At 44.1% G+C, this 60,948-nt stretch overlaps 3 protein-coding genes across 3 annotated transcripts; all 3 read right to left on the bottom strand.

Annotated features, from left to right (window-relative positions):
• Window positions 1-517: 517 nt before the first annotated feature.
• LOC127689513 (F-box/WD repeat-containing protein 15-like) lies at window positions 518-13,140 on the bottom strand. Its single transcript, XM_052189217.1, has 10 exons — window positions 13,051-13,140; window positions 11,977-12,014; window positions 11,613-11,776; window positions 10,148-10,266; window positions 9,083-9,292; window positions 7,532-7,690; window positions 6,461-6,671; window positions 4,869-5,047; window positions 4,445-4,569; window positions 518-629 (listed from the first exon to the last, which is right to left on the bottom strand). The coding sequence occupies exons 1-10, from the start codon at window positions 13,138-13,140 to the stop codon at window positions 518-520; spliced, it is 1,407 nt and encodes a 468-aa protein (XP_052045177.1).
• Window positions 13,141-16,601: 3,461 nt separating this feature from the next.
• LOC127689589 (F-box/WD repeat-containing protein 15-like) lies at window positions 16,602-29,353 on the bottom strand. Its single transcript, XM_052189279.1, has 10 exons — window positions 29,264-29,353; window positions 28,414-28,451; window positions 28,050-28,213; window positions 26,647-26,765; window positions 25,553-25,762; window positions 23,918-24,076; window positions 22,868-23,078; window positions 21,284-21,459; window positions 20,866-20,990; window positions 16,602-16,713 (listed from the first exon to the last, which is right to left on the bottom strand). Exons 1-10 carry the CDS (start codon window positions 29,351-29,353, stop codon window positions 16,602-16,604), a joined length of 1,404 nt encoding a protein of 467 aa, XP_052045239.1.
• A 3,364-nt stretch (window positions 29,354-32,717) lies between these two features.
• On the bottom strand, window positions 32,718-56,590 carry LOC127689588 (F-box/WD repeat-containing protein 15-like). Its single transcript, XM_052189278.1, has 10 exons — window positions 56,475-56,590; window positions 55,630-55,667; window positions 55,241-55,404; window positions 53,974-54,092; window positions 47,106-47,315; window positions 45,491-45,649; window positions 44,418-44,628; window positions 42,830-43,008; window positions 42,446-42,570; window positions 32,718-32,829 (listed from the first exon to the last, which is right to left on the bottom strand). The coding sequence occupies exons 1-10, from the start codon at window positions 56,562-56,564 to the stop codon at window positions 32,718-32,720; spliced, it is 1,407 nt and encodes a 468-aa protein (XP_052045238.1). The 5' UTR covers window positions 56,565-56,590.
• Between the last annotated feature and the right edge of the window lie 4,358 nt (window positions 56,591-60,948).

Genomic DNA, 60,948 nt, shown 5'->3' with positions numbered 1-60,948 from the left:
TCCAACCCATATGCCCTGGATTTACAAAAGTGCTTTGAGGGAAAACAAAAGAGATCAAGAATTCAAAGGAGAACAGCGAGGAGAGGTATATGGGAAGGTTTAATGGAGGAAGGGGGAGGGATAATTATAGGCTCAAAAAAGGTTGTTGTTGTTTTTTTGTTTTTTTGTTTTTGGTACATATCTTCTGCTGTGATAAGCTGCCCACATGGCCTGGTCATCAGACTGAACCCTATAGCAATGAAATGACAGACGTCACAGCCAAATTGGTTGTATATCTAGCCACGAACTTAGTTTCAGGGATGGGTTCTCATGAAGTACCCCTGATTGGTCTGAACTAGCTCTGTAGACCAGGCTGGCCTCAGAACTCAGATCTTCCCCCTGCCTCTGCCTCCCAAAGTCAGGATTAAAAGTGTGCAGGGCTACATTTAGCCTCTTCAGTTCTTAGCAACACTGAAATCACCAGCCCAGGCTTGAAATATACCTTTATTATCATTGAGGAAGAAGACATACAACACACTCAGTTTTCAAAATCAGAATTCAAGGAATGTGCCATTATCAAACTGTGGACAGAACTATTTGTTATCACTTGAATTATGCTCACATTGTCACATGCTGTTTTCTCAATGGAGCTGCCAAAGGAAAACAAAAAAACAAAGATGTCAGTACTCAAATGGGAGTGAGGTTTATCAAGTGATGAAGAAATGACTGTCTTTTCATCACCATCCTGTATCAGATTAAACCTTTAAATATTTAGTTGTTGGAGGCTGTAGAGATAGCACTGTGGTTTAGAACACTGACTGCTCTGCTAGAGGTCCTGAGTTCAATTCCCAGCAACCACACATTGGCTCACAACTATCTGTCATGGGATTCGATGCCCTCTTCTGCTGCTCGTGTGTCTGAAAACAGAGACAGTGTACACCTATACATGAGATAAATAAAAATACTTATTAGTCACGTGTGTATGTGTATATGTGCACTTGTGGGGGAAGTGCTGGTGTGTGTGTGTCTGTGCCTATGTGTGCATGCCTGTGTGATTATGTGTGACTGCATTCATGGGTGTGTGTGGCTGTATGTGCCTGTGTGTGTGTCCTGAGTGCATGCATATGCTCCTATGCATGGAGTGGGTAGATAATAACTTGTGGGACCTAGTTCTCTCCTTTCACCAAGCAGGTTCCAGAGACTGAACTTGTCAGACTTGGTGGCAGTTGCCTAAACTGCTGAGCCATCTCAGGTTAATTCTGAGTAACTGTGCACATTGGCAAAGGAAGACTGTCATTCATAGCATGAGTTCCAATCCCAGCCTTCTGCAGTAGACGTCTGCCACATTTCTCAGTTCTCTGTTGGTCAGTACATTACAGAACAGAGAGAGCAGCCACTGTGATGCCACATACCTATAAATCACTTCAACTCAGGAGGCTGAGGCCAGAGAATTGACAGAGTTTGAAGCAGTTTGAGGTTAGTTTAGGCTAGATAGTGAGACCTTGTCCCCCCCCCCAAAAAAAACAAAGATGTTAATGTATAAATTTAATTTTTTTTTTAATTGAGTTGTGTACCCTTAGCCAAACTTGGTCTACTCAGAGTGCATACAGCAATGCATCCCCTCCCCACCAGGGGGCGTGGAGATGGTGGGGCACATGTCAATCATTCTGTTCCTTACTACTGAACAAAACCTCTATTAGATCATTCAGGGCCTCATAAGTGTCAGGCCTGCCCTGGGCAAGTACACAGCCCTCTGCCTGTGGCTGTGCAGACCCTAGCCAAAACCTGTCGACCACACCCATATTCTCCTTTGCACTGAGGTGGTGAAAATGGCCCCTCTATCTCCCTCCACCTGGCATGTAGATAACACATCAAAACTCCCTGAAATTTTGGGGTAAAGTTCATTATGAGAGTTTATCCTTTACGTGTGCAAGACCCTGGATTTACTCCCCCAGCACAGGAAAATCAAAATACCTTCCCCAAATTGGTAAGTCTACCAGATAGTCTATAGAGTCAAAAGCAGATCAAGGACAAATATATTAAACTCCAACACATTAAACTAGAGTCACCGAGAACAAGTTTATAAAAATTAAACAAAAAACTTGAAATCACCAGGGCAGTGGTGGCACATGCCTTTAATCCCAGCACTTGGGAGGCAGAGGCAGGTAGATTTCTGAGTTCGAGGTCTTCAGAGTGAATTCCAGGACAGTCAGGGCCACAAAGAGAAAACCTGTCTCAAAAAAAACCAAAAAACAAAAAACAAAACAAAAAATAAAACAAAACCTTGAATTCAGAGGGACATTACACCTGATCATCTATAGAGTGACAGACCCCAATGGCAGTAGATCTTTCAGCACATCATAGAGACCAGGAGGACACGCTAGAGCCATTTCCAAATCCTGAAGGAGAAGAAACTAATACCTATGAGAACAGCCAAGACTGAGGGAGAGGGGGGAAGGTTCTGGAGTTCAAGGCAAGCCTGGGATACATAAAGTTTTAGGCTATCCTTAACTATGTAGCAAGTTTGAGGCCAGTCTGGAGGTACACAAGATGTCTCAAAACAACTGCATACACACACGTGCTCAAACACACACAAACACACACTCACACACAGAGACTTTACATAGCCAAGGCTTTCTTGTGCAAAACAAGAAAAATGAACCTATCACAAGATCAGATTTTAAAATACATCACAGCAAGCTGCTGTGATCTAAGCAGTATGAATAATTCCATCAAACAGATGCATCAGAGCCTAGGAGATGACCTGCACTATTATTGTTTCTTCATTTTTTTTTAAGGACATGGAATAGGATCTCCTATAAATGATGTCAGGAAGATTCAAAAGTCACCACATTCTATTACCTCCCACTACTGAATAATTCAATAATCAATTCATAGCACATAGAAGGAAAGACTAGATCTGAGATGGGAAAAATGACTAAGAGAATCTGTAGGAAAAGCTCCATGACTCTCGTCTAGGCAGGAGTTCTTGGCTGGAGACTCCCAAGTACCAGCAACCTAAGCAACAAGGGAGAAATGTAACACAATCAAACTACAAAGTCTCTCCACAGCACAGTGGAAGAAACAAACAAGACACCAAAACCAAACAAACAACAAAAAAAATATCAAAAGAATGAATAGAAATTTCATAGAGTGAGGGGAAAAATTGAAATAAGGTTTCATTGTACAGCCCACATTAGCATTGAATTTGAATGTGGCATAGGCTAGCCTCAAACTTGAGGTAATTCTTCTGCCTTAGTTTCCTGCATATTGGAATTATACCCGTGTGCCTCTATGTACACAGGGGGAAATATCGGTAAGTCACACATGTAATATAAATTATATAGGTAAATTGTAGTGTACTGTTGACTCTTGTTGAAAAGGGACTCTAGATGAACACCTTTACTCCCAGCACTCGGGAGGCAGAGACAGGTGGATCTCTAGGTGGAGTTCAAGGTGAGCTTGTGCCCAAGACTGATGAGGCTACACAGAAAAGCCTGTAAGACGGGGGAACCCAACTTTTTGCTTTTGATTTCTTTTTTATGGAAACAGGGTCAGGCTGTTTTGCTAAATGTCAAGCAACATGAGCTTCAGCAGCCTGGGTGCAGGGATTGGGGCCTGTGCCACCACACCATGATCACTGAAAATAACTGGGATGAAGGCAAGTAAAACTCCAAGGAAAATTAGCCAAGTGGAGATAATGACAGCTCACTGATGAAGCAACCAAATGGGGGCCACACTCGAGAACCAATCCTGACACTAAAGACAAGCTATGAGGACACAATTCCCACACTTCTCCTGTGGGACTGAGACTGTCGACATGACTGTGTGTGCTGAGGTCCCAAGAAGTAGCAATTCTTTCTTTTCCCTCCCTCCCTTCATTCCTAATACATAATCTCTCTATAGCCGTGGCTGTGCTGGGACTCACTATGTAGACCAGGCTGGCCTAGAACTGACAAGATAGCCACTTGACTCTGCCTCCCGAATACTGGAATTAAGGCCTGTGCTATGCTTGGCCAGTTCCTAATTTGTTTGTGATGCTTTTGCAATGAAGCCAATTGGCTGCCAAACTTCCTAAACAGCAGAGGTGACCTTGAACTTCTGGGTCCTCCTGTTTCTACTTCTTAAATATTACACATACACAGCACCATGTCTGTTCTGTGTGATGCTAGAGATCATAAATTTGGTCATGTCTTTTTATAGAAAGTTCATTTCTCTTTTAGAAATGCCGTTTTACAAAGAACTTTTTAATATGTTTAACTTTCCTTTAAATGCATTGGTGTGAAGGAGTCAGTCAGATCCCCTGGAACTGGTGTCACAGACAGTTGTGAGTCACCATGTGGATGCTGGGGATTGAAGCCAAGTCCTCTGGAAGAGCAGCCAGTGCTCTTAACTGATGGCCATCTCTCCAGACCATAAATGTTTGAAAATTAATGTGCAGTTGAAGTCAAGAAGCAGAGCTCACCTTTGTGGTGGCAGACATCTCCTGTTTTGCAGCCGATAACACCTCCTGAGCCGCTGGGTTCTCTCCTCCCACGCGTACACATCCAAAGAGCCATCATAAAAGGTGACAATGACATGAATGGGGTCCTACAAAGAACGCCCAACTGTGAGCAGGCTGAAGTCAATGTCAGATCAAAAGACAGGGAGAGGACCTAGGAGATGGCTCATCAGGTAGAGGCACCTGCTGAGCGAGCCTGGTGCTCTGAGCCCATGTGAAGGTGGTGGAAAGAGAGAGACTAATGCCAGGAAGTCGGCCTCTGGCCTCTGCAAGTGCTCTCCTAAGTACAAGTGCACATGCGCACACACCAACAGTATGCAGTTTCAAAATATGTAAATCTATTTTATTTTTTAAAAAACCCACTACAGAGCAAACATTCTAAACATACCACCCACAGGCTCAAGATCTCTTCTGAGTAGTACTGAAATGCCTGCAGACGAAGACCATTCATGCTGAAGAGCAGGAGAGTGGACAGAGTTGAACAAACAATCACATCCTTATCACTGACTCCCATACATTTGGGGTTCTCCTTATATTCTGGCAATGAGAAGGTTGAAAACAAATGTCCTGTTCCAAACAAATACAAAATGCAGAGGCAATTTTTTTCAATCGTTGAAGCAAGAGCAAAATCCTTAATGCTCAGTGCAAAGCAAATCCCTACTTCCATAGCATGTTAATCTCGTAGACAAAACAAACACAGTCCACTGGTCTGACAAGCCCATGTCCTTGGCCACAGGAAGGCAGGCTATGACACAGGAATGGTGTGGACAGTCAATAGCTCAAACATTGGAAAGATGACTGTACTGAGAAAGGACAGTAGAGCCCAGTATCTAGTACAAGACAGAAATGGAAACATGTCTGCCCAAGAGAACCATAGTTCGCTAGTGCAGGGACCATCAAACAGGCCTGAGTTCACATCTGGCCAAGGAGCCTCCTGCTCCCTTTACAGAAACATCATGTGCAGCAGCATCGTGTGGAGATCCACAATCCCTCCACAGGCCAGGGATCTCCAAGGTCAAGGCCAGCCTGGTCTACAGAGCAAGATCCAGGTTAGCCATGGCTACACAGAGAAACCCTGTCTTCAGAGACTAAAACTGAAAAACAATGACAAGTATTTACAGCTTACTATCAGCACTTTCAAGAGACAGAGGAGAAATCAGGATTTCTTTGAAAAATTGCTTTCACAGCATTATGTTTATGTAGGTATTCATGCCACAGCACAAATGGGAGGGTCAGGGGACAACTTGAGGGATTTGGATCACTCCTCCATCATGTGGTTCCCCAGGAATTGAACTAGGTTGCCAGGGTTGGTAGTTAAGTGTCTCTCTCTCCTCTCCACCTTCCTAATGCTGCCTACTGAACTTTAACACAGTTTTCATGTGGCCTTGGGGAGTCACCCTGGTCCTAAAGTTACCTTCTTTGCTAGGTCATAATGTAAGTTTGCTACTGTTATCAATTGTGATTAAAGTATTTTTGAAGACAATAGTTTGCCATGGGGGTCACGACCCATAGGTGGAGAACCAGGGCCCTAAGGTATTTTGCCACCCCATAATATAGTTTGTTATTGCTTCTCATTTGAGCTTTTCTGTTATTGAGACAATGTCTCACTGTGCATCCCTGGCCAACCTGGTACCCACTTCATAGATCAGGCTGGCCTGGAACACAGAAAGATAGATATATGTGTCTCTGCTCCTGAATGCTGGCATTAAAGGTGTGCACTACCAGGGATAGTCTTTTGTTTTTATTTTTTAACATTATAAGTGTGCGTGTGTGTGTGTGTGTGTGTGTGTGTGTGTGTGTGTGTTTTGAATTGTGTACATGTCTTCATGTATGTATGTAACATGTATACATGCTACACCATCTTGTCAGCCTCATCGTTTTTGTTTGTGAGTCAGCACCCTCTATGAAGCTCTCCTGACTCAGTCTCCTGATTTTGGGCATGAGCCATCTTGTCTGCCTTGAGAGTTTTCTAAGGTTTACCTTTAACAGTTGTTTTTGTCCCAGTGTTTTCCAGCTCCATATCAAATGTGATAAACTTTGTGAATTTTTGGGGGCCAATTCTGGACATCAGGGTTATCCTGTCCTCCCTTCTTGGGGTCCAGAAGGCTCTTTGGCATAAAGAAAACTGGAGGATGGTACACACAGGGGCAGGAAATTCAGATGTCCTCAGTAAACTGCTCATGTAGAACACCTGCAGAGAGGATTGCCCAGTGGAATCAATGAAGAGTAGATCTCTGCAGTCTTGCACATGCGCACTCCTGACAAGGAGCTTTATAAAGAAACCCAGGACTGGCCCCATCTGTTCCCCACCCAAGGACAGGGAGGAGCAGCCATTGCTCCCACTCAAGATCAGAATAACTCACAGTCTTCCTGACCATCTCATCACATTCAGGGACAGTATGGAATCCCTGACCCAGGTCTTAGGTCACCACCATCATCCTACCACAATGGATGCAACACACAGACCTTGGTTAAGTAGAGGACTAGTCCAGGGCTGTTCTGAACATTGTCTGTAAATGAGGCATTGAGACTGTCATACTGTAATCTAGGCTGTTTTGAAGGTATATCGATGTATAAAACTAAATAAATATGTTTGGGCCCTGAGGAGTACTTGGCCTCTGAGTGGACCATCTCTCTCATGGTACCTAAGAACCAAGCACCAGAGAGCTGGCAGTGAAGGGAGAAGGCACTATATAGAGTCCTGGGTGTGGCAGCACTTCTCTGAAATATGTCACCTCTGGTGGTCATGTCTGCCAGTGATAGAAAATTGCTTTGAGTTCAGAGCCAGCAAAGATTCCTGAGGACTGTTATTTCACCTGCCGTCATCCTTTGGCTGTGCACAATTCAAGAACAGTTCACTTCACTACTAGACATCTGCCATTGTGACTGGTCACCTGACTGCTTCCAAGACATTATTCTTCCCTGACTGTAGAAATGGCTTTCCTTATGATAGGGCTTAGGAGAGGGGGAGGGGTCTCCCTGGACCTCTCTGAGGGCTGGACCTTCCCACTGTCTCCCACCTTCACCCTGGAGTTGCTAAAACAGACCTACCTTTGGCAAGATAGGTGAATATTTCTTCCTCAGAAAGACCCATTTCTTCTGAGGAGAGCAGTAGATTTCATCAATACCGTATGGGAATACATTGACTCTGGAAATGAGGTGTAAGTCGGGAATCCTAAAGACAGAGAGGTTACCCGAGGTATCTCCTGCCTGAAATCAGAGCACCGGCACCTGGTCAGCAGGAAAAGGTTAAGCATGGAGGAAACAGTGCTACCTGCTCTGAGATACACCACTGAGTCTTCAAGTCCAGTGATGAGATCCAAAGCTCTGACCAGCCTGCCTCACAGAGTGTCTGGGCTGATCCCATGGAATAAGACTCTCTAGACTTGGGGAGAATGACTCAGTGAGGGAGAGGGAGAGAGAGAGAGGGAGAGAGAGAGAAAGAGAGAGAGAGAGAGAGAGAGAGAGAGAGAGAGAGAGAGACAAAGACAGAATGTTCCAGGGGCTCCAATGACTTTTTCCAGCACCCAAGCATGCTCAAAATACATAGACACACATGCAGGCAAAATATTCACACTCAAAATAATTTTTTGGCTTTTTGGTTTTTCTGACAGAATTTCTGTAGCCCTGGCTGTATTAGAACTCACTCTTACAGCAGGCTGACATCAAACTCAAGAGATTCACCTGTCTGTGCCATGCACCAGCATGCCCTGCAGGAGGTTTTTAAAGAAACATTTGTAGGGCATGATTATCTTTAATCCCAACACTCTATGGGCAGCACAGTCTGATCTCTGTGAGTTACAACCCCAGTCTACACAGTGAGATCTAGGCCAGGCAGGACTACATCATGCGACTCTGTCTCAAACACATGAGGTATGGTATGTGTAAAGATATTCCAAGCCATAAAACACTCTTCTGCAGGACTCACTGGGATATAATCATTATCCTTTTCTCTCAATACCTGATAAAATTCACATTTTTCTCTATTGTCCCTACCCGATTTCATGGATTCAGCAATAATAAACATGTAAAGAGAAGAAGCTGTAAAATCACTTTAAAAAAATTGGGTGTGTGTGCTGGTATATGTATTTTTATGTATGCACATGTACATACATGGAAACCAGGGAAGGATGCCAGGTATCCTGTTAGATCACTCTTCTCTCATTTCCTGACAGAGTCTCTTATTGAACATAGAGCTAGGCTGCTTGGCTAGCAGCAGTCTAGTCCCAGTAACCCTTGTGTTTCCATCCCCACCAGTACTGGGGTTACAGGCACATTTAGCCATATCACACTTTTTATGTGAGTGTCAGGAATTTGAACTTGAGCATTCATGCTTGCACAGCAAAGACTGCTACCCACTGAGCCATCTATCCCCAGATCCCAGAAAGGAATTTTGAAATCATATTTTTAAGAGAATGGCTTAAGGAAATGCACATGAAATAGGTCAAAGGCTAAGGGATGGCCATCTTTGTGGTTTACTGTGATTGACTCTCAGGGTTTGCAGAGACTTCAAGAAGGCAAATTGAGATTTGATATTAATGAGACCTCAAACTGGCAAGTGTTTTGTTCTGTGTGACTACTCCAGATTCGGGGGTCACTTACCAAGACAATTGCGCCATCCTGGGTATCAACAGCTTCCAGTGATTGGCATGGAGAGAACAGGTTGTTTGTCGCCAGAGCATCCCTGTTCTGACAGTCCCACAGTTTGATAGTTGATTCTGTATCTACAGTCACCGCAATGTGCATCTCAGGGAGGGTAGTCAAATGCTGGATAACAGCGGGATGTCCTGAGCTTACCCAGGTCAAAACGCCCTGGGGAACAAGAGCATCATCATGTCTGAGCACTGATAATTCCAACTGCTTTCACCCACCAGCTTGATTTGGAAGCCCCGTCCAGACTGGAACACCTTCTTCCTTACATGCAAAGAATATGAACGATCTAAGCATCCCTCAGTTGGTAGCACATTCCTAGAATCCCAGCCCAGAAAGGCAGAGGCAGGAAAGTCACTCGCAGGTTGAGGCCAGTCTAGTCTACAACAATCAAGTTATAGGCCCGTTCGGATTACAAGACTATCTCAAAAAAACAGAAAGAAAGGAAGGAAGGAAGAAAGAAGAAAGAAAGAAAGAAAGAAAGAAAGAAAGAAAGAAAGAAAGAAAGAAAGAAAGAAAGAAAGAAAGAAAGAAAGAAAGAAGGAAGGAAGGAAGGAAGGAAGGAAGGAAGGAAGGAAGGAAGGAAGGAAGGAAGGAAGGAAGGAAGGAAGGAAGGAAGAAAGAAAGAAAGAAAGAAAGAAAGAAAGAAAGAAAGAAAGAAAGAAAGAAAGAAAGAAAGAAAGAAAGAAAGAGGAAGAGGAAGAGGGAGGGAGAAAAGGAGGGAGGGAGAGAGAAACAGAAAGAAAGACAGAAAGACAGAAACATTGGGCTGGAGAGATGGCTCAGCAGTTAAGACCACCAGTTGTTCTTAACCTAAGGACCTGGGTTCAACTCCAAGCACCCACATGGCAGCTCACAACTGTCTCTAATTCCAATTCCAGGGTACCTGACACCTTCACACAAACATTCATGAAAACAGAATTCCTATAGATATAAAAAATAAAATGGTACTACTGCCCCCCCAATCCATCTCTTAGGGCATCCAGGTAACTTTTGCTACTCATTGGCCAAACTCACCTTATGAATATCCCAAGTGGAAATCTTGGTCATGGAAGTCACAATACAGACAGCCGACTTGCCTTGTCCTTTTCTTGTTAAGCCACACCCTGAGATATAACATGCATATGCCCAAAATCCTGCAAGGAAACCACAACAATGTTTAGACTCCAGACAGTTGACGGGGCACTCAAACCGAAGGAGCTATGTTTCCTTTCCCTCTGCCATGTTGAAGGCTTGAATAAAAGCTGTGGAAAGGATGAAGTGAGAGGCAGCCAAGCAAGCTGCAGGCTGGTCATTTGTTCAGAGACATTTCCTCTTTAATCTGTTTCTATAAATTCAAAATGGGGGCTGGGGGCTGGGGCTGTAACTCAGTGGGCAGGGTGCTCAGTTCTGTTCCTAGAGGCCTATAGACTGTGACCCAGTACTCATGTGGAGGCAGAAGGAGCCAGTGTTCAGGTCATTGAGTTTGTTACATGAAGGGTTTGAGGTCAGCATGTGGTGCATGAGATCTGTCTTAAGAAAGAAAAGAAAGAGCTAAGGAAGTGTTGTGCATGCCTTTGATCTCAAGCAATTGGGAGGCAGAGGCAGGTGAATTTCTGAGTTGGAGTCCCATCTGGTCTACAGGGTGAGTTCCAGGAAAACCGGGGTTACACAGAAGAGCCCTGTATCAAAAAAACAAAGAGAAAAAAAGAATGAGAGAGAGAGAGACAGAGACAGAGACAGAGAGACAGAGAGAGACAGAGAGAGAACAAAAAAGAAAGAACAGAAAAGAAAAGAAAGGAAAAGGAAAAGGAAAAGGAAAAGGAAAAGGAAAAGGAAAAGGAAAGGAAAGGAAAGGAAAGGAAAGGAAAGGAAAGGAAAGGAAAAAAAGGTGGAAAGATAGCGCAGTCCCAGAGAAGACAAGCAGGAGCTCCTGAGTTTGAGGCCAGCCTAGTCTACAGAGCAAGTTCCAGGCTGACCATGGCTATATAGTAAGGCCTTATCTCAAAACAAACAGAAAAGATAACAGATTCCACAAAGTTGTCTTCACACACACACACACACACACACACACACACACACATACACAGTACATCATGTATACACATCACATAACACAACTGTGTATACGCCATGTACACAAATCACATATACATACTAAAAATAATAAATATAAAAAATTTAAAAGTATCTCTCCATCAGAAAACTGTTCAGAAGTAGATTGTTGAAAAAGATAAATACTAAAGTCAATTTAGTAATTTTCCCACTAAATTCTCTCTGCACAATGGGAAGGGTTTGAACCTTCAGGGAAAGGGAGGGATAGGGCAGGTTTTACAATGTGGAGCAACAACTCAGCAGATCACAGATTGGTTCCATGGCTAGGCTAGCACAGCAGCCGCATATGGTTAAGCTACAATGCCCTGCCTGTTATTAAATGAGAGTGTAGGACTGCAAAGAATGGGGGAAAAAGTGGGCATCTCTTCTGGGGTACCCAAGCCCATACCAAACTCTGAAGGAATTTCTCTGTAAATAAAATATTCTGGCCTTGCCCGGGACTTGGCATGTTCTTGCCATGTTCGAGAAGTGAAGAACTGCTTCCATGTCTCTGTGCCCAGGAGCTGTAGGTTGACCTTGTCACAGAAGAGCCATCTCTTCCGACAGAACTTCCTGCAATGCACAGTTGCAATCCCATCAGGCCGTACCCAGTCACCCACCTTAGAGCCACAGTTACAGTGTGTGAAACTTTTATTCACTAACCATCCTTGCACAGTGGAGGTCCAGGTACACAATCAGGAGGCCTCTTCTTCCCTTCCTGTTGTCCCCTCTTGTTGTCCCCTCTTCCCACCACACCCTGCCCCTCTCCTTACCTCCACAGGACATCACAGCTTGCAACTGCATTCCAGCTCTATGGGAGAGAAAAGAATCCTTAAACCAACAACCACCTCCCTCTCCTGCTCTCAATTTGTTCTTTGCTGGGCTTACACAGGTTAATCAAACACAATCATAGATCTCCAGGAGCACCCAGACTGGAGAGACCTACCCCAGCAAACACAAGTCACCTTCTGAGGGCTCAGAGGAAGGAGGTTCAGCCTCCAAAAGTCTGACAGGAATCTCAAGGATTCATGTCAGCAGCACATCTCCACAGGGCAGCTGGTTCTTCTCGTTTAGCAGAATTTTGTTATCACTGTTACTGTTCTGAGATAGGGTGTCTAGTAGCCTGGGCTGGGTTTAAGTTCATGTGATTGAGTCTGACCCACACTCCTGATCATCTTGCTGCCACCTCCCAAGTGCTTCAATTGCAGATGTGAGTCACCGCTCCTGCCTCATTGAACCAGATTTGAGGTCTTCAGAATGGATAAAGCTAACCCACCAGCCTTAGATATATCCGTTTGCTATTCTGTAGGCTGGTGCGCCTGTTGGTCAAGAGAAGCAGCTGAGCTGAGTAGACAGGTCTGAATAAGGTAAGTTTAAGGAGGGAGGGAAGGAAGGAAGGAAGGAAGGAAGGAAGGAAGGAAGGAAGGAAGGAAGGAAGGAAAGAAGGAAAGAAGGAAAGAAGGAAGGAAAGAAGGAAGGAAGGAAGGAAAGAAGGAAAGAAGGAAGGAAGGAAGGAAGGAAGGAAGGAAGGAAGGAAGGAAGGAAAGAAGGAAAGAAGGAAAGAAGGAAAGAAGGAAAGAAGGAAAGAAGGAAAGAAGAAGGAAAGAAGGAAAGAAGGAAAGAAGGAAAGAAGGAAAGAAGAAAAGACGGAAAGACAGAAAGACGGAAAGACGGAAAGAAGGAAAGAAGGAAAGAAGGAAAGAAAGAAGGAAGGTAGGTACGCAGGCAGCCAGGCAGGCTGTGTGAGGGTGATGCTGGGGTAGCTGAGACTCCATGTTGAGCAGGAAAGGTCAAAGCGGCCTTATGTAGGATGCACCCCATGGAGGACTCAGCCCAGGAGCTTTTACCTTGTTCACTTGGGCAACCTGTAGCAAACTGAAGGCATCCAGATAGGAGAGGATTTCCACCATTTGCTCAGGAGGCAAATGGATATCCATCTTCTGTGGCCTACGTCCACACTGACCCTTCTTTCTCCTCCCCAGCTTGCTCACATTTTAAAGGCTTGGCCAAAGGGTCAGCAGGATGGCCACCCACAGCTCATCAGGCTTTGATTGGAGCAAGCTGCAGGTGTGTAGACTCTCAGCCTGCCCCTGCCCCCACTCACTGGAGACAGATACACTCAGCTGAGAGTGCTCACACCTAAACTCACTCCACAGTGTCTTTCATTGCATAGATGAGCTCATCAACCCCTTCCTGGCACTATGGAGACCAAAAGTCCATGATCTGGGGCAACCCCGATTGATGATGTACTTGTCAGAACTTTCTAGAAAATACCGAGTTACATACTAATTGTTTAGGTGAAGCCCATTAGGTTGTTCCAAATTACTGGTGTAGGGAATCTGGTTTCCATGTTTATGTCTACCTTGAGAAGTGAATTAGATCAACACCTCTCCATGCCCCCACAGCCTCTAAGAGTATTTGGTTGAGTACTTAGATTTCTAGAGAAATGGCTGGTCAGAGAAGACACCTGATGTTTGCTGCTGATCGCTGCCCATACACACGCATATGCACTCATGCAGGTAGGCACTTTTACATGTACTGTACATAAATTCTGTGCCAGCCTAGGCTAAAGAATGAGACAGTGTTTCAGAAAAGAGTAATCGGGTCATGTTGCATTTATTCATGCTGATTATATTACTAACTAGAAATCGAATTGTATTTTTTATTCTAAAATTACCTTCTCCTCAGAATCCACAGGGTACAGCTTATGTTCGGAACACTTCGTAACTGTGCTTCTTTGTACTTTAAGACAATAACTCAAGGAACCCAGCACTATGTAGAGTGCACAAAGACATACACCATGGACGTGTGCATGTATACATACGTAAACACACGCATACAAAATGGATGTGCTTCTATATACACATAGAGACACACTTTTTAAACTATGCTCTCTACTGATTCAGACTGAAAATATTTTGAGGACTGCAGATCCCACCATTGGCATCACTACCACAGAGTTGGAGGTTTAACATCGCTACCACAGAGTTGGAGGTTGGAATGTAAAGCGATCAGCAAAACCAAAGCAGCCTGAGGAGAGGATGACAGACACAGTGCAGGCCCTGAAAGAGCCAGAGGCCTCCCTGGGCTACACTTCCTCAGTTTTCTACTTTCTTTCCTTCTCTCTCTTTCTTCCTTTCTTCCTTTATTTCGGTCTTTCTTCTTTCTTTCTTTCATTTTCTTTCTTTCTTTTTATTTTTCTTTCCTTTATTTGACTTTGAGACAGGGTCTCACTCTCTAGCCCTGACTGCCTAGCCTGGATCATGATATTTATACCCCATGTCTCAAACTTAGAGTTCTGTCTGCCTCTGCCTCCCAAGTGCTGGGATGAAAGATGTGTGCCACAATGCCTGGATTTGTACTTTCTGTTTGCATGTTTGCTGAGGCAGAGGATGGCCCTGGCTTCTTTCTGTAAGTGACTGATTAGATGTTCAAATGTAGAGCTTTTGTAGCTCCTTATAACAGACATGAGATGTTGCTACCCCAGAGACCTCAACAATGTATGTTTTCCATTCATGATGGAGGTCAGATTATTTTAACAAGGTGTAATTGTTTAAGGTGACTGTGTGTGTGTGTGTGTGTGTGTGTGTGTGTGTGTGTGACTGAATGAGAGTGAATATCATCCTTTGATCCAGGCTGCCCTAAAATTTACTGTAGAGTTAATGTTGGCCTCAAACATGAAACCTCTTGCCTGCAGAAGCTAGAAAAGGGCATTTGACCTCCTGGTTCTGAGGTTACAGGCAGTTGTGATCCACCATGTGGGTGCTGAAAATCAAACCCAGGTCCTCTGGAAAGCAGCCAGTACTCTTAACCACAGAGCCATCGCTCTAGCCCCTAAACAAACACTTCCTCTCCTTGTATTTAAACCAATGTTGTAATAATGACCATCTGGCAAAGGGACCATCAGGTGACCAATAGGGAGATGAGCTGAAAAACATTTTCTGAGGCTCTGAGATTCCCCACACAGTGTGAGCTGAAGATGGTGGTCGCAGTAGCTTCCTGAGGACCATTAACAATGAGTGTAGATGAGATGGGGTATGTGGGAAAAATACTCTGTCCCAGGCTTATTCATTGCTTACCCAACATTGGCAGGGCGCTGTTCTCTGCAGAGGCACAAGAAGACAATCCACCGCCTGTCTCTGCCAGGACACAGCAGCTGCCCTGGCATCCCTGGACTTGAGACCCATCACACTGTTCTCTGTCCCTGCCCCAGTCCTGTTCTCATTGTGGTATACATCCCTGTCTGCTGTGTTGTACCTCACTAGGTAGCTCTGGTGACCTAGGCTCACTATGTAGACAAGGCTGGACTTGAACTCACAGGGATCCACCTGCCTCTGCCTGCTGCTGAGTGCTGGGATTAAAGGTGCATAACATCATGCTGAGATGATTTTTGCTTTCTTTGCCTTTTGTTTTTTGTATTTTTGAGACAGTGTTTCCCTGTGTAGCCCTGGCTTTCCTGGAACTCACTCTGTAGGATGGGCTGACCCCAGACTCAGATCTGTTTGCTTCTTTCTGACTCTGAGTGCTGAGGTTAAAGGGGGACACCACTGCCACCATCACCTGGCTGGGATGGATGTCTTTCTTTTTAGGTCAGCTGTAAATGTACTCCAGTGCTGGGATTAACGGTGTGCTCTGTCATTGCCTGGCTTATAGTAGTAGTAGTAGTAGTAGTAGTAGTATTTTCCTTTTTCTTCTCTTTTTAAAAATATTTTTATGTGTAATACTATTTTGCGTGCATGCATGTCTGTCTGAAGGATACCATATCCTCTGGAACTGGAGTTACAGACAGGTGTTAGCTGCTCTCTGTGTGCTAGCAATTGAAACCATGTCCTGTGAAAGAACAGCCAGTGGACTTCACTGCTGAGCCATCTCTCCAACCCATATGCCCTGGATTTACAAAAGTGCTTTGAGGGAAAACAAAAGAGGTCAAGAATTCAAAGGAGAACAGCGAAGAGAGGTATATGGAAAGGTTTAATGGAGGAAGGGAGAAGGGATAATTAGAGTCTCAAAAAAGTTGGGGTTTTTTTTGTTTGTTTTTTTTGGTTTTTTTTGCCACATTATCTTCTGCCGTGATAAGCTGCCCACATGGCCTGGTCATCTGACTAAATCCTATAGCAATGAAATGACAGACGTCACAGCCAAATTGGTTGTATATCTAGCCACGAACTTAGTTTCAGAGATGGGTTCTCATGAAGTACCCCTGATTGGTCTGAAGTAGCTCTGTAGACCAGGCTGGCCTCAGAACTCAGATCTTCCCTCTGCCTCTGCCTCCCAGTGTCAGGATTAAAAGTATGCACCACCACATTTAGCCTCTTCAGTTCTTAGCAACACTGAAATCACCAGCCTGGGCTTGCAAATATACCTTTATTATCATTGAAGAAGAGGATACACAACACACTCAGTTTTCAAGATCAGAATTCAAGGTATATGCCGTCACCAAGCTGTGGGCAGAACCATTTGTCATCACTTGAATTATGCTCACATTGTCACATAGTGTTTTATCAATGAAGCTGCGAAAGGAAAAAAACAAAGAGGTTAGTACTCACATGGGAGTGAGGTTTATCAACTGATGAAGAAATGACTGTCTTTTCATCACAGTCCTGAATCTGATTAAACGTTTAAGTATTTATTTGTTGGAGGCTATAGAGATAGCACTGCGGTTTAGATCACTCTTCTAGAGGTCCTGAGTTCAATACCCAGCAACCACACGTTGGCTCACAACCATCTGTCATGAATTCCATGCCCTCTTCTGCTGCTGGTGTGTCTAAAGACAGAGACAGTGTACACATATACATAATGAGATAAACAAATAAAAAATACGTATTAGTCACGTGTGTATGTGTATATGTGCACTCGTGGGGGGAGGTGCTGGTGTGTACCTGAGTTCGTCTGTGTCTATGTGTGCATGCCTGTGTGATTATGTGTGACAGCATACTTGGGGTGTGGCTCTGTGTGCCTGTGTGTGTGTGTGTGTGTGTGTGTGTGTGTGTGTGTATCCCAGTGCATACGTATGCACCACGTATGCATGAAGTGGGTAGATAATAACTTGTGGGACCCAGTTCTCTCCTTTCACCAAGAAGGTTCCAGAGGCTGAACTTGTCAGGCTTGGTGGCAGTTGCCTAAACTGCTGAGCCAGCTCAGGTTAATTTTGAGTAACTGCGCACGTTGGCAAAGGAAGACTGTCATTCATAGCATGAGTTCCAGTCCCAGCCTTCTGCAATAGACCTCTGCCACATTTCTCAATTCTCAGTTGGTCAGTACATTACCTAAGAACAGAGAGAGCAGTCACTGTGAGGCCACATATATATAAATCACTTCAACTCAGGAGGCTGAGGCCAGAGAACTGACAGAGTTTGAGGCAGTTTAAGGTTAGTCTAGGCTAGATAGTGAGACCTTGTCTCAGAAAAAAACAAAGATGTTAATGTATAATTTATTTCAAAATTGAGTTGTATTCCCTTAGTCAAACTTGGTCCACTCCGAGTGAATACAGCAATGCATCCCCTCCCCACTAGGGGGCGTGGAGATGGTGGGGCACATGTCAATCATTCTGTTCTTTCCTAATGAAGGAAACCTCTACCAGATCACTCAGGAGCTCATAAGTGTCAGGCCTGCCCTGGGCGAGCACACAGCCCCCTGCCTGTGGCTGTGCAGACTCTAGCCAAAACCTGTCGTCCACTCCCATAGTCTCCTTTGCACTGAGGTGATGAAAATGGCACCCATATCTCCCTCCATCTGGTATGTTGAGAACACATCAAAACTAAATGAAATTTAGGGATAAAGTTCATTATCAGAGTTCATCCTTTACATGTGCAAGACCCTGGATTTACTCCCCCAGCAGAAGAAAGTCTAAATACATTCCCCAAATTGTAAGTCTACTGGATAGTCTACAGAGTCAAAAGCAGATCAAGGCCAAATATATTAAGTTCCAACACTTTATACTAGAGTCACCAAGAACAAGTTTATAGAAATTAAACAAGAAGCTTGAAATCACCCAGGCAATAGTGGCACACGCCTTTAATCCGACCACTTGGGAGGCAGAGGCAGACAGATTTCTGAATTCGAGGCCAGCCTGGTCTACAGAGTGAGTTCCAGGACAGTCAGGGACACAAAGAGAAACCCTGTCTGGAACAAAACAAAAGATTAAAAAACAAAACAAAACCAAAAACTTGAAATGAGAGGGACATTACACCTGATCATCTATAGAATGACAGACCCCAATGGCAGTAGATCTTTCAGCACATCATAGAGGCCAGGAGGACACACTAGAGCCCTTTCCAAATCCTGAAGGAGAAAAAACTAATACCTATGAAAACAACAGAGACTGAGAGGGAGAAGGTTCTGGAGTTCAAGGCAAGCCTTGGATACCTAAAGTTTTAGGCTATGCTTAACTCCATAGCAAGTTTGAGGCCAGTCTGGGGGTACACAAGATGTCTCAAAACAACTGCATACACAAACATGCTCAAACACACACACAAAAACACAGCCACACACGCACTTTACATACAAAACCACAGTCACACGCACACTTTACATAGCTAAGGCCTCCTTATATAAAACAAAAACACTGAAGCTATCACAATATCAGATTTTAAAATACATCACAGCAAGCTGCTGTGATCCAAGCAGATGAATGATACTGCCATCACACAGATGCGTCAGAGCCTAGGAGAAGACCTGCACTATTATCGTTTCTTCATTTTTTTTTTAAGGATAAGGAATAGGCTCTCCTATAAGCGATGCCAGGAAGATTCAAAAGTCACCACATTCTGGTAAATTCCATTAAAGAATAATTCACTAATCAATTCATGACACATAGAAGGAAAGGCTAGCTCTCAGACTGGAAAATGACTAAGAGAGAATCTGTAGAAAAAGCTCCATGACTCTGGTCTAGGCAGAAGTTCTTTGCTGGAAACTCCCAAGTTCCAGCAACCAAAGCAACAAGAAACAAAGGGGACTGCATCAAACTACAAAGTTTCTTCACATAATAGTGGAGAAATCAAACCAACAAGACTCAAAAACCAAACAAACAACAAAAAATTAAAAGAATGAATAGAAACCTCACAGAGTTAGGGAAAAATTGAAATAAGGTTTCATTGTACAGCCCACATTATCATTGAATTTGAATGTGCCTTTGAATGAATTACATGAGGTAATTGTTCTGCCTTAGCTTCCTGCATACTGGAATTATAGCTGTGTACCTCTGTGTGCAGAGGGGGAAATATCACTAAGTAACACATGTAATATAAATTATATGGGTAAATTGTCGTGTGCTGTTCACTTTTGTTGAAAAGGGACTCTAGATGATCACCTTTACTCCCAGCACTGGGGAGGAAGAGACAGGTGGATCTCCGAGTAGAGTTCAAGGCAAGCTTGTGTCCAAGACTGATGAAGCTACACACAGAAACCCTATAAGAGGGAGGACTCATTTTTTTCTTTTTAGTTCTTTTTATAGAAACAGGGTCATGATGTCTTGCTAAATGTCAATAAACATTTGCTTCAGCAGCCTGGGTGCAGGGTTTGGGCCCTGTGCCACCACACCATGGTCACTGAAAATAACTGAAATGAAGGCAAGTAAACCTCCAAGGAAAATTAGCCAAATGGAGATAATGACAGCTCACTGATAAAGCAACCAAGTGGGGGCTGCACTCAGGGGAACCCATCCTGCCATTAAAGACAAGCTATGAGGACACAGTCCCCCCACTTCTACTGTGGGCCTGAGACTGTCGACATGTCTGTGTGTGCTGAGATCCCAAGAACTAGCAATTCTTTCTTTTTCCCTCCTTCCCTCCATTCCTAATATACAATCTTTATAGCCCTGGCTCTGCTGGGACTCATTATGTAAACCAGGCTGGCCTAGAACTGACAAGATAGCCACTTGACTCTGCATCACTAGTACTGGAATTAAGGCATGTGCTATGCTTGGCCAGTTCGTAATTTGTTTGTTTGTCATGCTTTTGCAATGAACCCAATTGGCTGCCAAACTTCCTAAACAGCAGAAGGTGACCTTAAAGTTCTGGATCCTCCTGTCTCTGCTTCTTAAATATTAAACAGACACAGCACCATGTCTGTTCTGTGTGATGCTAGAGATCATAAATTTAGTCATGTCTTTTTATAGAAAGTTCATTTCTCTTTTACAAATGCCTTTTCTTTAATTCGATATATTTTTTATTTACATTTCAAATGATTTCCCCTTTTCTAGCCCCCCACTCCCCGAAAGTCCCGCAAACCCCCTTCTCTCCCCCTGTCCTCCCACCCACCCCTTCCCACTTCCCTGTTCTGGTTTTGCCGAATACTGCTTCACTGAGTCTTTCCAGAACAAGGGGCCACTCTTCCTTTCTTCTTGTACCTCATTTGATGTGTGGATTATGTTTTGGGTATTCCAGTTTTCTAGGTTAATATCCACTTATTAGTGAGTGTACAAATGCCTTTTTACAGAGAACTTTTTAATATGTTTAACTTTCCTTTAAATGCATTGGTGTGAAGGAGTCAGTCAGATCCCCTGGAACTGGAGTCACAGACAGTTGTGAGTCACCACGTGGATGCTGGGGACTGAACCCAAGTCCTCTGGAAGAGCAGCCAGTGCGCCTAACTGCTGAGTCATCTCTCCAGCCCAGAAATGTTTGAAAATTAATCTGCAGTTGAAGTCAAGAAGCAGAGCTCACCTTTGTGGTGGCAGATATCTCCTGTTTTGCAGCCGATAACACCTCCTGAGCCGAGGGGTTCTCTCCTCCCATGCATACACATCCAAAGAGCCATCATGAAGGGTGACGATGACATGAATGGGGTCCTACAAAGAACACCCAACTATGAGCAGGCTGGAGTCAATGTCAGACAGGGAGAGGACCTAGGAGATGGCTCATCAGGTAGAGGCACCTGCTGAGCGAGCCTGGTGTTCTGAGCCCATGTGAAGGTGGAAAGAGAGAGACTAATGCCAGGAAGTCGGCCTCTGGCCTCTGCAAGTGCTCTCCCAAGTACAAGTGCACATGCGCACATACCAACAGTATATGCAGTTTCAAAATATGTAAATCTATTTTATTTAAAAAAAAAAAACCCACTGTAGGGCAAACATTCTAAACATACCACCCACAGGCTCAAGATCTCTTCTGAGTAGTACTGAAATGTCTGCAGACGGAGACCGTTCATGCTGAAGAGCAGGAGAGTGGACAGAGTTGAACAAACAATCACATCCTTATCACTGACTCCCATCCAATTTGGATTCTCATATTCTGGCAACGAGAAGCTTGAAAACAAATGTCCTGTTCCAAACAAACACAAAATGCAGAGGCAATTTTTTTCAATCATTTAAGCAAGAGCAAAATCCTTAATGCTCAGTGCAAAGCAAATCCCTACTTCCATGGCATGCTAGACTCTTAGAGAACGTGAGACAATGAACACAGTCCTCTGGTCTGACATTCCATGTCCTTGGCCATGGGAAGGCAGGTTGTGACACAGGGACAATCAAAAGCTCAAACATTGGAAAGATGACTGTACTGGGAAAGGACAGTAGAGCCCAGTCCCTAGTACAAGACAGAAATGGAAACATGTGTGCCCAAGAGAACCGTAGTTCGCTAGTGCAGGGACCATCAAACAGGCCTGAGTTCACATCTGGCCAAGGAGCCTCCTGCTCCCTTTACAGAAACATCATGTGCAGCAGCATCCTGTGGAGATCCACAATCCCTGCACAGCCCAAAGATCTCCAAGATCGAGGCTAGCCTGGTCTACAGAGCAAGATCCAGGTTAACCATGGCTACACAGAGAAACCCTGTCTTCAGAGACTAAAAATGAAAAGCAATGACAAGCATTTACAGCTTACTATCAGCACTTTCAAGAGACAGAGGAGAAATCAGAATGTCTTTGAAAAATCACTTTCACAGTGTTATGTTTACGTAGGTATTCATGCCACAGCACACATGGGAGGGTCAGGGGACAACTTGAGGGATTTGGATCACTCCTCCATCATATGGTTCTCCAGGAATTGAACTAGGTTGCCAGGGTTGGTAGTTAAGTGTCTCTCTCTCCTCTCCACCTTCCTAATGCTGCCTACTGAACTTTAACACAGTTCTCATGTGGCTTTGGGGAGTCACCCTGGTCCTAAAGTTACCTTCTTTGCTAGGTCATAATGTAAGTTTGCTACTGTTATCAATTGTGATTAAAGTATTTTTGAAGACAATAGTTTGCCATGGGGGTCAGGACCCATAGGTGGAGAACCAGGGCCCTAAGGTATTTTGCCACCCCATAATATAGTTTGTTATTGCTTCTCATTTGAGCTTTTCTGTTATTGAGACAATGTCTCACTGTGCATCCCTGGCCAACCTGGTACCCACTTCATAGATCAGGCTGGCCTGGAACACAGAAAGATAGATATATGTGTCTCTGCTCCTGAATGCTGGCATTAAAGGTGTGCACTACCAGGGATAGTCTTTTGTTTTTTATTTTTTAACATTATAAGTGTGCGTGTGTGTGTGTGTGTGTGTGTGTGTGTGTGTGTTTTGAATTGTGTACATGTCTTCATGCATGTATGTAACATGTATACATGCTACACCATCTTGTCAGCCTCATCGTTTTTGTTTGTGAGTCAGCACCCTCTATGAAGCTCTCCTGACTCAGTCTCCTGATTTTGGGCATGAGCCATCTTGTCTGCCTTGAGAGTTTTCTAAGGTTTACCTTTAACAGTTGTTTTTGTCCCAATGTTTTCCAGCTCCATATCAAATGTGATCAACTTTGTAAAATTTTGGGGGCCAATTCTGGACATCAGGGTTATCCTGTCCTCCCTTCTTGGGGTCCAGAAGGCTCTTTGGCATAAAGAAAACTGGAGGATGGTACACACAGGGGCAGGAAATTCAGATGTCCTCAGTAAACTGCTCATGTAGAACACCTGCAGAGAGGATTGCCCAGTGGAATCAATGAAGAGTAGATCTCTGCAGTCTTGCACATGCGCACTCCTGACAAGGAGCTTTATAAAGAAACCCAGGACTGGCCCCATCTGTTCCCCACCCAAGGACAGGGCAGAGCAGCCATTGCTCCCACTCACAGTCTTCCTGACCATCTCATCATATTCAGGGACAGTATGGAATCCCTGACCCGGGTCTTAGGGCACCTCCATCATCCTACCACAATGGATGCATCAGGCAGACCTTGGTTAAGTAGAGGACTAGTCCAGGGCTGTTCTGAACATTGTCTGTAAATGAGGCATTGACACTGTCATACTGTAACCTAGGCTGCATAGAAAGTATATCGATGTATAAAACTAAATAAATATGCTTGGGCCCTGAGGAGTACTTGGCCTCTGAGTGGACCATCTCTCTCATGGTACCTAAGAACCAAGCACCAGAGAGCTGGCAGTGAAGGGAGAAGGCACTATATAGAGCCCTGGGTGTGGCAGCACTTCTCTGAAATATGTCACCTCTGGTGGTCATGTCTGCCAGTGATAGAAAATTGCTTTGAGTTCAGAGCCAGCAAAGATTCCTGAGGACTGTTATTTCACCTGCCGTCATCCTTTGGCTGTGCACAATTCAAGAACAGTTCACTACTAGATATCTGCCATTGTGACTGGTCACCTGACTGCTTCCAAGACACTATTCTTCCCTGACTGTAGAAATGGCTTTCCTTATGATAGGGCTTAGGAGAGGGGGAGGGGTCTCCCTGGACCTCTCTGAGGGCTGGACCTTCCCACTGTCTCCCACCTTCACCCTGGAGTTGCTAGAACAGACCTACCTTTGGCAGGATAGGTGAGTATTTCTTCCTCAGAAAGACCCATTTCTTCTGAGGAGAGCAGCAGAGTTCATCAATACCGTGAGGGAAAACTTCGACTATGGAAATGAGGTGTAAATCAGGAATCCTAAAGATGCAGAGGTGACCCGAGCTATCTCCTGCCTGAAATCAGAGCACCAGCACCTGGTCAGTGGGAAAAGGTTAAGCATGGAGGAAGCAGTGTTACCTGCTCTGAGATACACCACTGAGTCTTCAAGTCCAGTGATGAGGTCCAAAGCTCTGACCAGCCTGCCTCACAGAGTGTCTGGGCTGATACCATGGAATAAGACAATCTAGGCCTAGTGCAAAGGGATGTCTCAGTGGGTAACTGTCCTGAGCAAGAGAGAAAGTAACAGAGAGAGAGAGAGACAGACAGAGAGAGAGAGAGAGACAGAGAGAGAGAGAGACAGAGAGACACAGAGAGACACACAGAGAGAGAGTCAGAGAGAGACAGAGTCAAAGACAGAAAGAATGTCTGTAAGTTCAGTTCCAGGGGCTCCAATGACTTTTTCCAGCACCCAAGCATGTTCAAAATACATAGACACACATGCAGGCAAAATATTCACACTCAAAATAATTATTTGGTTTTTGGGTTTTTCTGACAGGATTTCTTTCTGTATCCCTGGCTGTAAGAACTCACTCTTACAGCAGGCTGACCTCAAACTCAAGATTTAACCTGTCTGTGCCATGCACCAGCATGCCCTGCAGGAGGTTTTTAAAGAAACATTTGTAGGGCATGATTATCTTTAATCCCAACACTCTATGGGCAGCACAGTCTGATCTCTGTGAGTTACAACTCTAGTCTACACAATGAGTTCTAGGCCAGGCAGGACTACATCATGCGACTCTGTCTCAAACACATGAGGTATGGTATGTGTAAAGATATTCCAAGCCATACAACACTCTTCTGCAGGACTCACTGGGATATAATCATTATCCTTTTCTCTCAATACCTGATAAAATTCACATTTTTCTCTCTATTGTCCCTACCCAATTTCATGGATTCAGCAATAATAAACATTTAAAGAGAAGAAGCTGTAAAATCACTTAGAAAAATTGGGTGTGTGTGCCTGGTATATGTATTTTTATGTATGCACATGTAGATTGAATACCTGGGCATACATGGAAACCAGAGAAGGATGCCAGGTATCCTGTTAGATCTGATTTCCTGACAGAGTCTCTTATTGAACCTGGAGCTAGGCTGGCTTGGCCAGGAGCCGTCTAGTCCCAGTGACCCTTGTGTTTCCATCCCCAAAAGCACTGGGGTTACAGGCACATTTAGCCATATCACACTTTATATGTGTCAGGGGTTTGAACTCAGGTCTTAATGCTTCCACAGCAAAGACTGCTACCCACTGAGCCATCTATCCCCAGATCCCAGGAAAGAATATTAAAATAATATTTTTAAGAGAATAGCCTAAGGAAATACACATGAAATAGGTCAAAGGCTAAGGGATGGCCATCTTTGTGGTTTACTGTGATTGACTCTCAGGGTTTGCAGAGACTTCAGGAAGGCAAATTGAGATTTGATATTAATGAGACCTCAAACTGGCAAGTGTTTTGTTCTGTGTGACTACTCCAGATTCGGGGGTCACTTACCAAGACAATTGCGCCATCCTGGGTATCAACAGCTTCCAGTGATTGGCATGGAGAGAACAGGTTGTTTGTCGCCAGAGCGTCCCTGTTCTGACAGTCCCACAGTTTGATAGTTGATTCTGTATCTACAGTCACCGCAATGTGCATCTCAGGGAGGGTAGTCAAATGCTGGATAACAGCGGGATGTCCTGAGCTGACCCAGGTCAAAACGCCCTGGGGAACAAGAGCATCATCATGTCTGAGCACTGATAATTCCAACTGCTTTCACCCACCAGCTTGATTTGGAAGCCCCGTCCAGACTGGAACACCTTCTTCCTTACATGCAAAGAATATGAACGATCTAAGCATCCCTCAGTTGGTAGCACATTCCTAGAATCCCAGCCCAGAAAGGCAGAGGCAGGAAAGTCACTCGCAGGTTGAGGCCAGTCTAGTCTACAACAATCAAGTTACAGGCCCGTTCGGATTACAAGACTATCTCAAAAAAACAGAAAGAAAGGAAGGAAGGAAGAAAGAAGAAAGAAAGAAGGAAGGAAGGAAGGAAGGAAGGAAGGAAGAAAGAAAGAAAGAAAGAAAGAAAGAAAGAAAGAAAGAAAGAAAGAAAGAAAGAAAGAGAGAGAGAGAGAGAGAGAAGGAAGGAAGGAAGATAGGAAGGAAGGGCGAGAGAGGAAGGAAGGAAGAGAAAGAAGGAAGGAAGGAAGGAAAGACAGAGAAAAAGAAAGAAAGAAAGAAAGAAAGAAAGAAAGAAAGAAAGAAAGAAAGAAAGAAAGAAAGAGGAGGGAGAGAGGAAAGGAGGGAGGGAGAGAGACAGAAAGAAAGAAAAAAGAAACAAACAAACAAACACTGGGCTGGAGAGATGGCTCAGCAGTTAAGACCACCAGTTGTTCTTAACCTAAAGACCTGGGTTCAACTCCCAGCACACACATGGCAGCTCACAACTGTCTCTAATTCCAATTCCAGGGTACCTGACACCTTCACACAAACATTCATGAAAACAGAATTCCTATAGATATAAAAAATAAAATGGTACTACTGCCCCCACCCCCAATCCATCTCTTAGGGCATCCAGGTAACTTTTGCTACTCATTGGCCAGACTCACCTTATGAATATCCCAAGTGGAAATCTTGGTCATGGAAGTCACAATACAGACAGCCGACTTGCCTTGTCCTTTTCTTGTTAAGCCACACCCTGAGATATAACATGCATATGCCCAAAATCCTGCAAGGAAACCACAACAATGTTTGGACACCAGACAGTTGACGGGGCACTCAAACCGAAGGAGCTATGTTTCTGTTCCCTCTGTCATGGAGAATGCTTGGAAAAAAGCTGTGGAAAAGAAGAAGTGAGAGGCAGCCAAGCAAGCTGCAGGCTGGTCATTTGTTCAGAGACATTTCCTCTTTAATCTGTTTCTATAAATTCAAAATGGGGGCTGGGGGCTGGGGCTGTAACTCAGTGGGCAGGGTGCTCAGTTCTGTTCCTAGAGGCCTATAGACTGTGACCCGGTACTCATGTGGAGGCAGAAGGATCCAAAATTCAAGATATTGGTGTTTGTGACATGAAAGTTTGAGGTCAGCCTGTGGTACATGAGATCTGTCTTAAGAAAGAAAAAAAAAAAAAAGAGCCAAGGAAGTGTTGTGCACACCTTTGATCCCAAGCACTTGGGAGGCAGAGGCAGGTGAATTTCTGAGTTGGAGGCCAGCCTGGTTTCAGAGTGAGTTCCAAGAAAACCGGGGCTACACCGAAGAACCCTGTATCAAAAAAAAAAAAAAAAAAAAAAAAAAACAAAGAAAGAAAAAGAGAGAGACAGAGACAGAGACAGAGACAGAGAGAGACAGAGAGAGAACAAATTAGGAAAGGAAAGGAAAGAAAAGAAAAGAAAGGAAAAGAAAAGAAAGAAAAGAAAGGTGGAAAGATAGCGCAGTCCCAGAGAAGACAAGCAGGAGCTCCTGAGTTTGAGTCCAGCCTAGTCTACAGAGCAAGTTCCAGGCTGACCATGGCTATATAGTAAGGCCTTATCTCAAAACAAACAGAAAAGATAACAGATTCCACAAAGTTGTCTTCACACACACACACACACATACACACACAGTACATCATGTATACACATCACATAACACAACTGTGTGTACGCCATGTACACAAATCACATATACATACTAAAAATAATAAATATAAAAAATTTAAAAGTATCTCTCCATCAGAAAACTGTTCAGAAGTAGTTTGTTGAAAAAGATAAATACTAAAGTCAATTTAGTAATTTCCCCACTAAATTCTCTCTGCACACTGGGAAGGGTTTGAACCTTCAGGGAAAGGGAGGGATAGGGCAGGTTTTACAATGTGGAGCAACAACTCAGCAGATCACAGATTGGTTCCATGGCTAGTCTAGCACAGCAGCCCCATATGGTTAAGCTACAATGCCCTGCCTGTTATTAAATGAGAATGTAGGACGGCACAGAATGGGGGGAAAAGTGGGCATCTCTTCTGGGGTACCCAAGCCCATACCAAACTCTGAAGGAATTTCTTTGTAAGTAAAATCTTCTGGCCTTGCCCGGGACTTGGTATGTTCTTGCCATGTTCGAGAAGTGAAGAACTGCTTCCATGTCTCCGTGCCCAGTAGTTGTAGGTTGACCTTGTCACAGAAGAGCCATCTCTTCCGACAGAACTTCCTGCAATGCACAGTTGCAATCCCATCAGGCTGTCCCCAGTCACCCACCTTAGAGCCACAGTTACAGTGTGAGAAACTTTTATTCACTAACCATCCTTGCACAGTGGAGGTCCAGGTACACAATCAGGAGGCCTCTTCTTCCCTTCCTGTTGTCCCCTCTTGTTGTCCCCTCTTCCCACCACACCCTGCCCCTCTCCTTACCTCCACAGGACATCACAGCTTGCAACTGCATTCCAGCTCTATGGGAGAGAAAAGAATCCTTAAACCAACAACCTCCTCCCTCTCCTGCTCTCAATTTGTTCTTTGCTGGGCCTACACAGGTTAATCAAACACAATCATAGATCTCCAGGAGCACCCAGACTCACAGTCCTAGCTCTCCAGGCCCTTCCACCTTGGAGAGACCTACCCCAGCAAACACAAGTCACCTTCTGAGGGCTCAGAGGAAGGAGGTTCAGCCTCCAAAAGTCTGACAGGAATCTCAAGGATTCATGTCAGCAGCACATCTCCACAGGGCAGCTGGTTCTCGTTTAGCAAAATTTTGTTATCACTGTTACTGTTCTGAGATAGGGTGTCTAGTAGCCTGGGCTGGGTTTAAGTTCATGTGATTGAGTCTGACCCACACTCCTGATCATCTTGCTTCCACCTCCCAAGTGCTTCCATTGCAGGTGTGAGCCCCCGCTCCTGTCTCATTGAACCAGATTTGAGGTCTTCAGAGTGGATAAAGCTAACCCACCAGCCTTAGATATATCCATTTGCTATTCTGTAGGCTGGTGAGCCTGTTGGTCAAGAGAAGCAGCTGAGCTGAGTAGACAGGTCTGAATAAGGTAAGTTTAAGGAGGGAGGGGAAAGAGGAAGGAAGGAAGGGAGGAAGGAAGGAAGAAGAAAGGAAAGAAGGAAGGAAGAAGGAAGGAAGGAAGGTAGGCAGGCAGGCAGCCAGGCAGGCTGTGTGAGCGTGATCCTGAAGTAGCCAAGACTGCATGTTGTGCAGGAAAGGTCAAAGCGGCCTTATGTAGGATGCACCCCATGGAGGACTCAGCCCAGGAGCTTTTACCTTGCTCACTTGGGCAACCTGTAGCAAAGTGAAGGCATCCAGATGGGAGAAGAGTTTCATCAATTGCTCAGGGGGCAAAAGATTGTCCATCTTCTGTGGCCTACGTCCACACTGACTCTTCTCTCTCCTCCCCAGCTTGCTCATATTTTAAAGGCTTGGCCAAAGGGTCAGCAGGATGGCCACCCACAGCTCATCAGGCTTTGATGGGAGCAAGCTGCAGGTGTGTAGACTCTCAGCCTGCCCCTGCCCCCACTCACTGGAGCCAGATACACTCAGCTGAGAGTGCTCACACCTAAACTACTCCACAGTGTCTTTCATTGTGTAAATGAGCTCATCATCCCCTTCCTGGCACTGTGGAGACCAAAAGTCCATGATCTGGGGCAGCCCCGATTGATGATGTACTTGTCAGAACTTTCTAGAAAATACCTAGGTACATACTAATTGCTTAAGTGAAGCCTATTAGGTTGCTCCAAATTACTGGTGTAGGGAATCTGGTTTCCATGTTTATATCTACCTTGAGAACTGAATTAGATCAGCAAGTCACACTTCTCCATGCCCCCACAGCCTCTAAGAGTATTTGGTTGAGTACTTAGATTTCTAGAGAAATGGCTGGTCAGAGAAGACACCTGATGTTTGCTGCTGATCGCTGCCCATACACACACATATGCACTCATGCAGGTAGGCACTTTTACATGTACTGTACATAAATTCTGTGCCAGCCTGGGCTAAAGAATGAGACATTGTTTCAAAAAAGAGTAATCGGGTCATGTTGCATTTATTCATGCTGATTATATTACTAACTAGAAATCGAATTGTATTTTTTATTCTAAAATTACCTTCTCCTCAGAATCCACAGGGTACAGGTTATGTTCGGAACACTTCGTAACTGTGCTTCTTTGTACTTTAAGACAATAACTCAAGGAACCCAGCACTATGTAGAGTGCACAAAGCCATACACCATGGACGTGTGCATGTATACATACGTAAACACACGCATACAAAATGGATGTGCTTCTATATACACATAGAGACACACTTTTTAAACTATGCTCTCTACTGATTCAGACTGAAAATATTTTGAGGACTGCAGACCCCACCATTGGCATTGCTACCACAGAGTTGGAGGTTAGACATCGCTACCACAGAGTTGGAGGTTGGAATGTGAAGCGATCAGCAAAACCAAAGCAGCCTGAGGAGAGGATGACAGACACAGTGCAGGCCCTGAAAGAGCCAGAGGCCTCCCTGGGCTACACTTCCTCAGTTTTCTACTTTCTTTCCTTCTCTCTCTTTCTTCCTTTCTTCCTTTATTTCGGTCTTTCTTCTTTCTTTCTTTCATTTTCTTTCTTTCTTTTTATTTTTCTTTCCTTTGACTTTGAGACAGGGTCTCACTCTCTAGCCCTGACTGCCTAGCCTGGATCATGATATTTATACCCCATGTCTCAAACTTAGAGTTCTGTCTGCCTCTGCCTCCCAAGTGCTGGGATGAAAGATGTGTGCCACAATGCCTGGATTTGTACTTTCTGTTTGCATGTTTGCTGAGGCAGAGGATGGCCCTGGCTTCTTTCTGTAAGTGACTGATTAGATGTTCAAATGTAGAGCTTTTGTAGCTCCTTTGCTACCCCAGAGACTTCAACAATGTATGTTTTCCATTCATGATGGTGGTCAGATTATTTTAACAAGGAGTAATTGTTTAAGGTGACTGTGTGTGTGTGTGTGTGTGTGTGTGTGTGTGTGTGTGACTGAATGAGAGTGAATATCATCCTTTGATCCAGGCTGCCCTAAAATTTACTGTAGAGTTAATGTTGGCCTCAAACATGAAACCTCTTGCCTGCAGAAGCTAGAAAAGGGCATTTGACCTCCTGGTTCTGAGGTTACAGGCAGTTGTGAGCCACCATGTGAGTGCTGAAAATCAAACCCAGGTCCTCTGGAAAAGCAGCCAGTACTCTTAACCACAGAGCCATCGCTCTAGCCCCTAAACAAACACTTCCTCTCCTTGTATTTAAGCCAATGTTGTAATAATGGCCAACTGACAAAGAGACCATCAAGTGACCAGTAGGGAGATGAGCTGAAAAACATTTTCTGAGGCTCTGAGATTCCCCACACAGTGTGAGCTGAAGATGGTGGTCGCAGTAGCTTCCTGAGGACCATTAACAATGAGTGTAGATGAGATGGGGTATGTGGGAAAAATACTCTGTCCCAGGCTTATTCATTGCTTACCCAACATTGGCAGGGCGCTGTTCTCTGCAGAGGCACAAGAAGACAATCCACCGCCTGTCTCTGCCAGGACACAGCAGCTGCCCTGGTATCCCTGGACTTGAGACCCATCACACTGTTCTCTGTCCCTGCCCCAGTCAGTTCTCATCCCAGTATACATCCATCTTTGCTGTGTTGTGCCTCACTAGGTAGCTCTGATGACCTAGGCTCACTATATAGACAAGGCTGGACTTGAACTCACAGGGATCCACCTGCCTCTGACTGCTGCTGCATGCTGGCATTGTTTGTACCATAATTCTGAGATGACTTTTTTTTCTGTGACACGTTTTCTCTGTATAACCCTGGCTGTCCTAGAATGCACCCTGTAGGCCAGGCTGACCTCAGACTCAGAGATCTGTGTGCTTCTGCCCCAAGTCCTGAGGTTAAAGGTGGACACCACTGCCGCCATCACCAGGCTGGGATGGATGTCTTTCTTTTCAGATCACCTGTAAATGTACTCCAGTGCTGGGATTAACAGTGTGCTCTGCCACCACCTGGCTTTTAATAATTATGATTATTTACCTTTTTTCTCTTTCTTTTTAAAAAATATTTTTACATGTAATACTATTTTGCGTGCATGCATGTCTGTCTGAAGGGTACCATATTCTTTGGAACTGGAGTTACAGACAGTGTGTGCTAGCAATTGAAACCAGGTCCTGTGAAAGAACAGCCAGTGGACTTCACTGCTGAGCCATCTCTCAGACCCGTATGCCCTTGATTTACAAAAGTGCTTTGAGGGAAAACAAAAGAGGTCAAGAATTCAAAGGAGACCAGTGAGGAGAGGTATATGGGAAGGTTTAATGGAGGAAGGGCAAAGGCATAATTTGAATCTCAAAAAAGTGTTGTATTTTTATTTGCCACATGTCTTCTGCCGTGATAAGCTGCCCACATGGCCTGGTCACGAGACTCAATCCCATAGCAATGAAATGACAGGTGTCACAGACAAATTGGTTGTATATCTAGCCACAAACTTAGTTTCAGAGATGGGTTTTCATGATGCAGCCCTGATTGGCCTGAACTAGCTCTGTAAAGCAGGCCGGCCTCAAAACTCAGATCTTCCCCCTGCTTCTGCCTCCCAGTGTCAGGATTAAAGGTGTGCACTGCCACATGGGCCTCTTCAGTTCTTAGCAGCACTGAAATCACCAGCCTGGGCTTGCAAATATACCTTTATTATCATTGAGGAAGAGGACACACAACACACTCAGTTTTCAAGATCAGAGTTCAAGGTATATGCCGTCAGAAAGCAGGGGGCAGGACCATTTCTCATCAGTCGAATTATGCTCACATTGTCACATAGTGTTTTCTCAACGTAGCTGTCAAAGGAAAAAACCAAGATGTCAGCACTCAAATGGGAGTGAGGTTTATCAACTGATGAAGAAACAACTGTCTTTTCATCACAGTCCTGAATCTGTTTAAAACTTTTAAATATTTATTTTTCAGGGTACTGTAGAGATGGCACCATGATTTAGAGCACTGACTGCTCTTCCAGAGGTCCTCATTCAATTCACAGTAACCACACATTGACTCACAACCATCTATAATGGGATTTGAAGCCTTCTTCTGGTGCTGCTGTGTATGAAAACAGAGACAGTGTACACCTATACATAAGATAAACAAATAAAAAATACTTGTTAGTTGTGTATGTATGGTGTATATGTTCACGTGTGTGTGTGTGTGTGTGTGTGTGTGTTTGCCTGTGTGTACCTGAGTGGGTCTGTGCCTATGTGTGCATGCCTGTGTGATTATGTGTGACTGCATACATGGGTGTGTGTGGCTGTATGTGCCTGTATGTGTGTGTGCCTGTGTGTATATGTGTATTCTCCTATGCATGGAGTGGGTAGATAATAACTTGTGGGACCCAGTTCGCTCCTTTCACCAAGCAGGGTCCAGAGACTGAACTTGTCAGACTTGGTGGCGGTTGCCTAAACTGCTGAGCCAGCTCAGGTTAATTTTGAGTAACTGTGCACATTGGCAAAGGAAGACTGTCATTCATAGCATGAGTTCCAGTCCCAGCCTTCTGCAGTAGACCTCTGCCACATTTCTCAATTCTTAGTTGTTCAGTGCATTACCTAAGAACAGAGAGAGCAGCTGGGTGTGAGGCCACATACCTATAAATCACTTCAACTCAGGAGGCTGAGGCCAGAGAACTGACAGAGATTGAGGCAGTTTGAGGTTAGTCTAGGCTAGATAGTGAGACATTGTTTCAGAAAAAAACAAAGATGTTAATGTATAATTTATTTCAAAATTGAGTTGTATTCCCTTAGTCAAACTTGGTTCACTCCGAGTGAATACAGCAATGCATCCCCTCCCCACTAGGGGGCGTGGAGATGGTGGGGCACATGTCAATCATTCTGCTCTTTCCTACTGAAGGAAACCTCTACCAGATCACTCAGGGGCTCATAAGTGTCCGGCCTGTCCCAGGCAAGTACACAGCCTCCTGCCTGTGGTGGTGAAGACTCTGAACAAAACCTGTCAGCCACACCCATATTCTCCTTTGCACTGAGGTGGTGAAAATGGCACCCTATCTCCCGCCACCTGGCATGTTGACAACACATCAAAACTCCCTAAAATTGGGGGGTAAAGTTCATTATCAGAGTTCATCCTTTACATGTGCAAGACCCTGGATTCACTCCCCAAGCACATTAAAGACAAACCTTCCCCAACTGGTAAGTCTACAGTGAGTCAAAACCAGATCAAGCCCAAATTCATTAAGCTCCAACTATTTACACTAGATTGACCAAGTACGTGTTTCTAGAAATTAAACAAAAAACTTGAAATGAGAGGGACATTACACCTGATCATCTATAGAATGACAGATCCCAATGGCAGTAGATCTTTCAGCACATCATAGAGGCCAGGAGGACACGGTAGAGCCCTTTCCAAATCCTGAAGGAGAAGAAACTAATACCTATGAAAACAACCAAGACTGAGTGAGAGGGAGAAGGTTCTGGACTTCAAGGCAAGCCTTGGATACTTACAAGTTTTAGGCTATCCTAAAGTACATAGCACGTTTGAGGCCAGTCCGGGGTACATAAGGTGTCTCAAGATTACAACATACATACACAAGCTCACAGACACACAAACACACACACATTTTACATAGCCAAGGCCTTCTTGTGCAAAACAAGAAAACTGAAGCTATCACAATATCACAGCAAACTGCTGTGATCTAAGCAGTATGAATGATAATTCCATCAAACAGATGCATCAGAGCCTAGGAGATGACCTGCACTATTATTGTTTCTTCATTTTTTTTTTAAGGACAATCAATGGGCACTCCTATAAACGATGTCAGGAAGATCCAAAACCCACCACATCCTAGTACCTCCCACTACTGAATAATTCAACAATCAACTCCTAACACATAGAAGGAAAGGCTAGATCTCAGATGGAAAATGACTAAGAGGGAATCTGTAGAGAAAGCTCCATGACTCGGGTCTAGGCAGGAGTTATTGGCTGGAAACTGCCAAGTTCCAGCAACCAAAGCAACAAGGAACAAATGAGAGTGAAAGTCCCTCAAACAAGACACCAAGACCAAACAAAAAAGAAAAATCAAAAGAATGAATAGAAACCTCACAGAGTGAGGGAAAAAATTGAAATAAGGTTTCATTGTACAGCCCACATGAGCATTGAATTTGAATGTGGCATAGGCTAGCCTCAAACTTGAGGTAATTCTTCTGCCTTAGTTTCCTGCATGCTGGAATTATAGCTGTGTACCTCTATGTGCAGAGGGGGAAATAGCGGTAAATCACACATGTAATATAAATTATATTGGTAAGTTGTTGTGTACTGTTGACTCTTGTTGAAAAGGGACTCTAGGTATCCTGCCCAGGATGCTGTGGAAGGAGAGAAGCCCCGTGGCCAAACTCGTTGCCCGCAGGGACACAAAAGGATCACTAGGCACTGTACCACCCTGAGCTTTAGATTTCTGGTGGTGCAAACCGCCAGGGGTCTGCCTGCACTGAGGAACTGAGCACGTAGGCGGCTTTTCTCTGCCAGCCCGCTGGCCCGGGACCCATATCCTGCCCAGGGAGCTGTGGAAGGAGAGAAGCCCCAAGGCCATACTCACTGCCTGCAGGGACACAAAAGGATCACTAGGTACTGTATCACCCTGAGCTTTAGATTTCTGGTGGTGCAAACCGCCAGGGGTCTGCCTGCACTCAGGAACTGAGAACATAGGCGGTTCATCTGCAAGCCAGTCCATCGCAGGACCTGTGTCCTATGTGAGAATCAACAGAGGGAGTGACCCCCACCACAACTTCTTCCCTCCATAATAGAGCAGACAGAAAACACCTGGTTGACCTTGACAACCTAAGTATAGCATTGCTTAAGGCAAGACTGAGAAGGGCTCCAAAGGCACAAAAGAGGAAGCCAGCATATCAGTAATCTGTGCCAGAAGAAACCCAGTCATCCAGTTGTGCAGAGATAATCTTAAAGATCCACAGTAGGTTGAAGCACCAGCCAGTGACAATAAGACCATCTAACTCCTGGGAGAACCAGATGGCTAAAGGCAAACATAGGAACGTTACTAACAGAAACCAAGGCATTATGGCAGCATCTGAACCCAATTCTCTAACATTAGCAAGTCCTGGATACCCCAACACACCAGAAAAACAAGATTTGGATTTAAAATCTCTGGTCATGATGCTAGTACAGGAACACATGGACATACTTAAAGAAATTCAGGAGAAAATGGATCAAAAATTAGAAGCCCTTACAAGGGAAACACAAAAATCATTGAAAGAAATTCAGGAGAATACAAAAGCCAATAAGGAGGAAATGCAAAAATCACTTAAAGAAATACAGGAGACCCTTGATCAACAGGCAGAAGTCATGAAAGAGGAAACACAAAAATCGCTTAAAGAATTAGAGGAAAACACAAACAAGCAAATGACAGAACTGAGCAAAAATTTCCAGGATCTAAAAACTGAAGTAGAAACAACTAAGAAAGCACAAAGGGAGACAACTTTGGAGATAGAAAACCTTGGGAAGAAATCAGGGAACATAGACGCAAATATCAACAACAGAATACAAGAGATAGAAGAAAGAATCTCACATGCCGAAGATACCATAGAAACCATGGACTCAACAGTTAAAGAAAATGCAAAATGCAAAAAGCTTGTAACCCAAAATATCCAGGAAATCCAGGACAAAATGAGAAAGCCAAATCTAAGGATTATAGGTATTGATGAGAGTGAAGATTTACAACTTAAAGGGCCAGCAAATATCTTCAACAAAATTATGGAAGAAAACTTCCCTAACCTAAAGAGAGAGATGCCCATGAATATACAAGAAGCCTACAGAACTCCAAACAGACTGGACCAGAACAGAAATACCTCCCGTCACATAATAATCAAAACCCCAAATGTACTAAACAAAGAAAGAATACTTAAGGCAGTAAGAGAAAAAGGGCAAGTAACATATAAAGGAAGACCTATCAGAATTACACCAGATTTCTCACCAGAGACCATGAAAGCTAGAAGATCCTGGGCGGAGCTCATGCAGACTCTAAGAGAACACAAATGCCAGCCGAGACTACTATACCCAGCGAAACTCTCAATTACTATAGATGGAGAAACCAAGATATTCCATGACAAAACCAAATTTACACAATATCTTTATACAAACCCAGCCCTACAAAGGATAATAGGGGGAAAGCACCAGTACAACGAGGGAAACTATACCCAGGAAAGAGCAGGATATTAAGCCTCTTTCATCAAACCCAAAGAGGATAACCAGACACGTATAAAATTAAAATCAAAAATGTTAGGAAGCAATAACCACTACTCCTTGATATCTCTTAACATCAATGGACTCAATTTCCCAATAAAAAGACATAGACTTATAGATTGGTTACATAAACAGGACCCTACATTTTGCTGCATACAGGAAACACACCTCAATGTCAAAGACAAAGACTACCTTAGAGTAAAAGGCTGGAAGACAATTCTACAAGCAAATGGTCCCAGGAAACAAGCCGGAGTTGCCATTCTAATTTCAGATAAAATTGACTTTCAACCTAATGTCATCAAAAGAGACATGGAAGGTCACTACTTGCTGGTCAAAGGAAAAATCCAACAAGAAGAACTCTCAATCCTGAACATCTATGCCCCAAATACAAGGGCGCCCTCATTCATAAAAAAAACTTTACTAAAGCTCAAAGTACACATTGCACCTAACACAATAATTGTGGGTGACTTCAACACTCCACTTTCACCAATGGACCGATCGGGAAAACAGAAACTAAACAGGGAGACAATGAAACTAATTGAAGCTTTGAACCAATTGGAATTAACACATATATAGAGAACTTTTTATCCCAAAGCAAAAGAATATACCTTTTTCTCAGCACCTCATGGTACCTTCTCCAAAATAGATCATATAGTTGGTCACAAGACAGACCTCAACAAATATAAGAAGATTGAAATAATCCCATGCCTCCTATCAGATCACTATGGAGTAAAAGTGGTCTTTGGTAACAGTAAAAACAACAGAAAGCCCACATACACATGGAAACTGAACAATACTCTACTCAATGATACCTCAGTCAAGGAAGAAATAAAGAAAGAAATCAAAGATTTCTTAAGAATTTAATGAGAATGAAGGCACAACATACACAAATCTATGGGACACAATGCTAAGTGCTAAGAGGAAAACTCATAGCTTTGAGTGCCTCCAAAAAGAAATTTGAGAGAGCTTACACTAGAAGATTAGCGGAACAACTGAAAACCCTGGAACAAGAAGAAGCTAATTCACCCAGGAGGAGGAGAAGACAGGAAATCATCAAACTCAGGGCTGAAATCAATCAAGTAGAAACCAAGAGAACCATACAAAGACTCAACAAGACCAAAAGCTGGTTCTTTGAAAAAATCAACAAGATAGATAAACCCTTAGCCAGACTAACCAAAGGGCACAGAAAAAGTATCCAAATTAACAAAATTAGAAATGAAAACGGAGATATTACAACAGAAACCGAGGAAATTCAAAAAATCATCAGATCCTACTACAAAAACCTGTACTCAACACGACTGGAGAATCTGGAGGAAATGGACATTTTCTTAGACAGATACCAATTACCAAAATTAAACCAGGATCAAATAGACCCTCTAAACAGACCCATAACCCCTAAAGAAATAGAAGGGGTCATAGATAGGCTTCCAACCAAAAAAAGCACAGGACCAGATGGTTTCAGTGCAGAATTCTATCAGACCTTCAAAGAAGACTTAACACCAATACTCTTCAAACTTTTCCACCAAATAGAAACAGAAGGAACACTACCCAACTCCTTCTTCAAAGCCACTATTATGCTGATACCAAAACCACACAAAGATCCAACTAAGAAAGAGAATTTCAGGCCAATTTCCCTTATGAATATCGATGCAAAAATACTAAATAAAATTCTTGCCCACCGAATCCAAGAACACATCAAAACGATCATCCACCATGATCAAGTAGGCTTCATCCCAGGGATGCAAGGATGGTTCAATATAAGGAAATCAATAAATGCTATCCACTACATAAACAAACTCAAAGAAAAAACCACATGATCATTTCATTAGATGCTGAAAAGGCATTTGACAAAATTCAGCATCCTTTCATGCTAAAAGTCTTGGAAAGGACAGGAATTCAAGGCCCATATCTAAACATAGTAAAAGCAATATACAGCAAACCGGTAGCCAACATCAAACTAAATGGAGAGAAACTTGAAGCAATCCCACTAAAATCAGGGACTAGACAAGGCTGCCCCCTCTCTCAATATCTTTTCAATATAGTTCTTGAAGTCCTAGCTAGAGCAATTAGACAAAAGAAGGAAGTCAAAAGGATACAAATTGGAAAGGAAGAAGTCAAACTATCATTATTTGCAAATGATATGATCGTATACTTAAGTGACCCTAAAAACTCTACTAGAGAACTCCTACAGCTAATAAACAACTTCAGCAAAGTGGCTGGCTACAAAATCAACGCAAGCAAATCAGTAGCCTTTATATATTCAAAGGATAAGCAGACTGAGAAAGAAATTAGGGAAATGACCCCCTTCACAATAGCTACAAACAGCATAAAGTATCTTGGGGTGACTCTAACCAAACAAGTGAAAGACCTATATGACAAGAACTTCAGATCACTGAAGAAGGAAATCGAAGAAGATCTCAGAAAATGGAAAAACCTTCCATGCTCGTGGATTGGCAGGATTAATATAGTTAAAATGGCCATCTTGCCAAAGGCAATCTACAGATTCAATGCTATTCCCATAAAAATCCCAACCCAGTTCTTCATAGAGCTAGAAAGAGCAATTCTCAAATTCATCTGGAATAACAAAAAACCCAGGATAGCTAATACTATTCTCAACAGTAAAAGAACTTCAGGGGGATTCAATATCCCAGACTTTAAACTCTACTACAGAGCAATAGCGATAAAAACTACATGGTATTGGTACAATATCAGGCAAGCGGATCAATGGAATAGGATTGAAGACCCAGAAATGAACCAACACACCTATGGTCACTTGGTCTTTGACAAAGGAGCTGAAAGCATCCAGTAGAAAAAAGATAGTCTTTTCAACAAATGGTGCTGGTTCAATTGGAGGTCAGCATGCAGAAGAATCAAATCGATCCATTCCTATCTCCTTGTACCAAGCTCAACTCCAAATGGATCAAGGACCTCCACATAAAACCTGACACACTGAAACTAATTGAAAAGAAACTGGGGAAGACCCTGGAGGACATGGGCACAGGGGAAAAGTTCCTGAATAGAACACCAATAGCTTACGCTCTAAGATCAAGAATTGACAAATGGGACCTCATAAAACTACAAAGTTTCTGGAAGGCAAAGGACACGGTCAAAAGGACAAAACGTCAATCAACAGACTGGGAAAGGATCTTCACCAACCCTAAATCCGACAGAGGGCTAATATCTAATATATACAAAGAACTCAAGAAAGAAGAACCCAGAGAACCAAATAACCCCACTAAAAAGCGGGGTATGGAGCTAAACAAAGAATTTTCACATGAAGAACTTCGGAGAGCTGAGAAACACCTTAAGAAATGTTCAACATCATGAATCATTAGGGAAATGCAAATCAAAACAACCCTGAGATTTCACCTCACACCAGTCAGAATGGCTAAGGTCAAAAACTCAGGAGACAGCAGGTGTTGGCGAGGATGTGGAGAAAGAGGAACACTCCTCCACTGCTGGTGGGATTGCAAGATGGTGCAACCACTTTGGAAATCAGTCTGGTGGTTCCTCAGAAAACTGGGCATGTCACTTCCTGAGGACCCTGTTATACCACTACTGGGCATATATCCAGAGGATTCTTCAGCCTGCAATAAGGACACATGTTCCACTAGGTTCATAGCAGCCCTATTTGTAGTAGCCAGAAGCTGGAAAGAACCTAGATGTCCTTCAACAGAGAAATGGATACAAAAAATGTGGTATATTTACACAATGGAGTACTATTCAGCCATTAGAAACAATGAATTCATGAAATTCTTAGACAAATGGATGGAGCTGGAGAACATCATACTAAGTGAGGTAACCCAGTCTCAAAAGATCAATCATGGTATGCACTCACTGATAAGTGGATATTAGCCTAGAAACTTTGAATACCCAGGACATAATCCACAAATTAAATGATGTCCAAAAAGAATGGAGGAGTGGCCCCTGGTTCTGGAAAGACTCAGTGCAAGAGTATAGGGGAATTCCAGAACAGGGAAGTGGGAAGGGGTGGATGGAAGAATAGGGGGACGGAAGAGGGTTTATGGGACTTGCGGGGAGTGGGGACCCAGAAAAGGGGAAATCATTTGCAATGTAAATTAAAAAAATAAAATAAATTAAAAAAAATTAAAATTAAATAAAAAAAAAAGAAAAGGGACTCTAGATGACCACCTTTACTCCCAGCACTCGGGAGGCAGAGACAGGTGGATCTCCAGGTGGAGTTCAAGGTGAGCTTGTGCCCAAGACTGACGAGGCTACACAGAAAAGCCTGTAAGGCGGGAGACTCATCTTTTTCCTTTTTCTTACTTTTTTATGGAGAACAGATTACGCTGTCTTGCTAAATGTCAATCAATATTTGCTTCAGCAGCCTGGGTGCAGGGTTTGGGGCCTGTACCACCACACCATGATCACTGAAAATAACTGGGATGAAGGCAAGTAAAACTCCAAGGAAAATTAGCCAAATGGAGATAATGACAGCTCACTGATGAAGCAACCAAGTGGGGGCTGCACTCAGGGGAACCCATCCTGCCATTAAAGACAAGCTATGAGGACACAGTCCCCCCACTTCTACTGTGGGCCTGAGACTGCGACATAACTGTGTGTGCTGAGATCCCAAGAAGTAGAAATTCTTTCTTTTCCCTCCCTCCCTTCATTCCTAATACATAATCTCTCTCTAGCCCTGGCTGTGCTGGGACTCACTATGTAGACCGGGCTGACCTAGAACTGACAAAGCAGCCAATTGACTCTGCATCACTAGTACTGAAATTAAGTCATGTGCTATGCTTGGCCATTTTCTAGTTTGTTTGTGATGGTTTTGCAATGAACCCAATTGGCTGCCAAACTTCCTAAACAGCAGAAGGTGACCTCCTGTTTCTACTTCTTAAATTTATACATACACAGCACCATGTCTATTCTGTGTGATGTGAGAAATCATAAATTTAATCATGTCATTTTATAGAAAGTTCATTTCTCTTTTACAAATGCATTTTTCTTGAATTTTTTAATATATTTAACTTCCTTCAAATGCATTGATGTGAAGGAGTCAGTCAGATTCCCTGGAACTGGAGTCACAGACAGTTGTGAGTCACCACGTGGATGCTGGGGATTGAACCCAAGTCCTCTGGAAGAGCAGCCAGTTCTCCTAACTGCTGGGCCATCTCTCTAGCCAAGAAATGCTTGAAAATTAATGTGCAGTTGAAGTCAAGAAGCAGAGCTCACCTTTGTGATGGCAGACATCTCCTGTTTTGCAGCCCATAACACCTCCTGAGCCGCTGGGTTCTCTCCTCCCATGCATACACATCCAAAGAGCCATCATAAAGGGTGACAATGACATGAACGGGGTCCTGCAAAGAACACCCAGCTGTGAGCAGGCTGGAGTCAATGTCAGATCAAATGACAGGGAGAGGACCTAGGAGATGGCTCATCAGGTAGAGGCACCTGCTGAGCGAGCCTGGTGCTCTGAGCCCATGTGAAGGTGGAAAGAGAGAGACTAATGCCAGGAAGTCGGCCTCTCGCCTCTGCAAGTGCTCTCCCAAGTACAAGTGCACATGCGCACACACCAACAAAATGAATTTTAAAAAAATATAAACATTCTAAACGAACCACCCATAGTCTCAAGATCTCTGCAGGGAAGTACAGAAATGTCTGCATATGTTGACCATCCATGCTGAAGAGCAGGAGAGAGGACAGAGTTGAACAAACAATCACGTCCTTATCACTGACTCCCATCCATATCGGTATCTGCTTATATTTTGGCAATGAGAAGCTTGAAAACAAATGTCCTGTTGCAATACAGAGGCAATTTTTTCAATCATTTCAGCAAGAGCAAAATCCTAAATGTTTAGTTCAAAATAAATCCCTACTTCCATGACACACTAGTCTCATAGAGACAATGAACACAGTCCACTGGTCTGACAAGTCCACATCCTTGGTCACAAGAAGGCAGACTATGACACAGGGACAGCGTGGACAGTCAATAGCTCAAACATCGGAAAGATGACTGTACTGAGAACGGACAGTACAACCCATCCCATAGTACAAGATAGAAATGGAAACGTATCTGCCTGAGAGAGCCATAATTTGCTAGTACAGGGACCATCAAACAGGCCCAAGTTCATAGGAGGCCAAGGAGCCTCCTGCTCCCTTTACAGTAACATCATGTGCAGCAGCATCGTGTGGAGATCCACAATCCCAGCACAGGCCAGAGATCTCCAAGGTTGAGGCCAGGCCTGGTCTACAGGGCAAGTACTACGTTATTCATGGCTATGCAGAGAAACCCTGTCTTCAAAGAATAAAAATACAAAACAATGATAAGCATTTATAGCTTACTATGAGCACTTTTGGGAGTCACAGAAGAAATCGGGATTTCTTTTAAAAATCACTTTCACATTGTTACGTACATGTAGGTATTCATGCCATAGCACACATGTGGGGGTCAGGGGACAACTTGAGGGATTTGGATCTCTCCTCCACCATGTGGTCCCCAGTTATTGAACTAGGTTGTCAGGCTTGGTAGTTAAGTGTCTCTGTCCTCTAAGCCAGGGATTCTCTGCCTTCCTAATGCTTCCTACTGAACTTTAACACAGTTCTCATGTGGCCTTGGAGTCACCCCAGCCATAAAGTTACCTTCTTTGCTACTTCATAATGGTAAGTCTGCTACTGTTATCAATTGTGATTAAAGTATTTCGAAGAGAGAAGTTTACCACAGGGGTCATGACCTATATAAGTAGAGAACCAGGGCCATAAGACATTTTAACACCCCATAATACAGTTCTTTATTGCTTGTCATTTGGGGTTTCCTGTTATTGAGACAAGGTCTCACTGTGCAGTGAGTACCTGGCTAACCTGGTACTCACTGCATAGATCAGGCTGGCCTGGAACATGGAGAGATATACGAGTCTCTCCTTCTGAATGCTGGCATTGGAGGTGTGCACCACCAGGCATGGCCTTTTATTTTAATGTGTTTAACTTTATCAGTGTGTGTTTGTCTGTCTGTCTGTCTGTCTGTCTGTGTGTCTGTTGTATGTACATGTCTTCATGCGGATATGTAACATGTGTACATGCTAATTCATGTTTTCAGCTCCATCCTTTTTGTTTGTGAGACAGCACCCTCTATGAAACTCTCTTGACTCAGTCTCTTGATTTTGGGCATGTGCCATTATATCTGGCTTGAGAATTTTCTAAGGTTTACCTTTAACAATTGTTTCCATCCCGATCTGTTCCAGTTTCATGTCAAATGTGATGAACTTTGTGATTTTTTGGGGGCCCCTTCTGGACATCAGGGTTATCCTGTCTTCCCTTCTTGGGGTCCAGAAGGCTCTTTGGCATAAAGAAAATTTGAGGATGGCACTCACAGGGGCAGGGAATTCAGATGTCCTCAGTAAGCTGCTCATATAAAACACCTGCAGAGAGGATTGCCCAGTGGAATCAATGAAGAGTGATCTCTGCAGCCTGGCACATGCACACTCCTGACACGGAGCTTTATAAAGAAACCCAGGACTGGCCCCAACCGTTTCTCCACCCAAGGACAGGGAGGAGCAGCCATTGCTCCCACTCAGGATCAGAATAACCCACAGTCTTCCTGCCCCTCCCATCATCTTCAGTGACAGAATGGATTCCCTGACCCAGGTCTAAGGGCACCACTACCACAATGGATGCAACACACAGACCTTGGTTAATTACATTTTCCCTGTGTAGAGGACTAGTTCAGGACTGTTCTGGACATTTTTTTCTAAATAAGGCATTGAGACTGTCATACTGTATCCTAGGCTGCTTAGAAAGTATATCAATGTATAAAGCTAAATAAATATGCTTGGGCCCTGAGAAGTACTTTGCCTCTGAGTGGATTATCTCTCTCACAGTACTTAAGAAACAAGCACCCGAGAGCTCGCAGTGAAGGGAGAAAGCACTATATAGAGCACTGGGTATGGTAGCACTTCTCTGAAATATGTCACCTCGTGTAATCATGTCTGCCACTCATAGAAAATTGCTTTGAGTTCAGGACCAACAAAAATTTCTGAGGACTGTTATTTCACCTGCCTTCATCATTTGACTGAGCCAGAAATTCAAGAACAGTTCACTACTAGACATCTGCCATTGTGACTGGTCACGTGACTGTTTCCAAGACAACATTCTTTCTTGGCTGTAGAGGCTTCCTTTTGGATAGGGCTTAGGAGAGGGGGAGTGGTCTACCTGGACCTCCCTGAGGGCTGGACCTTCCCACTGTCTCCCACCTTCACCTTGGAGTTGCTAGAACAGACCTACCTTTGGGAAGATATGTGGGTGTCTCCTATTCAGACAGACCCATTTCTTCTGGGGAGAGCAATAGATTTCATCAATACCGTATGGGAATACATGGATTCTGGAAATGAGGTGTAAGTCAGGAATCCTAAAGATGCAGAGGTTACCCGAGGTATCTCCTGCCTGAAATCAGAGCACCAGCACCTGGTCAGTGGGAAAAGGTTAAGCACTGAGGAAGCAGTGTTACCTGCTCTGAGATACACCACTGTGTCTTCAAGTCCAGTGACGAGATCCAAAGCTCTGACCAGCCTGCCTCACAGAGTGTCTGGGCTGATCCCATGGAATAAGACTCTCTAGACCTGGAAACGATGACTCAGTGGGTAATGGTGCAGAGCAAGAAAGAGAGACAGAGACAGAGACACAGAGAGAGACAAAGAGAAAGATAGAGTCAGAAAGAGAAAGAGACAGAGAGAGAATTTCTTTTGGTTCAATTCCAGGGCCTCCAATGGCTTTTTCTGGCCTCCAAGCATGCTCAAGATACATAGATACACATGCAGGCAAAATATTCACAATCAAAAGACTTTTTTCACTTTTGGGTTTTTTCAGACAGGATTTCTTTGTTTAGCCCTGGCAATATTAGAACTCACTCTGTGGAATAGCCTGGCCTCAAACTCAAGAGACTCACCTGCCTCTGTGCCATGCACCAACATGCCCTGCAGGATTTTTTGAAGAAACATTTGTATGGCATAGTAGCACATATCTTTAATCCTAACACTTGAAGGCATTGACAGTCTGATCTCTGTGAGTTAGAACACCCTAGTCTACACAGTGAGTTCTTGGCCAGCCAGGACTACATCATGCGACTCTGTCTCCAACACAAGAGGTAGGGTAGGAGTAAAGGTTTTCCAAGCCCTCAAGCATTCTTCTCCGGGACTCACTGGGATATAATCATTATCATTTTTCTCTCAATATCTGATAAAATTCACATTTTTCTCTATTGTCCCTACCGAATTTCAAGGATTCAGCAATAATAAACATTTAAAGAGAAGTTGTAAAATCACTGAGAAAAATTGTGTGTGTGTGTGTGTGTGTATTCATGTACGTGTTAGATTTTATTTATGTGTGTATGCAGACTAAGTACCTGGGCATACATGAAAACCAGGGAAGGATGCCAGGTATGCTGTTAGATCACTCTTCTCCTGATTTCCTGAGAGAGTCTCCTATTGAACCTGGAGCTAGGCTGGCTTGGCCAGCAGCCGTCTAGTCCCAGTGACCCTTGTGTTTCCATCCCCAACAGCACTGGGTTACAGGCACATTTAGCCACATCCCATTTTTTACATGAGTATCAGGGTTTTGAACTCAGGTCTTCATGCTTGCACAACAAAGACTGCTACCCACTGAGCCATCTATCCCCAGATCCCAGGAAATAATATTAAAATGATATTTTTAAGAGAATGGCTTAAGGAAATACACATGAAATAGGTCAAAGGCTAAGGGATGGCTATGTTTATGGTTTACTGTGATTGACTCTCAGGGTTTGCAGAGACTCCAAAAAGGCAAATTGAGATTTAATATTAATGAGACCTCAAACTGGCAAGTTTTGTTCTGTGTGAATACTTCAGATTTGGGGGTCACTTACCAAGACAATCGGGCCATCCTGGGTATCAACAGCTTTCAGTGACAGACAGGGAGAGATCAGGTTGTTCGTCGCCAGAGGTTCCCTGTTCTGACAGTCCCACAGTTTGATAGTTGATTCTGTATCTACAGTCACCGCAATGTGCATCTCAGGGAGGGTGGTCAACCACTTGATAACAGTGGGATGTCCTGGGCTTTCCCAAGTCATAATGCCCTGGGGAACAAGAGCATCATCATGTCTGAGCACTGATAATTCCAACTGCTTTCACCCACCAGCTTGATTTGGAAGCTCTGTCCAGACTGGAACACCTTCTTCCTTACATGGAAAGATTATGAAAGATCTAAGCATCCCTCATTGGACATGGTAGCAGATGCCTAAAATCCCAACCCAGGAAGGCAGTGGCAGTAAGGTCACTTGCAGGTTAAGGCCCGTCTGGTCTACATCGTCAAGTTACAGGCCAATTGGAACTACAAGACTATTTCAAAAAAAGAAAGAAAAGAAAAGGAAAGGAAAAGAAAAGAAAGGAAGGAAGGAAGGAAAGGGAAAGGAAAGGGAAAGGAAAGGGAAAGGAAAGGGAAAGGAAAGGGAAAGGAAAGGGAAAGGAAAGGGAAAGGAAAGGGAAAGGAAAGGGAAAGGAAAGGAAGAAACACTGGGCTGGAGAGATGGCTCAACAGTTAAGACCACCAGTTGTTTTTAACATAGGACCTGGGTTCAACTCCCAGCACACACATAGCTGCTCACAGCTGTCTCTAATTCCAACTCTAGGGGATCTGACACCTTCACACGGACATACATCCATCGAGAATTCCTATGGACATAAAAATAAATTGGTACTAGTGCTCCACCATCCCTCTCTCAGGGCATCATATGGACCCCTAGCAATAAAAAAACCACAGAGAACAGAGATTCTCTACTCCACAGGTGTGCTGGTGCCACAGGCCATGAAATGCCACCACAGGCCTAGCCCTGTTCCTGTCCTAAGACACACAGCCCAGGAAGGTCCCAGGAGAACTGTACTCATGCAACCTACACCCTGTTCCTGTTTAGCTACTGTGGTGAGGTACCTCAAACCCCAGGAAACACTATAAGAGAAAGAATGATGTGGAGATCAGCTGTGTCAATTGCTCCCCACCCCAAGAGGGAACAGCTCCACTGTGATGCCCAGTCAAGGAGTGGGTGTCCATTTTCATAGCACCACAACCAGTGTGAGGACAGGGCCGGCTCGCCTGACTACCACAGTTGGTGAACTGAGGGAGGGCATCACCCCCATATCCATGCCAGCTGATGGCCTCTAAGGACACCTGCAGAGTATTGCCCTAATTCATCATCAGTGTGGGAGGACTCAGCCCACTATAGGAGGTGCTACTGCCAGGCTGGGGTCCTGGGTGCTATGAGGAAGCTAACTGAGCAAGCCATGGAGAGCGAGCCAGAGAGAGTGACCAACCCTCCATGGCCCCTGCTACAGTTTCCGCCTCAGCCTCCTCTGGTGACTGTAACCTGTGAGTCCTTTCCTCCACATTACTTTTTGGCCATGGCCTTTTAACACTGCAAAGGGAGCACATTAACACACAAACTTGTAGCCAACCTAAATTATGTGGTAAATGTCAGCTCTCAAGACTCTCCAAATATCCAGAAATGAGATCAAGCTGGATGATGGGATTTCTGACAGTTAGATAACAGCCATTATTCCTCAGGAAATTCTGAAACCAGTTTCCATCTGCCAAAAGGTATCTTTAGCCTTGTTTTTGCTACTGTCGTAATGTTACAATGTACTCTCTTTATCTACTAGATACATTCTAGAACAAATAAACAAATATACTGTCTAACTCAGATATACTTAACAGAAACTGTCTTTCAATCTTGGCAAAAATCTGCTAAATGTAATGTTAAATGTTCAAGCTTACTATAATAGACTGAGACTCCAGAATCCTGACAGTGAACCCCTCGTCCCCCTCCCACAAGATCTCTGAGTGATATGGGCACAGTGACAAGACTGCCTAGATCCTGGTATGATAACCACTGAGAATCACTGCTCCATTGCCTTGCCTGCTGCCAGGGCTTGGCTTAAATTGTGGACAAACAGAGGAGTTAAATGCCTCATTTTGCCTAAGACAAGTGAGTCATTTCTCCCAAGTTCCTCCTTCACAGGAAAAAGCTTCTCATCTTCTGGGTCCGATGACCAGACATCCTGTGTCTGAGTGGAGATGGCATTGTCCACTGAGGCCCCACCAGATGGATGACACTATTGTCTCCAAGGGAAACAATGGAGATGACAAGGTAGCTGGAGTTGTGGCACTTATGTGCCTAAATCGTCTCATCCACCACAAAACATTCTTCCACTCCTCTAAAGCCATCTCTTCCTTGACATCCTTCTCATACATGACACTAACCTGTCATTTCTTTTGTCTTCTGCTTCAGACCCTGACCTTGTCCTAACTCCTTAGTGTCACACAACCTGGGCACATTAAAGATCGCTGGCTATGTATACCCCCAGGAACTAACTCACAGCTGCCACTTACAGCTTCTCCAATGACTCTGTCAAGAAACCTTAATCACCTTTCACCAGCTGCCCTGATCTCGTGTTGCCAAGACCCCATACTTTTCCCTATCATTCTTACATGAACACTTAAGGTGTTTCTCATACTAATCTATATAATCAACTATCATAGTCACAAGGTCAAATTTCCTTTAATTGTCTATTAAATGTAAAGTTAAAATGTTTCTTATTATGATATATATACATATACGTACACGTACACATATATGTATATGTATAATGTATATGTATATATAGTCAGTCTCCCAGATAAAAGGAAAAAGCCCTTCTTGCTCCTTCTGCTCCAAGAAAAATTTTTACTGTTGAGAATAGTTTTAGCTATCCTGAGTTTTTTGTTATTCCAGATGTATTTGAGAATTGCTCTTTCTAACTCTATGAAGAAGTGAGTTGGGATTTTGATGGGGATTACACTGAATCTGCATATTGCTTTTGGCAAGATGGCCATTTTTACTATATTAATCCTGCCAATCCAAGAGCATGGAAGATTTTTCCATCTTCTGACATCTTCGTCGATTTCTTTCTTCAAAGACTTGAAGCTCCTGTCATACAGATCTCTCACTTGTTTGGTTAGAGTCACACCAATATACTTTATATTGTTTGTGGCTATTGTGAAGGGTGTCATTTCCCTAATTACTTTCTCAGCCTATTTATCCTTTGAGTATAGGAAGGCTACTGATTTCCTTGAGTTAACTTTATATCCAGTCACTTTGCTGAAGTTGTTTATCAGCTGTAGGAGTTCTAGGATACATGTTCCACTATGTTCATAACAGCCCTATTTATAATAGCCAGAAGCTGGAAAGAACCCAGATGTCCCTCAATGGAGGAATGGATAGAGAAAATGTGGTATATTTACACTATGGAATACTACTCAGCTCACTTAGGCAAGTGGGTGGAACTGGAGAATGTCATCCTGAGTGAGGTGACTCAATCGCAAAAGAACACATGTGGTATTCACTCACTGATAAACAGATATTAATCCAGAAGCTCGGAATACCCTAAAAACAATTCACATATCAAATGATGCCCAGGAAGAAGGAAGGAGAGGCGCCTGGTTCTGGAAAGCCTCAGTGCAGCAGTGTAGGGGAATACCAGGACAGGAAAGAGGGAAGGGATTGATTGGCGAACAGGGGGAGGGAAGAGGGCTTATGGAACTTTTCAGGAGGGGGGATCCAAGAAAGGGGAAATCATTTGAAATGTAAATAAAGAATAAAAAAAAAAAAGAAAGAAAAATTTTGTCTTCCCTAAACTCATCCTAAAGAGTGTTCATGCGGTTAAGAGATTTATCTCTGTTGTGTATAGCCCTGGCCTTGTATTTTGATGCTAATTCCACTCCTCAGAGGGGCTGCAGATGAGGAGTTGCCTCATGAACCTTTTCCTCACCTTAGCTTTTCAAATAAAGGCTTGAGCCAATGATTGGGCAGGAGGAAAGGGGAGGAGTTGAGAGTTTGGGGAAGGGAGAGGAGCTAGGGAGGATCAACAGGACAGAGAGGAGCTACAAGGGATCCACCCAGAGGCTGCAGAGAAAGAAGCTCCTGGCCTGGAGAAACCGCAAGTTATATGGGATAATATACATGGAAATAGGGTAGTGGACTGGGAGATCTGCCCAATCTAGGCTTATAGCTTATTTTGTTACTGATTGAGTTGAGATTTCTTTAACTGTGGAATCAGGTTGGAAACAAAGTAGAAACATCTCTTTTGTAAACCCATAAGCACCAGGAAACCCACTCAGATCCACCTCTCATGGACCAAACCGACCCACCCCATCTAGATAAGTACACCTGACAATCTATAGCCTAAGTTGCTACCTGTTGCCTATTCCATAGGGTGAGACTGCTCTCCTGTTTCCTGGGATTGGAATTCCTCTCACCCCAACCACCAAGACCTAAGGGTTTCAAGTGTACACCTAAGAATGTTTTTTTATTCCAAAAGTACTTAACTTTATTTGCTACCTCTAATATATATAAGTGTCTCAGCAACTTCCTAAGTCCAGGAGAATACTCAAAATCTACATCTAGGACAGCTCCAGAGAAGCAATCCACAGATGCCCCAGTACCTGCTGTCACAGACACAGACTCTTCTACTGGACCAGCTCCTTCCTACCCACAGATAGACCCTCAAATCCTGTACAGCAAGGTAAGAAGTGACTCTCCTGAGACTGGACCAACATCCCCATCCCTATTTTCTTAGGTTTCCCACACACAACACCCCCGAGTCAGTGGGAAGCTGCTCAAGATCGAAATGACCCTATCCCTGCTTTACCACTTCATTATAATATCCCCTTTCTAAAACTAAACCAAAATGGAGGAGTGCCAGCATTCCTTCTAGGCTCCAGCCTGGGCAACAGCAGGTGAGCCTGGCTTGCTATGAAGGGGACTGTTTGGCCCCTCCTCGCTCTCTCTGACCCTTCTGTCTGACTCTTTTCTCTCCCTAACCCCTTTATCCCTCTTTCCCTTCCCTCTCCCTCTCCACATTTTCTGACAGGCCTCGCCTCTCCTCTCTCTTTTCTCCCTTTCTCTCTCTCTCTCCATCTTTCTGTCGCTACTCCCTTCGCCATTGCCCTTACCAGGCCCTAAATAAACTCTATCCTACACTATGCCCATCATATGTCTGGTACCCCAGAGCCAGAGATGCCTCTGCCCTGGACTCTTCTAGATGCCTCTGGCCATTCTCTCATAGCCACAATGAAAATCCTTAATCGTATCATGAGCAATAATGACAGTGGTTTTTTACGGTACCCCTTCAAATAGAATAAAAAAGAAATCAAACCATTTCCAGCAAAATCAGGGACAAGACAAGTATATCCATACTTTCTACTCTCATGCAATATGGTATTGATTATTTTAGCTAGAACAATAAAACAGGAGAATCAAACAAAAGAAATGCCAATAGGAAAGAGAAGTCAGAATTCCCTCATTTTCAGACACTATGAGCCTGTACTTAGAGACCCCAAATCTGCTCTGGAAACCTCTTAGAACTGATAAACTTCCAGCAAATTGACAGGCTACAAAGTTTATATGGAAAAAATCAGTGCCCTTCCTATATGGGAATAAACAAAGAGTAGAAGAATCAGGGAAGCTGTCCCATTCACAGCAGCCTCGAACACCACCCTGAAGGGAGCTGGTGGACATGGTACAGGCATATGTTCCCAGCAGGTAGAGGTTGGCAGATCTCAGACTTCAAGATCAGCCAGGTCTACAGAGCAAGCTTCCTCCAAGGCTCTTACACAGTAAAACCCTTTTTTAAATTAAAAACAACAACAAACAAACAAATCCTAGAGTAAGGGGCGAGAGTTATGGTTCAACAGTACATATCAATTAGTGCTCTTGTAGAGGACCCTAGTTGGGTTCCCGGAGCCTATACAACACCTCACATCCTCTGGCCTCTGGCAGCCTGCACTACCACAGGCACACACATATATAAAATAAAATATGTATCTTAAAAAAAGAATACCTAGGAGTAAATCTGACCTTGTATGTGAACAATGTCTATGATGGAAACTTTGAAACACTGACAGGCCTGCAGAGATGGCTTAGCAGAGGACCTGAGTTCAGTGCCCACAGCCCCAGGACACACACCTTACATTCATCTGCAACTACACTTATTAAGGAACCTGACACCTGGGCTGGAGAGATAGCTCAGAGGTTAAGAGCATCGACTGCTCTTCTGAAGGTCCTGAGTTCAAATCCCAGCAACCACATGGTGGCTCACAACCATCAGTAACAAGATCTGATACCCTCTTCTGGAGTGTCTGAAGACAGCTACAGTGTACTTACATGTAATAAATAAATAAATCTTTAAAAAAAAAAAAAGGAACCTGACACCGTCTTGTGACATCCACAGGCAGCAGACACACATGTATAATACATACATATATGCACAGAAAACACTCATACATCTAAAATAATGAAATCTTTAAAAAAAAAAATACAGAGAGAGGAGGGAAAACTCAGATGTGGTAATGCAAACCTTCAAACTAAGTATATGGGAAGCCAAGGTAGGTAGATCTACATGGGGACTTTCAGGACATGTCTGTACAGGGAGATCCTGTCTCATCATCACCAACAAAAAAAAAAAATGAAATAAGAATTCACATGGGGGGGGGGGAGGAAGAGCCAGGTAGTGGTGGTACAGGCCTGTAATCCCAGCAGTTGGGAAGCAGAGGCAGGCAAACTTCTGAGTTCCAGTCCAGCCTGGTCTACAGAGTGAGTTCCAGGACAGCCAGGGCTATACAGAGAAACCCTGTCTCAGGGGAAAAAAAAAGGGGGGGGGGGAGTCACATCCAGGTAACTTTTGCTACTCATCAGTCATACTCACCTCATGAATATCCCAGGTGGAAATCCTGTTCATGGAAGACACGATACAGACAACCGACTTGCCTTGTCCGTTTCTTGTTAAGCCACGCCCTGAGATATAACATGGATGTGCCAGAACTTCTGCAAGGAAACCCCAACAATATTTGAACACTAGAGAGCTGGGGTGTGACTCAGACTGAAGGAGCTATGTTTCCTTTCCCCCTGTCACGTAGAATGCTTGGATAAAAGCTGTGGAAAGGAGGAAGTGAGAGGCAGCCAAGCAAGCTGCAGGCTGGTCATTTGTTCAGAGACATTTCCTCTTTAATCTGTTTCTATAGATTCAAAATGGGGCTGGGGGCTGGGGCTGTAACTCAGTGGGCAGGGTGCTCCGTTCTGTTCCTAGAGGCCTATGACCTGTGACCCGGTACTCATGTGGAGGCAGAAGGATCCGAAGTTCAAGGTTATTTGGTATTTGCTACATGAGATCCTGTCTTAAGAAAGAGAGAGAGAGAGAGAGAGAGAGAGAGAGAGAGAGAGAGAGAGAGAGAGAGAGAGAATTGGGCAGTGTTGGTGCACACCTTTGATCCCAAGCACTTGGGAGGCAGAGGCATGTGGATATCTGAGTTGGAGGCCAGCCTGGTCTACAGAGTGAGTTCCAGGACAGCTGAGGCTACACAGAGGAAGTCTGTCTCAGATAAAAAAAAAAAAATCAAGAGAGAGAGAAAGAAACAAAGAAGAAAAAAAGAAAAGAAAGAAAGAAAAGTCAGGTGTAAAGATGTACCAGTCCCAGAGAAGAAAAGCAACAGATCATGAGTTTGAGGCCAGCCTAGTCTAGAGATCAAGTTCCATGGCTATATAGTGAGGCCTTATTTCAAAACAAACAAAAAAGATAACATACTCCACAAAGTTGTCTTCACACACACACACACAAACACACAAAGTAATAAATGTAAAAAATTTTAAAAGTATCTCTCCTTCAGAAACCTGTTCTGGGGAAGTTTTTTGAGAAAAATAAATACTAAAGCCAATTTAGTAATTTCCCCATTAAATTCTCTCTGCACACTGGGAAGGATTCGAACCTTCAGGGAAAGGGAGGGATAGGGCAGGTTTTACAATGTGGAGCAACCACTCAGCAGATCACAGATTGGTTCCATAGCTAGGCTAGCACAGCAGCCCCTTCCTGCTAAGCTACAATTCCATGCCTGTTATTAAATGAGGATGTAGGACTGCACAGAATGGGAAAAAAAACAAGTGGGCATCTCTTCTAGGGTACCCAAGACCATACATACCATTCTCTGCAGGAATTTCCTTGTAAGTAAAATCTTCTGGCTTTGCCCGGGACTTGGCATGTTCTTGCCATGTTCGGTAAATGTAGAACTGCTTCCATGTCTCTGTGCCCAGATGTTGTAGGTTGACGTTGTCATAGAAGAGCCATCTCTTCCGACAGAACTTCCTGCAATGCACAGTTGCACTCCCATCAGGCTGACCTCAGTCACCTCACATTAGAGCGATTACATTCTTAGAGTGCTCACCTTAGAGCATGATTACAGTGCTCAAATCATTTATTCTCTAACCATCCTCCTGCAGCAGAGGTGCAGGTCCAGAATCAGAAGGCCTCTTCTTCCCTTCCTGCCCCATCTTGTCCCCTCTTCCCATCCCACCCTGCCCCTCTCCTTACCTCCACAGGACATCATGGCTTGCCACTGCATTCCAGCTCTATGGGAGAGAAAGGAATCCTTAAACCAACATCTGCCTCCCTCTCCTGATCTCAATTTGTTCTTTGCTGGGCCTACACAGGTTAATCAAACACAGTCCTAGCTCTCCAGGCCCAGCCAGCCTGGAGAGACCTACCCCAGCAAACACAAGTCACCTTCTGAGGGCTCAGAGGAAGGAGGGCCAGCCTCTGAACGTCTGACATGGAGTCTCAAGAATGACACGTGTCAGCAGCACATCTCCACAGGGCAGCTGGCTCTTTTCCTTTAGCAGAATTTTGTTATCTCTGTTACTGTTCTGAGATAGGGTGTCTAGTAGCTTGGGCTGGGTTTAAGTTCATATGATTGAGTCTGACCCACACTCCTGATCATCTTGCTTCCACCTCCCAAGTGCTTCAATTGCAGGTGTGAGCCACCACTCCTGCCTCATTGAACCGGATTTGAGGTCTTCAGAATGGATAATGCTATCCTGTGAGCCCTAGATATATCCGTTTGTTATTCTGTAGGCTGGCACTTCTGTTGATCAAGAGAAGCAGCTGAGTCCCCCAAACACTAATGTGTCAGAGCTGAGTAGACAGGTCTGAATAAGGTAAGTTTAAGGAGGGATGGAAGGAAGGAAGGAAGGAAGGAAGGAAGGAAGGAAGGAAGGAAGGAAGGAAGGAAGGAAGGAACAAAGGAAGGAAGGAAAGAAGGAAGCCAGGGTGTGTCAGTGTGATGCTGGGGTAGCTGAGACTCCATGTTGAGAAGGAAAGGTCAAAGGGGCCTTATGTAGGATGCACCCCATGGAGAACTGCAGCCAAGGAGCTTTTACCTTGTTCACTTGGGCAACCTGTAGCAAAGTGAAGGCATCCAGATAGGAGAGGATTTCCACCATTTGCTCAGGAGGCAAATGGATCTCCATCTTCTGTGGCCTACGTCCACACTGACTCTTCTTTCTCCTCCCCAGCTTGCTCACATTTTAAAGGCTTGGCCAAAGGGTCAGCAGGATGGCCACCCACAGCTCATCAGGCTTTGATGAGAGCAAGCTGCAGGTGTGTAGACTCTCAGCCTGCCCCTGCCCCCACTCACTGGAAACAGATACACTCAGCTGAGAGCGCTCACACCTAAACTCACTCCACAGTGTCTTTCTTTCTTTTTCTTTTCTAGTCAGTTTGATAGGGTTTTTTTTTATTGGATATATTCTTCATTTACATTTCAAATGTCCACTTTCCTGGTCACCTCCCCTGCCCCAAAGTGCCATAACCCATCTCCCCTCCCCCTGTTCCCCATCAACCCTCTCCTGCTTCCCTGCCCCAACATTACCCCACACTGTGGCATGAAGCCTTTCCAGGACCAAGGGCCTCTCCTCCTTTTGATGTCCAACAAGACCATCCTCTACTGCCTATTGTCTGGAGCCATGGGTAACTCCATGTGCACTCTCTGGTTGATGGTTTTGTCCCTGGGAGCTCTGGGAGTACTGGGTGGCTCATATTGTTGTTCCTCCTATGGTGCTTCAAACCCCTTCAGCTCCCTGGATTCTTTCTCTAGCTCCCCCATTGGGTACCCTGTGCTCAGTTCAATGGCTGGCACAATTCACATATCAAATGATGCTCGAGAAGAAGGAAGAACAATGTATGAATACTCTGATCCATCTTAGAAAGGGGAACAAAATTCCCACAGAAGGAGAAACAAAGTGTGGAGCAGAGTCTGAGGGAAGGACCATCCAGAGACTACTCCACCTAGGGATCCATCCCATATACAGTTACAAAACCCAGACACTATGATTGATGCCCACAAGTACTTGCTTTTACTGGAGCCAGATATAGCTGTCACCTGGGAGGCTCTGCTAGTGCATGACAAATACAGAGGGGGACACTCTCAGCAATAGTGTCTTTCGCTGTATAGATGAGCTCAACAACCCCTTCCTGGCACTGTGGAAACCAAAAGTACATGATCTGAGGCAGCCTCGATTGATGATGTACTTGTCAGAACTTTCTAGAATATACCGAGTAACACACTAATTGCTTATGTGAAGCCCATTAAGTTGCTCCAAATTACTGGTGTAGGGAATCTGGTTTCCATGTTTATGTCTACCTTATATCTATCTAGATTTAACAGATTAAATTTAGATCTAATTTGTCTGATGCTAAATTAGATCAGCAGGACACACCTCTCCGTGCCCCCACAGCCTCTGAGAGTATGTGGTTGTGTACTTAGCTTTCTAGTAGAAAGGCCTGGTCAGAGAAGACACCTGATGGTTACTGCTGGTTTGTGTGCACACACATGCATGTGGACTCATGCAGATAAGCACTTTTACACGTACTGCACATGAATTCCGTGTCAAACTAGGCTAAAGAATGAGACTTTGTTTTAAAAAAGAGTAAAAGGGTCATGTTGCTGATTATATTACTAACTAGAAATCGGATTCTATTTTTATTCCAAAATTACCTTCTCCTGTGAATCCACAGGGTAGAGCTTATATTCTGCACCCATGGTAACTGTGCTGCTTTGTCCTTTAAGACAATAACTCAAGGAACCCAGCACTATGTAGAGTGCACACAGACATACACCATGGATACATACATACATGTATACGCATGTATACATACGTAGACACACACATACAAAATGGATGTGTGTCTATATAGACATAAAGATACACTTTTTAAACTATGCTCTCTACTGTTTCAGATTGAAAATATTTTGAGGACTGCAGACCCCACCATTGACTTTGCTACCATTGGAGTTACAGGTTAGAATATGAATCGGTCAGCAAAACCAAAGCAACCTGAAAAGGGGATTACAGGCCACAGGGCAGGCCTTGAAAGAGCCAGAGGCCTCCCTGGGCTACAGTTCCTCAGTTTTCTTCTTTCTTTCTTCTTCTTTTTTCTTTCCTTTATTTGATTTTGAGATGGGGTCTCACTCTCTACCCCTGACTGGATAGCCTGAATCGTGACATATAGTCCAGGCATCAAACTTAGAGATCTGTCTGCCTCTGCCTCCCAAGTGCTGGGATGAAAGATGTGTGCCCCAGTGCCTGGCTTTGTACTTTCTGTTTGCATGTTTGCTGAGCCAGGGGATGGCCCTGGCGTCTTTCTGTAAGTGACTGATTAGATGTTCAAATATAGACCTTTTGTAGCTCCTTATAACAGACATGAGATGTTGCTACCCCAGAGACCTCAACAATGTATGTTTTCCATTCATGGTGGAGATCAGATTATTTTTTACAATGTGTAATTGTTTAAGATGAGTGTGTGTGTGTGTGTGTGTGTGTTGTGTGAATGAATGAGGGAAGATATCATCCTATGATCCAGGCTGGCCTAGAATTTACTCTGGAGTTTAGGTTGGCCTCAAACATGAAATCTCTTGCCTGCAGAAGTCAGAAAAGAACACTTGACCTCCTGGTACTGAGGTTACAGACAGTTGTGAGCCACCATGTGAGTACTGAAAATCAAACCCAGGTCCTCTGGAAAAGCAGCCAGTACTCTTAACCACGGAGCCATCGCTCTAGCCCATAAACAGACACTTCTCCTTGTATTTAAGCCAATGTTGTAATAATGGCCATCTGGCAAAGGGACCATCAGGTGACCAATAGGGAGATGAGCTGAAAAACATTTTCTGAGGCTCTGAGATTCCCCACACTGTGTGAGCTGAAGATGGTGGTCGCAGTAGCTTCCTGAGGACCATTAACAATGAGTGTAGATGAGATGGGGTATGTGGGAAAAATACTCTGTCCCAGGCTTATTCATTGCTTATCTAACATTGGCAGGGCGCTGTTCTCTGCAGAGGCACAAGAAGACAATCCACCGCCTGTCTCTGCCAGGACACAGCAGCTGCCCTGGTATCCCTGGACTTGAGACCCATCACACTGTTCTCTGTCCCTGCCCCACTCATGTTCTCATCCCGGTATACATCCCTCTCTGCTGTGCTGTATCTCACTTTGTAGCTCTGGTGACCTAGGCTCACTATATAGACAAGGCTGGACTTGAACTCACAGGGATCCACCTGCCTCTGCCTCTGCCTGCTGCTGAGTGCTAGGATTAAAGGTTTGTGCCATCATTCTGAGATGACTTTTTTTCTGAAACACAGTTTCTCTGTATAACCCTGGCTGTCCTGGAACTTACCCTGTTGGCCAGGCTGACTTCAGACTCAGAGATCTACGTGCTTCTGCCTCCAAGTGCTGAGGTTAAAGGCAGACACTACTGTCACCATCACCTGGATGTCTTTCTTTTTATGTCACCTGTAAATGTATTCAGAGCACATCTGGGTAAATTCAGATAAGCTCCTCTGTTGAGATTTATAATCCAGTCATTAGTTTTTTATTTTTTTATTATGTGAATGAGTGTGTTTATGACCGTGAGAGCAGGTACCCACAAAGGTCAAGGTGTCATATCTTCCTGGTGCTACAGCTGCAGGCAGTGGTGAGCTGCCCCAGGAGGTTCTGGGAACAGAACCTGAGTCTTCTGTAGAAGCGGTATGTGCTCTTAATTCATGAGTCATGTTGTCCCCAGTCCCACCCAGTTATATATTGTATCATGTTAAATGACACTCATCCTTTGTCAAATAAGGAAATACAAGTTCCGGAGTTTGGGACATAGTGTCTTTTAGAAAGGGCCACCACGATTGGCCACTGCAGTTGCTGCATAAAGACATATTTGCACCTTCACGATGGTTGGAAGTCCTATAATCCACCTTAAAACATGAACAAGAGATGGAGCAGAAGTGCAACCAGGTTCTTAACCAGTGTCTGCTACAAACAGTTGGAACCTTGCTGGGTAGGGCAAGATGTCTGTAGCTCTTAATGCAGGCTTCAGTGCATTACCAAGTTGGTTTGGGGGAATTTCCATCACAATCTTCAACTTCCTGTAAGGCATTTGGCTACTCTGAGGTTCCATAAGGAGACAGCAAAGGCTCAGGACACCCTTACAGAGAGATGGAGGAGAAGCTCTGACCTGCAGCCCAGGCAGTGAACAGAATACAGAAGGCTCTGAGGATGACTAAGGGCAGGAACACGTCTGACCACAACCACATTCCACCTTGTCCTGGCTAGTTTTGTGTCAGCTTGACACAAGCTACAGTCATCTGAGGTGAGGGAACCTCCAAGGAGAAAATGCCTCCAAGTGATCAGGCTGTAGGCAAGCCTGCAGGGCATTTCCTTAACCAGTGATTGATGTGGGAGGGCCCAGCCCACTGTGGGTAGTTCCATCAGGCAAACTGTAATCTTTGCAATGCTCATTTCCTTACACCTAAGAATTTATATAGTCAAAAAATAGGCAGGGACACAGGGACACACCACTAAACTCCAG

Source organism: Apodemus sylvaticus, chromosome 7, assembly GCF_947179515.1.
Source record: "Apodemus sylvaticus chromosome 7, mApoSyl1.1, whole genome shotgun sequence".
Lineage (NCBI taxonomy): Eukaryota > Metazoa > Chordata > Mammalia > Rodentia > Muridae > Apodemus > Apodemus sylvaticus.
The sequence above is the reverse complement of the archived record's forward strand: the minus strand, read 5'-3'. Positions and strand labels throughout refer to the sequence as shown.

Bases quoted from the DNA above. Each gene is read 5' to 3' on its own strand.
- LOC127689513 (XM_052189217.1), bottom strand. From the start codon at position 13,140: ATGGATATCCATTTGCCTCCTGAGCAAATGGTGGAAATCCTCTCCTAT. The intron at 9,293-10,147 runs GTGAGTTTGGCC...CTTGTTCCCCAG, and splicing joins CCACTTGGGATATTCATAAG to GGCGTTTTGACCTGGGTAAG. The intron at 6,672-7,531 runs GTAGGTCTGTTT...TCCTCTCTGCAG, and splicing joins ATTCACCTATCTTGCCAAAG to GTGTTCTACATGAGCAGTTT.
- LOC127689589 (XM_052189279.1), bottom strand. From the start codon at position 29,353: ATGGACAATCTTTTGCCCCCTGAGCAATTGATGAAACTCTTCTCCCAT. The intron at 28,452-29,263 runs GTAAAAGCTCCT...TCTCTCCCATAG, and splicing joins AGGTTGCCCAAGTGAGCAAG to AGCTGGAATGCAGTTGCAAG. The intron at 21,460-22,867 runs GTAAACCTTAGA...TGTTTGGAACAG, and splicing joins GACAAAAACAACTGTTAAAG to GACATTTGTTTTCAAGCTTC.
- LOC127689588 (XM_052189278.1), bottom strand. From the start codon at position 56,564: ATGGAGATCCATTTGCCTCCTGAGCAAATGGTGGAAATCCTCTCCTAT. The intron at 54,093-55,240 runs GTATGTATGGTC...GTTTCCTTGCAG, and splicing joins GGAAATTCCTGCAGAGAATG to AAGTTCTGGCACATCCATGT. The intron at 32,830-42,445 runs GTGAGCTCTGCT...TTCCTTTGACAG, and splicing joins AGATGTCTGCCATCACAAAG to CTACGTTGAGAAAACACTAT.